The following is a 57,997-nucleotide window of genomic DNA, read 5'->3' on the forward strand; positions in this document are numbered from 1 at the left end:
TGAAGAGTATGTTAAAATTGGTGTTATAGTATTATCAAACAGTTTGAATATTAGGTCAATTGGTAAATTTAAATTGTAAATACGTTTATACAGTAAGTGAAGAGCTTTTCTAGCCTGCTGTGCAAGATGTTTTCTGGTTGTGAGGAAACTGCCAGACTTTGCAAAAAAGGTACCTAAATATTTATAGCTTTTAACAATTTCTAAGGCTGTATCGCCAATTTTAAAGGAATAATTTCTGTCTACTCTTGTCCCAAATATTAGAACTTTAGTCTTGCTTATGTTTATATTCAGATTCCAAGTATCACAATATTGAACAAAATCATTTAAGCAATTTTGTAATTTAATGGGGTCTTCTGCTAGCAATACTGTATCATCGGCATATAATAGTATTAGGATTTTCAAGAAGAGCTCTGCTTCATTTTCAGTGTGTGGAAGATCTATTCCTGAGTTACCTCTATTTACTAAAAATGCTTCTAAGTCATTTAAGAATAGTGAAAACAGCACAGGGGAGAGATTTTCACCCTGCCTAACTCCACAGTTGCATCCAAAAAAGGGGGATTTTTCACCATTTAAGGAAATACATGATTTGATATTAGAGTACATGTTTTTTACTATATTAAAAAAATTGCCATTGATATTATTTTCTAGTAATTTTTGCCATAGCCCTACCCGCCAAACAGAATCGAACGCTTGAGAAAAATCTATAAACAAGCAAAATAACTTCTTTTTTTGCTGTCTAAGTCTTAATATTTCAACAATTGAGTTTAATGTGAAAATGTGATCTAGTGTTGAGTAGATTTTTCTAAATCCTGCCTGATTTTCAATAAGTATATTATTATCTTCTAGAAATTTATTTAGCCTATTATTTAATACAGAGGTAAAGAGTTTGCTGACACAACTCAATAGGGTTATTGGGCGGAAATTTTCAGGGGCTTGTGGGTCGCCTTTATTTTTATATATAGGGATAATAGAAAGTTACAAGGTGGATTTCAGGACGGGCTTGGGTGCATAATGACTAGCTTTAGTCTCCGCGAGTGTCTATACTATGCAAAGGAGCTGGGATCAAGTGTTTATCTATGTTTCCTGGACGCTCGTCAGGCCTTTGACAGGGTATGGCACGATGGACTATTTCACAAACTCTTATCAATTTCCGGTGTTTATGATCCTGATCCAGTCATTGATACTAACATCCTTCTCGCACTTCGTGAAATGTATCGAAACTCAACAAGCCGCGTTCGCCATCGAGGATTGATCTCGGAACCACTACCGATCGGGCAAGGAACCCGTCAGGGAGGCAAAAGTTTGCCGCTGCTGTACCTTATCTACATAAATGGCCTGATAGAGAATCTTGAAGAGAGTGGTGATGGCCTGTGCATTTATGACATAAATATGGCTTCGCCTACTGTGGCCGATGATATGGTTCTAGTATCATACTCTAAAAATGGACTCGAGAGGATGCTTAAAATTTGCTATGAATATGCAAACAGGTGAAGTGCTCAGTACTAGTCTATAATAAGAAGACTGAAGAGACTTCAACCTTCTATCTAGGACATGATCGTCTGCCCGCTAGCGACAAGTATACCCATCTTGGTATTGAATGCAACTCTCTTCTGACCACTAATAATGCGATTCATGATGCATGCGTACGACTGCAGGAAAAAAATAAGCTTGTGCTCAAAAGGGGTAGCGCCTGAAAGACTGAGTCCACCAACTCTCTTAACGATATTCAACTCATCTGTTATCCCAAAGGCCCTATATGGCTGTGAGCTATGGAACAACAACTCGCAAAGTGATCTTGTTCAACTTTCTATTGCACATAACTTTTGCCTGAAACACATGCAAGGGTATGACAGAAACATCTCAACAGATTATTGCCTGTCAACCGTTAATACCGTTCCGATATCAAATGAACTGGAAATCAGAAAACTAACATTTTTCGGCCAAATATGCAGATTGAATCCTAAATACCTAACGAAAGATATCTTCAATAATAGACTACTACGTCACATTGAACTAGAAGGCCAATGCATCGGATATATTCCTGATGCATACAGGATACTACAAAAGTACAAATTAATGAACGTCTTACGATCATACGTCCAGGATGGAAATTTCCCCACAAAGCGACAATGGAAAAAAATAGTTGAGCGAAAAGTCGTATTGAACACTACGAACGAAATACAGAGTCGCATCAAAGGCAACGATCAATGGGGAGTAACTGTGCATGTAATAGACTCCAATAATTACTCCCCTTTATGGAGAGTAGCAAAAGACAACCCAAGAATAATTAACGTGTGTAAAACTATATTGAATAGCATTGGTATGTTTGTGTCGATACAGTGTGTACGAGAATGCAGACATTGTTGCCTGAAAACCGTTAATCTCGTCATTAATAAGTTGTGTTATTGCCACCTGTTGGAGGATAAGCGAAAACATTTATGGACAACTCTAATTGAATGCATCGGTATAACGGAATTTTCGCGCTTCATCCACTTAAGTGGCTTAGAACAAAGTGCATCGTTGCTGAAAATGATATCTGAAACTGTTGACTCATATTTTGTGCATTTTAAATTGTGCAAAGCTTCGTTTAGCATCCCGAACTAGTGTAAGACGCTCTGAGCCAGGTTTTGTGTGTTTTGTTTCTTTGTTTTTTTACACATATGTTGACATGTCTATCCAATCTATATTAGTGTATCTTAACACTATATAGCAGCCTTTCGTGGAAGGCAAAACCTATGACACATGTTAAGTGTATTCGTCTATTATGTCTTTATTTTCGCTTTCGCTCTAAGACATATCATCGGTGAATAAGTTACACTAAAAACAAATATGATTTTAATTATTATTTCAATGTGATTATTTTCCTTAGGAATTAACAATTATTTATCATCTACATAGCTATGTTATACTTATCTTTGTAAATAATCTAATTGAATGTATTGAGTTGTTTCATTTATGAGCTCATGTGTGTGTATATACTCGATTGTACATCCTTACTTGTATTATATGTTATGCTCTTCATGAATGGAGGAAAATAAAAGTCTATCTATCTATCTATCTGTTTGAATGTAAAGTTGCAGGCACGCAAGTTTTCTGTAGTTACGTTTATATCTATGTCTTCAGCGTTGTCACACGTCTGTAGTTTCCGGACCATTTCAAGACGGTACCAGCGCTCGTTTCCTTCGCGTGCAGTAGGAACCAGTCTTGCGACTTATCTACGTCCGGCATGCTATGTCCGGTCGTGTGACGGTCCTGGCAAAAAATAACAGTCCGATTATTTCATAAGGCACTAAACATTTATTTTACAACTATTCTAGAACAATAGAACACCATTTATGGGAGTGTTAACATATTCAAGCTATATGAAATCAATTGACAACCTTTCTAGAGAAACAACAATTAAATGTTAAACTCTCACTCTTAGGTATCAGTTTGGGAGTGAATACCTTCAAAATAAAAGAGGTTAATAACGCTGTGAATTACATAATTATATTAATGAAATATTTTATATTCAGCATGAAATACAGAAAACAAGCACCAACAATGACCTTCTTTATCAATTATTTAAAACTGAAAATTAAAATTGAAAACGAAATAGCCCTAAACAATGATGCACTCTATATATTTGAACAAAAATGGAAACACATAAAACTTTCATAAACAAGTCCAGTATGCTTTCTACCCACTTTATGCAACTCATCCTTAGTCATAACTATTCTGTTGTTTTTCATTATTTTTTTCTTTTTTTAAACACCTATCACAGACAACTAAAAAAGTGCATATTATTTTTTTAATCAAAAGGAAACCACAAGGTCAAAAAAGTAAATATTAGCATATCTTGTATAACATGTTTGAACATAATTGCTGCTACACGTTATCACCTTGTTTTATGATCATATACATGTATACATTGTATGTCTTATATTGAATAAAAAAATATTTTACAACTGATAATTCATTGTATTTATTGTTTCGACAGCTCGTTATTTATATCCCTAAATGTATTTGATTTGTCGAACTGTGCAAAAGAATGTGTACTTCAAACTTATAAATATTGATATGGCGTCATCTGGGCACGCTCATATTTTTTAAACTTTGAGTCTTACTATATGTGTTCAGACATGTTTTAGAATTGCATTCACAGTATGTTATGATATTTTAGCATTTCCAGCATAAACGTGTCATCCAATGCATGTATCGAGTCACTGTAAGCTCTGATCTTCTGATTTCTGTAATAAATTGTCCGAACGGGTAAGGCGCAAATATGTTTGGTCCCAAACGCAAGTTCGAACCACCATTCAATGCAAATGTTTACATATAAACGTACCTTTTTATTTATTTTTTGTTTTTACTGTCTTGATGTTCAACGTTGCACAGTGTACTATGACTGCATATATAATTTCAAACTTGTAGCAAGCTCCGTGAAACAATTAAATTCTATTGCAAATTTCAACATACCGAAAAGTAGGTCTGTCCATGATCAGTTACCCATCCTACGGCAACATCGCCGGGGAACATGTTTCCGTTTCCGGAAAAAGCCAAGACCAACCCATCCTGTAAAACGATCACAAAAACTCGGTGACAGGTAACACATGAAGCACACTTTGCAGGCAACATGTTTCGGTGAGACTCAAATATTCAAGCGGGCCAAACGTGTTGTATACCAAATAATTTCCTGAAATGCTAATTCCCATGGGCGTTTAACAAACGTACATGAATAATACTAAATTAATATTTTAAGATCTGAGCTAATTAAAGCAAAAAATTTTCAAAAACAACAGCATAAACAGAGTGACATGAATCAAGCACATCTATCAATACGTGTATTCTGTGACGCTTATTGTCGAAAAGGATACGTTTGCAATTTTATAAAAGTACCAACGTATTTGTGTTTGTTTTTATGTATTTCCCAAATCTGTACAACGTGTGCGCATGATCAGAAAATATTCTATTCCGACGCAAAACCTGCAAAATAATTGAAGAAGATACACATTCAAAGGCTATATTTGATATATCCTTATACATTATGTTTTGTAATGGCTCGTGTGGTTGTCACAATATATCATTTTTAATCGCACATTTTGCTCACCTCCACATATTGAGGTTTCACCTTAATTTTCATCCACTCGAACATGTTCATCCATTCGAACATTTTTATCAACTCGTACATTTTCATTTACTCAAACAATATCCTTGACCAGTAAAGTATCATTCGCTTGCACATTAACATTAACTTGTACATTATCATTCACTCGTTTATATTAATTCGGACATTTTCATTAACTTGAACATTATCATTCAGTCGTACATTATCATTCACTCGTGCATTTGTTTATTCACTCTTAGATTATCATTCACTCTTAGATTATCATTCACTCGTACATTATCATTCAATCGTACGTACATTATCATTCACTCGTATATTATCATTTATTCGTACGTACATTATCATTCACTCGTGCATGTCATGCACTTATTTCATCATAGGGTGCTTCAACCCGCACAATGTTCAAGAGGAACCGTGCAACCATATTACATATTATTTTAGAAATATGACATATATTGTGGCCATTTATTTATTGTATGCAGTGTCCTGGTTTCTACATAGATACATGTGCTTAGTTGCTCAGTTTATCTTTACATTTCGTTTAAGTATTGCCGTTGTTGATGTATTTTAAAATTATTTCTTTGATACAAAACAATGCGTAAATATATGTGATATCAGGTTCTTGACGAATACAGCTTATTTTATGTGAGCGTGGTTTTATACGCATCGCTTAATATATGTGTATATAAATCTTCAATACTAATATAATAAAATGATTTGTATAAAATAATACTAATACTCATATAATACTATACACAAGTCAGTCAAAAACATATTAACGAAACCAACATCACCAACCTTTCGTTTCCACATGCGCTTCTAGCGTATTATGGGTGCTGTTGAAATTCCAGAAAAGTGTGAACATCCCGCGTTCATCCAGCTGCGCCACGTGATCAAAGGGTTCTGTGGTGTTCAGTCCAGGTATCGAGATCCCGTATGCCACGGGAAACATCGCCACAAGTAGAAATACGAGGCATTTGAGCATGACTGGCTTGTGAATTATTCGATGCCCTTTTTTTTCTTAGTGCTGGCTTGTGGTTTCAGCGATTACCTTGTGTTTGCTAAGTGGTTACTAGTTCACAGTTTATTTAGGATTCCTGTTTAATCATAGTCGGGAATTTAATTATAGCTGTTTTTGGAACCTTATAAGGCCCGTTCTAGTGTTCCCAGATTGATGATCACATATATATAGATAATACTAGAATACAGGTAAGTCTCTTTGACGAGGATTTATAAACCTAAACGACTAGTATTGGTTATCTTGCCGAGCAAATAAGCTTATCTGTATTCGACACTTACATGGCTTTCCATTTATCAATTTATTTACGCGTTTTATTCGGCGGCGCTGTCTAACATCACTTTTGACCTAGATGTTTTTAGATATATATTCTGTTGGAGAATACATTACCGATTAGGATTGCGACGACTGCTTAATTTAAGGGAATGCAAACTTACAACGTATGGTTTAATGTCCGCCAAAATATGTTGCATACATATGGGTGTCGAAACGTATATAATTATTTACATAAATTAATTAAAACAAATGTATTAATACATTAAAAAATAAACACAGAAAATTGCATGGCTCGCCTTAGTGAGAAGCTCGTGTTCAGACCAAGCCGATAAGCGGAGAGCTTTTTTGATTTTGAATGCTTTTTTCTTCCTTATAATTTATTACTGCATGTTTTCAACTTCTCCAGCACGTGTCGTAATATGTCGTAAAATATATGTTAAATATTTCCCCCCAAATCAAATAAATTTGGTAAAAGAAGTCTCATAATACAACAATATGGTATCCAATAGATTTTTATTTCTATAACGTGAAAAAAATCAAGTATTTGTATTAGAACTGCTCAACATAGTATGTTAATCAAAATAAACATACTTTTAAATTCTAAGACAAATTCATTAACAAGATTGCTTTTGGGAATTACTATTATTTAGGTTTCTTAAGGTGTGGCCGCATATGGTCGTGTTTTTTTCAGTTCAGATATGAATGTGACTGTGTGAGATCATGACAAATTTCATCTTGAGTAGGCTACGTTTTCTCAGGGTATTTGAAGACTATATGGTCCGAGATGTGTGTGACCGTGATAATCTCTGCAAGCATTGTGAGAATGTTACTAACCTTGATTTTAATCTACTTTTGGACATTTAAGTATGCACACAATCAGTTTTTACTCTTTTCAATAAGCATTATTATTTCTTATTCTACTTATGCAAACTTAAACATGCAGTATGTATCAAATATAGATTAAACATATAATAGAAATGACAAAATATAAGAAGTACATAAACACTAGTTTTGCAAACACAAGAGACAACAACATATGTTATAAAATTTATTGCATTTGATATACAATTTATTGAGCAATACACACGAAAACATGCACATGAGTTCACCAAAGTTTAAAATGATTCATTAAACACAGAAGAGCCCTAAACGTAATGTCGATATCAAAAATCAAAATGCAAATAAAAAAGCAATATGATATAATTGTATCTCTACTATTTTACTTACACAAATAAAGCACTATCACGGAGTTTTTAAGAAGACCCGGAAGTGAAAACTAGATGTGTACTTTTAAGAATACAACATATAGTTAGTAGGTATACAATTTATATTTTGTTCTATTTTCCAACCATGAATTACTAAACATAGATACCGTTGTATTCAAAATACTGTTTTGAAGGGCATATACTCACATACATTTATTAATATTAGGTCGAATATAATATACATCAAAATACAGGGTACATTAAAAAGCGTCATGCTATTTATCTTATAGATCAATTCAATGGGTACCTTTCCTTTCTTTTAAGTGTATTGCGGTTGGTTGATTGCATTGACCGGTTTTAACTGTATGTGTTTGTGCAGAGACTCTAAGTACACAGATGGCCAGACCGTAACTGGATATAGCGGGTCAATCAGTAAACGGATCAATCTGTAAACGGATCAATCTGTAAATGGAAATACCGGGTCAATCTGTAAATGGATATAGCGGGTCAATCTGTAAATGGATATAGCGGGCCAATCAGTAAATGGATATAGCGGGCCAATCCGTAAATGGATTTAGCGGGCCAATCTGTAAATGGAAATAGCGGGTCAATCTGTAAATGAATATAGCGGGTCAATCTGTTAATGGAAATAGCGGGTCAATCAGTAAATGGAAATAGCGGGTCAATCTGTAAATGGATATAGCGGGCCAATCCGTAAATAGATATAGCGGGTCAATCAGTAAATGGAAATAGCGGTCCAATCTGTAAATGGAAATAGCGGGTCAATCTGTAAATGGAAATAGCGTGCCAATCTGTAAATGGAAATAGCTGGCCAATCAGTATATGGAAATAGCGTGTCAATCTGTAAATGGAAATAGCGGGTCAATCTGTAAATGGAAATAGCTGGCCAATCAGTATATGGAAATAGCGGGTCAATCTGTAAATGGAAATAGCGGGTCAATCTGTAAATGGAAATAGCGGGTCAATCTGTAAATGGAAATAGCTGGCCAATCAGTACATGGAAATAGCGGGTTAATCTGTAAATGGAAATAGCGGGTCAATCTGTAAATGGCAATAGCGGGTCAATCTGTAAATGGAAATAGCGGGTCAATCTGTAAATGGAAAAAGCGGGTCAATCTGTAAATGGAAATAGCTGGCCAATCAGTATATGGAAATAGCGGGTCAATCTGTAAATGGAAATAGCGGGTCAATCTGTAAATGGAAATAGCTGGTCAATCTGTACATGGAAATAGCGGGCCAATCCGTAAATGGATATAGCGGGTTAATCTGTAAATGGATATAGCGGGTCAATCAGTATAGGGAAATAGCTGGTCAGAGACTCTTAGTCCACAGCTGGCCAATCTGTAAACGAAAATAGCTGGCCAATCTGTAAATGGAAATAGCTGGCCAATCAGTACATGGAAATAGCGGGTTAATCTGTAAATGGAAATAGCGGGTCAATCTGTAAATGGCAATAGCGGGTCAATCTGTAAATGGAAATAGCGGGTCAATCTGTAAATGGAAAAAGCGGGTCAATCTGTAAATGGAAATAGCTGGCCAATCAGTATATGGAAATAGCGGGTCAATCTGTAAATGGAAATAGCGGGTCAATCTGTAAATGGAAATAGCGGGTCAATCTGTACATGGAAATAGCGGGCCAATCCGTAAATGGATATAGCGGGTTAATCTGTAAATGGATATAGCGGGTCAATCAGTATAGGGAAATAGCTGGTCAGAGACTCTTAGTCCACAGCTGGTCAATCTGTAAACGAAAATAGCTGGCCAATCTGTTAATGGAAATAGCGGGTTAATCTGTAAATGGAAACAGCGGGTCAATCTGTAAATGGAAATAGCGGGTCAATCTGTAAATGGAAATAGCTGGCCAATCAGTATATGGAAATAGCGGGTCAATCTGTAAATGGAAATAGCGGGTCAATCTGTAAATGGAAATAGCGGGTCAATCTGTACATGGAAATAGAGGGCCAATCTGTAAATGGATATAGCGGGTTAATCTGTAAATGGATATAGCGGGTCAATCAGTATAGGGAAATAGCTGGTCAGAGACTCTTAGTCCACAGCTGGCCAATCTGTAAACGAAAATAGCTGGCCAATCTGTATATGGAAATAGCGGGTCAATCTGTAAATGGAAACAGCGGGTCAATCTGTAAATGGAAATAGCGGGTCAATCTGTAAATGGAAATAGCGGGCCAATCAGTATATGGAATTAGCGAGTCAATCTGTAAATGGAAATAGCGGGTCAGTCAGTAATTGGAATTAGCTGGTCAATCTGTAAATGGAAATAGCGTGTCAATCTGTGAATGGAAATAGCAGGCCAATCAGTATATGGAATTAGCGGGTCAATCTGTAAATGGATATAGCGGGTCAATCAGTAAATGGAAATAGCGGGCCAATCAGTATATGGAAATAGCGGGCCAATCAGTAATTGGATATAACGGGCCAATCTGTAAATGGAATTAGCTAGTCAATCTGCAAATGGAAATAGCGGGCCAATCAGTATATGGTAATAGCGGGCCAATCAGGATATGTAAATAGCAGGTCAGACACTCTTAGTCCACAATTGGCCAATCTGTGAACGAAAATAGCTGGCCAATCTGTAAATGGAAATAGCTGGTAAATCTGTAAATTGAAAAAGCGGGTCAGAGACTATTAGTCCACAGCTGTCCAATCTGTAAATGGAAATAGCGGGTAAATCTGTAAATGGAAATAACGGTCCAATCTGCAAATCGGAAAAAGCGGGTCAATCTGTAAATGGAAAGTTTGGGTCAATCTGCAAATCGGAAAAAGCGGGTCAATCTGTAAATGGAAATTTCGGCCCAATCTGTAAATGGAAATAGCGGGTCAGAGACTATTAGCCCACAGCTGTCCAATCTGTAAATGGAAATAGCGAACCAGTCTGTAAATGGAACTAGCGGGTCAATCTGTAAAGGGAAAAACCGGGCCAATCTGTAAATGAAAATAACGGGCCAATCTGTAAAATGAAACACCGGGTCAATCTGTAAATGGAAATAACGGGTCGACCTGTTAATGGAAATAGCGAATAAATCTGTGAATGGAAATAGCTGACAAATCTGTGAATGGAAATAGCGGGGCAATCTGCAAATGAAAGTAACAGGTCAATCTGTAACTGGAAATAGCGATTCAATCTGTAAATGGAAATAGCGTACCAATCTGTAAATGGAAATAGCATGCCAATCTGTAAATGGAAATAACGGGCCAATCTGTAAATGAAAATAACGGGCCAATCTGTAGATGGAAATAACGGGCCAATCTGTAAATGGAAATAACGGGTCAATCTATAAATAAAAATAGCGGGCCAATGTGTAAAAGGAAATAGCGGGCCAATCTGTAAATGGAAATAACGGGCCAATCTGTAAAATGAAACAACGGGTCAATCTGTAAATGGAAATAGCGGGTCGACCTGTAAATGGAAATAGCGAATAAATCTGTGAATGGAAATAGCGGACAAATATGTGAATGGAAATAACGGGGCAATCTGCAAATGAAAGTAGCAGGCCAATCTGTAAATGAAAATAACGGGCCAATCTGTAAATGGAAATAACGGGCCAATCTGTAAATGGAAATAACGGGCCAATCTGTAAATGAAAATAGCGGGCCGATGTGTTTATGGAAATAGCGGGCCAATCTGTAAATGGAAATAGCGTGCCAATCTATAAATGGAAATAGCGTGCCAATCTGTAAACGGAAATAACGGGTCAATCTGTAAAAGGAAATAGCGCCATCACTAATATAGGTATGAGATATTTTTATAGCAATTCATGTTTTTACATATTATTGTTCCACGTAGGAAGTCTATCTTTGTATAAACAAATTGAAAGTCAGGTTTTAATAACATTAAACGAATACATACGAAAATCCCCAACGCCTTGGTTTAACCATACATCACTAAAACCGCAATCTATACACAACTGTTCGACCGGGCCTCGCTTTTGTGACATTCCCACTTGAGTGTTTGTTGAGATTTGCTATTTTTAAATGTTATTTATATAATCATCTGTAGCTAGATTATGCCATAGGAGGACCAAAGACTTCCCAGAATGTGAGTAAAAAACAGGACTACAATCTAGAGCCCCAGGATCACGATCATGATCCTCCATCATCATTATCATAATTATCATCATCATCATCATCATCATCATCATCATCATCATCATCATCATCATCATCATCATCATCATCACCACCATCATCATCATCATTATCATCATCATCATCATCAAAATAATCATCATCATCATCATCATCATCATCATTATCATCATCATCATCATTATCATCATCATCATCATCGTCATCGTCATCGTCGTCGTCGTCATCATCATCATTATCATTATTATCATCATCATCACCACAATTATCATCACCACAACAATCATCATCATCATCATCATCATCGTCATTATTATCATCATCATCATCTTCATCATCATCACAAAGCATGACGTGTAAGTATGCTAAAACATGTTAAAGTTTGTAAAAGTTGTATCATTTATTCTCAAAACATAAATACATGTTGTTTTTAAAAATTAACTCATTGGGAACTTTTTTTAATAATATTTAAAATTAAACTGATTTTCTTTTCAATATTACCCGTATGATCAAACTCGGGTATGGACACTTTTATAGACATGTTAATGATATGGTATGCATATTAACATCAACAAAACATAAACAATTATGAAACACTAAATAATAAATAATATGGTACACGCTGGTAATGCGGATACTTTGATAACCGATGGCGCTTCGAGAGAACAACAAAGGCCACGCGCGAGAGGTAAGTTCCTCTGTTGTTTTTAAAGTTATATCCTAAAAGTTAGTTTTTAAACAAGGCATTTGGTTTATATATGGTGTATACTTTTCTATTGGGAATAAAATAAATCACGGAAGAATGGTTGATTTTTTACTCCTAAAATAGAAAATTTGGTCGGTAAACAGCATGAACTTGACGAACAGTTAACATTTCAACAAATGTAAGTGCTTGATATTCCAGCATGTAGAGTAATCATTGTGCTTCAAATACTAAAATTTTGATAGTATTTAATGAAATATAAACGAATATAGGGCATGTTTTAATAGGTGGTATTCATGAACTTGCATACACTTTGAAAGGGCACTTCAGATAACAGAGACTTTCAACAAATAGGACACTCTGATAACCGTGTTTTACCTTCTACCTGAAAGTCATTTACGAATTTATGTGCATAGTCAAGCGCGACACATTGGGAATATATGCATAGCTTAAATACAAACACATGCGAAATATAACCAATGACGTTGTTCGTTTTCAAAAATCACATTTCTATAAATTAATACAATTAAAATTATAATTGCAATTTGTAAATAAGATTAAAATGCTTATTTCTAAAGAATTATGTCATGTGACGACCAAAAATAATTGTGTACATAATAAACTTGTTTTCGTAGTGGCAACTTGAGATTCAGAGGGATGAAAATACAACGGATCGTGTGGATCAACGCGATCGTGTTAAATTTTACTTATATCAGGGATCTAAATAACGAGAGCGAAGGGGTCTTTAAGGGGCAAATACACCTTTGTTCTTCACATAACATTCTATGTCGTTTGTGCTCATTAGAATACATCATCAAGACGATACTTATGCGTAGCCACAAAATTAATAAGAGAATGGAAAACTCCCTTTATCTTGAGCCCTGCTTATATAGAGCATTTTTTTACACAATGATAACGTAAGCTCGAAGTGCGATTCAACTGACCCTAAATCCTTTAATTGGTTGAGTTAAAAGAATTTCGGACCCACATCGCTGCTGATTTATCTTTAAGTAGCAGTTTAATTAGAGTGATGTTTCGTGACATGTTATCTAATATATAAGTAAATGACCTTAGTACCTTTATTAGGACATAATTATACATGCTTTAGATCAACCGTTTCGCTACAAGGAACGTTAGTTAAAATTGTTTAAGCTCGTGTACTATGCGAAAATCCGACCGTTGGGTGACTCGAAAACTGGAAAATATATGGTCATATAGACGGTACTCATCAGACATATCGAATTAGTTTCACATTTATCTTTCACATTTATACACAATCATAAGCATATTCCAAATGGATCGGTAATTCGTTTTTAATCTACTTCAGTACATACATTTGTATGCAATACATGCTAACTATAACAGTATTCCAAAGCGAATTCTGCATTTCTGATTCACTAAAAAGAGTGTGTTATATCTGGTAAATGTGCCGACTAATCGGGAATGGAAGTGCCATTGTCATTTAGTTGATCGGTGAAAGAAGTGTACATGAACATTTGGCATCTGACTCTTTAAACATTTGAATTTTCTCAAATGCGTTAGTAAACTAATATGAACCATGTTGTAACATTAATTGATTTATTGACATTTTATTTCGAAAAGTAAGCACGTTCTCTGTTTATTTCTAAGTACATTTTGTATTTTTATTTTGTTAAAATATGTACTGATCATCCAATTCATGCTGATTATCGATGGAATTGTATCTTAAATTTTATATAATCCACCGTTTCCTGCGAATTTCTTTCTTCGCAATACAAAGTGCCATAACATTAAATGATTAAACAAATGTCCCGTGTCTGCAAACTAAATGAACAGAACATAAATGCAAAAAGCTGAAGAACTCTCCTCTCGCGCGTGGCTTTTGTTTTTCTCTGTTTTCGAAGTTCCATCTGTTATCGAAGTATCCGCATGCACGGAGTGTGGTATGTGTTTGACTTTTTTCCGAATATACAAACCGCAAAAAGCGTAGTTTTATGGTTATTACACTCGATACCAATAGGCAAGAAGAAATCCCTTCCATAACATAAAAGGCGCCTGATTTGATTAAAACGCAGCCAAGGAAGCTTAATTAAATTCGAAAATACATATTGAAACAATATAACAAATAGGCTTAAAAACAAAAGTTATTAAGTCTTATTTCTCTCAATCATAGTGTTATGTCGTTCGTTGGAATATAATGTATACACATATGCATATCAATAGAACTTAGTATGCCACTCTGTGAACATGTTCCTTAAATATTTCCGTTAAATTAGAGACGTTTTAATTGTCCAGTGCGAAATATAACACTTAAAATAAGTGTATGTTTAAAAGATCGTATTATAAATCGCGTGTTTTTGCTGTTATATACACAATAATGCTAAGCTAATTATTGTGATAAATGAAAAGCGAACGACTAACACATTAAAGTGACTGACAAGTTACCTAGAGCAATTTTCCACGCCACATCATTGTAGTCCTTAAAAACATCAATGTAATTGTGTTCTCAGTGGAAAATCACTTAAGTCGGTAACAACAACAAAGTGACAGTGTTTTCTGTGGAAAATTACTTTAGTCCGTTACAACAACAAAGTGACTGTGTTGTCTGTGGAAAATTACTTTAGTCCGTAACAACAACAAAGTGACTGTGTTCTCTGGGGAAAATCACTGAAGTCCGTAAAACCAACATTGTGACTGTGTTGTCAGTGGAAATTACTATAGTTCGTAACAACAACAAAATGACAGTGTTGTCTGTGGAAAATCAGTTTAGTCCGTTACAAAAAAAAATGTGACTGTGTTGTCTGTGGAAAATCACTTTAGTCCGTAACAACAACTACAATGTGACTGTGTTGTCTGTGGAAAATCACTAGTCACTGCATATTTAAATAAAGAACAATACGACTTTGCTAGCATAGTTGCCAATGGACATCTTGCCGACCAAGATGCAAAAAAGACCCTTGAAATCGGTAAAATATTTATCGTCAATCTAGGTATTAACATTATTAACAATATATATAAATATAAAGAAAAGTATAAAAAGTATAATGTATACTAATATACAGATGATCGCCGTCCATACCATACATTTGAAAGCAGTGTCTATTCCTCAGCCCTCGTGTTTTCATGATCTGATTATCATAATGTATGTTTCAACGTCCGATTTGACAAGGTGATATACCAGTAATAAAATAGATAACATAGTATGCAATATTTCATATTTGCTATACAATATTGTATTTTATTTTAATAAACCAATTGTTTTTCTGTAACCACAATAATACCTTACACGTTGAACCACATGTTGCGCATTGTGTTCTTGTTACATTGTCTGTTTATGATAATTTTGCTGAATAGCTTGAATAATAACGTGCAGAATATGACTTTTGAACTGGTATATAGATCAGTAACCCGCATATGTTATAAAAGCAACACATTATAATTTTTATAACCAGTTTAGTAGGGTTATCTCTCCTAAGCCTTTTGTGTCGCTTATATTGTTTTGTAACCAGTTTTGGTAGGGTAATCTCCCCTTACACTCTTGTGTCTCTCGTCCTTACTTTTGTTGTTTATGTGTTTAAAATATACTCTCTTTTTTCGTTTTATTTCACCATCAATATTGTTGGATTCAAGTCACTGCTTAAGATCGCAAGCAGCTAAGTATATAATTATGTTTTGTTGAAAGTGTTTATTTATTGAGTTATTTACCTGACCACAATGAGATACTCTTATTTGTAAACATTCAAAAGGCGCTTATTTCAAGTTGTAATTTATTCATAAATATCGATGTCGACGAACTGCCTCACTTATATGATATATTTATTCTCATGTTGACACAAATTCTAAATACTTTTCATAAACTACAAATGAGATAATGTAGTTCAGAATCAACCAACTGTGTCGAATTGTCTGGACTATCGTTATTGGTGTATATCGATGATGCATTGAACATGTTTCATACAAAATAAAGAAACAATTTCCTTCATTTTATTTACAGAACAAGTTAAACAGTTCTACTATAAAACAAGTAAAACTGAATCAATATTCATACGACTTTCGGTTTTCAAAACATATTATTTACAAAGGGTTTGTTTTCATATGCATAAACATCCGCTTACCTCTACATAGTAATTTATTTTTAAACAATTACATGTATCTTTACAAGGCACACGTTAATTGGTCCAACGCAACTTTCAAAATAGAAATTTAATGTCTGGAAGACACCAACCGTTTAATTATAGTAAATTATTTACACATATATAGCCCTACAATATAAACCTGATACTCGCGAACTATGTTAGCAAAACATACGCGCTTGAATTGATTCCCGTTTCCATTTTCGGGTTTGTTCGTGCATGTTTTCAGGATTTGACTATAGCACAACAGTGTTATTCAACTATATTCCACTAAACAACAACATAAACAAGCGAAAACCGTAACGTTACTTTAAAGATCCATTATCAATAATCAAAATATTATATAGTGCACAAGAGAAGAAACCAGGATTGTAATATTAAATGCTGTAATGTACTCTGTCTTCCACATTTAAACACTGCTTATATAAAAATAAAATAACATTGGGTTACTTATTTGATAAATGCATTGTAATGCCTTAATACATAAGTGTATTTACTATCAAAATAAGGCTGAAATTATGCATATTTTTATAGGAACGACGCTACTCATTGAAATGGTTGTAATTTTTACAATTGAACGCAACAGCTTTTATTGATACTATAACTTATTTCATATATACATGCATACACAATTTCAGCGTTGGCGAGCTTTATATATAAATATATACTATAATATAAATATAGATTATATATATATATGTGTGTGTGTATGAAAGAATGTGCATACGTGAAAACAACTATTGTTGGTTGCCATGCGATCGAACAGTCTTGGACTATCAGCCCTAATTGCTTGATAGCTCCATACACGAGTCCTTTTTTTACAGATAAATTCTTAGAGCATAATCAATCCACATCAATGACTAGAATACCAATAAACAACATGACCATTGACCAAAATATACGCCCGTCTCAAAAAGTAGACTCAATATCTGACAAGTTTGGTAAAGGTGCGGTGAAAAGTGCTAACAAAGGCATTTTTTTCATTTTATGAATAAAAAATGTCAATAACACTTCAACTCTAACACAATGGAGCTGTTCATCGAAAGTCGCCACCATTTTAGCTCAACAAAGATTGCTGAACATTTGGTGAAGTGTCGATCATAACTCATACATCAAAGTAAGAGAGCGGACACGGGAATTTTTGCATTTTGTATAAATAAAGGGCTTTATATTGAAGTGCTTTGTGCGAATTTCCTGGTAATCGAACAGAGCGGAGACGGTGGTTTTTCAACTTTTGTAAAATTAATAACGAGCAATCTATGAAATGCTAATATGCGAATTGAATGGTTATCGAACCTTGGCATCATTTATGTTCACATTTATTTCGAGAAAGAGTGTCTACATTTTGATGTCAGCTGTACGATTTAGAGAGCGGAAAAACCGCCCGCCAAATCGCCTAGCCATTCTCCATCCGCCAAGCGTGTTCACATTAAGCGTCCCGAAGAGAAAACGTCGTTTAAAATGTGTAAATAAGCAGTGAAAAAATACCATCATAATCGTGCAAGCAACTATTTGAATTCTGTCGGTTTGCAGCTTAATATCAAATATGAAATGTTATTCATATAGTGTATCTTTATCAGTCACTTCAACATGTAAAATAAGTTTATTAAATAAAACATTTAATTGTCTTTACTATTTGGATTAATACAAACTATATATACTTTACAGATGCTGACATGATACATACATTAAACACATTATACTATAGTTTTAATTGCCGTTCACTTTCCAGCCATATCAGCAAGAACGTCATTGGTGTGTATTTCGTATTAATATTCGCTCGATATCCCACCTTTACTCGCTACGAATTTTCTTAACGGGAGCTGTAAATTTGTTATCCCGCTAAGAAATTTGGCAGCGAGTGATGGCGAGATATAGAGCAGATATTAGCACGAAATGCATACTCATGACTCTTGCTGATATAGCTTGAAAGTCAGCGTTTTTTGTTTGTTTTATAAAAGTGATGACGGGTGTAAAACGGCGAAAAAAGACCCTCGACATGTACATCGCGATCTTGTTTGTCACGAAATTACCCCCCCCACACTCTGATGAGTTGTATAAAAAGAGATACAACAGCAGAGTTCATAAGAAAACAACATTTAATTACCTTGGCGTGGGCTAAGATAATCTAATTAAAACACTGTGTAACGTATACAATCGAACCATCCTTAAGCACGTAATCGAAGAATGGGAATTCAATTGTCTCCTCTAGTGAAACACAGTTTGAAGAAGTATACAAATACTTGCTCATTAGCAAGGCGGACACGATATTAGTTTAAAAGTATAGTACATTTCGAAATCAAAGTCCTCATGTCCAAAATATACAACAATATAATACCCAAACAAATTACAAAACTGAGAATTAGGCATATATAACGGATATCAGTCGTTTCTTCCTTGAATACAAAAAACCAAAATATTCGATTAAATTGTCCATGTACATGTTCGTTACGGTAACAAAAAGCGAAGAATATAAGGCGTACATCACACAGTTTATGAGCTGATTTATGTCTAAAAAAGCAAATTTGTTCTTACTTTTTTTAACCTATTTATTTAATCTGTATTGCATAGCAAGCCTATAGCTTATATGAAACGCTCCTACATTATGAAGAATTAATACATCATTACATTTTAACGCACCCGTACAAATGTTTGTACTTTTGTAATGTCTAACACAGAATTTCAGCTTGCAAAGTGAACTAGCATAACTTTATACCTTATACCTCAATATGTTATACCGGTATACATTATACCTAAATATAAAATATCGTTATACCTTATACCGCAATATGTTACCTAATTCCAAACTTATGAGGGTAATACGAACGATGTTCGTTATCAAGGAACGTATGAAAAACGTTATCAAAATATTACACACTTTTAGACGATGAATAGCTATGTGGTTGCTAAGCGTGTTATTCAGAGTGGATCATATTCGAGCTGCAGTGAAATTTACATGTAAGGTATTTTATCCAAAATTTCATATGTGCAAAAACCTATTTTTGATACGCGGTTTAAATGTTGAAAGAACAACAAGATAACATTTTAAACAAAAATGTAACATAAATAAACTAGTCTAAACACTTGGCAACATACACGACAATATATTTAATGTAAATACCACAGCTGGTAGGAGGTGGAACTTTACTTCTATTTTTTAACCGGCCTTATCAATGAAATTTCGTTGACATTTGTAATAAATCCTCTAATCGAAGGCCACTGTTGATGGGACCCCATGTTCCTTTCCCGCATAAAAATTCTATATCCCGCATCGTATAACTGTTTAAGGGCCGATAACTGCAAATTGCCGGGAAGCGGTATGCTGCCCCAGTTTTTCGGTGATGATGGTCGCTCAAAAATGAAATGCGTTTCCATAGAGATTTGCTTGACGTAATCTAGCGCTCCCGATGCGATCATTTGAGGAATAGCATGCCATTCATCGCCTTCGATGTTTATTTTTAGAAGATCGATAAGTTTCTGAAAAGAACAAACACACTAGTTGAGTTGGGTTGTAATAGACCGGTATACAACTTGGTAACAACTAAATGAGTCGTAAAAGACCGATGGATATTTGGTAAAGAAGCAATGAATTGACGTGTAGATTCTTAGTAACAAAGAAGCGAGTTGTACTAAACCGGTAGATATTTGGCGACCAACAAGTAGACACAAATGATATGTGTTAACCAGGAAATGACTTGTACTTGATTTTAATTTAAGATTTCTTAACCAAGAAGTGAAATAACCATCTAGTTGTCTACATTTCAGTTGGTCACTTTAATAATTGCACGTGATCACAAAATCCAATCCATTTACTTCATACTATTGAACAAACGAAATTGACAAACACAAAGTGGATCGATTTGTGTTTGTTTAGTGGTTGATGACCCTCATCGGAGTATCTCTCCCGCGTACGAAATAGTAAACATTATACCAGCTGTAAAAGTTTTACAGTCTACTACCTGTATACAACCGCGGACTGGTACATTATGCAAAGAAATGAAGGTCGCCGTGGCGTAGCAAATAGTGTATAGTGTGCGCCTATCGACCGATAAATCACGTGTTCGGTCCCCACTGTGGAGCGCTCTTTAGACAAAAGGGAAAAAGTACCGGCTCTACCCTGGAAGCGGACTCAAAAGCGTTTAAGTAAGCCTTTTGCTTTCGATGAAATTGATCTTAAATTAATAGGCTTAAATTATTATCGAAACATCTCTTGAATATCAACCCACATAGGGTATAACTTACATCAGTATGGCCAAGCTCCTTTCGTATTGAAGACAGTGTTCTGATTGGCCAGCCATAGTTTTTAACCGTATCTTCTCCACCCAAGCCCCATTTTTAAAACTTAATGTGCTCCGTAATTCTCGACGTACTTCTGTTCATGCTGCGAATATTACAAATCAAAACATTCATATGCTCGCATACACATTAATATACAATATTCATGCAGAGTTGTCGTTCCTTGCTCTCACAAACAACGTAACCGTTGTGCAAGAGATTGATACAGATAAACACATGACTTGTTCCAGCATTTCTCAGATTAAATTCTTGTCGTTGTAACAGACGTAGCGGTATTGGTCGCAAACAGGTTATAGCTAGCCCCCCCCCCCCCCTGCATTTTAAAATGTTGAAGAGTATACGTGCATTGCAAATACTGTGATAAATAATCATTTGATAGTTTGGGCAGCTAGGCATGTACTTAATAAGGGTTTGAGACTTTCAGGAAATTGTCAGTTCGTTGTTGCAAATGTCTGAAATAGGCTCACAAGCCAGATAAATATACAGGGCATTAGATAATAATCATTTTATAGTTTTTACGATTTATATTTGACAGAAAACGATTATGAAAAAAACAATTTGCAATCGATTCTTGGTAGTTTTAGTTGTACCGTTTTTTCCACACCACGTTCGATTTGAATTAGTTTATTGTGATCTTAACAGCGGCCGTAATATTTGTAGTACGTCTAAATAGACAACCTTTCGGGACGGTATCTATATAACAATTTACTTCCGTTGCAAATGGTAATGGAAATGTCGGCTGCTTAACGCAGACGCGCTGTTCTATTAACGACGTGGAGGCCCAATGTTTCACAATTCGTTACGCGACATCAAACGTCGGGAAAAGACGTTGTGAAGAGTAACTATCAGATCTAATACCGCATGTGGTAACATATTACTACTTCTGATGTATTCGGCAAGAAACGCAGCGGCGATTTCTAGGTTAAAAAATGAACAAGAGATGTGTTTGTCAGAAACACAATGCCCCTTTCTGTGCCGCTTTGAAGCCATATATTTGACCTTTGGTCTTTAAGGATGATCTTGACCTAGACCTTTCACCACTCAGAATTTGCAGCTCCATGAGATACACATACATGCCAAATATCAAGTTGCTATCTTTAATATTGCAAAAGTTATTGCAAAAGTTTAACCAAGGTTTAAGATTGTGACAAACACATACAATGACAGACAGACACATACAATGACAGACAGACAATATATCCCCGATCATTCGATCCGGGGGCATACAAATGAAATTCAACTGCTTGTTTCTGATGGATGGTGTTCAGAAATGCGCATTTGAAACCAAATATATTATCCATAATTTGTCAATAGACAATTTATGAATAGTAAAGAACAACCATTTACATAACAGTTTTATTAATTGAAATAAGAAGTGCTGAGAATTATCAATCTGTAACATAAAACGCTAATATCATCCAGAAATATATATATATATATATATATATATATATATATATATATATATATATATATATATATATATATATATAGTGTTTATACAATTATTTAAAACTAATTGACAAAACGTTTTAAGGGAAAAAAATATTTCTTACAAAAGGCTTGTAGTGAACACTTATTGACAAGACATCTTATCTGTTGCACTGAATGTATACCTTTATTCCATTTATTTTAGAGCAACATGGTGGACCTAACTAGGAGTTACGATTGAAGAGCATCTTACACGGCAATCTCACATAAGCAGTGTATGTCGTAAACTTAACTTTAAACTGGCCTTATTAAAACGAATTAACTATTTTATTAACTATGAAACAAAACAAGAGCTGTCAGAGGACAGTGCGCTCGACTATTCGAGTGCTTGACAGTATAACGTAAGCCATCATGGGGAAATTGTTCATATTCAATAATTTATTAGACGATCTTTCAAAAATAAACAAAGGAAAAAATGGGGTTATGAGGGGGTTGAGAGGGGGGTATAATGTGGGGTGGGGTCATTTATTAGATGATCTTCCAAAAAGAAAAAAAAGGAAAAAAAAAATATTTATTTTTTATGGGGGGGGGGGGGGGTCAGGGATTCTGGGTTGGGGCGTGGGGTATTGTTTGGGTGGAATCTATTGTTGTATTAAGGTAAGTGTTGTTTTGTGAAAGTATATTTAATCATAAATAAAGAAGTTATGTCAATGTAACTAAAGTAATATGCATATTGTAAATGGTAAAAGGGCCATAATTCTTACAAAATGCTTGATACAGTTGTCTGCTCTTGTTTATAGATAAGGGTCATGTTCGTAAAGAAGTATGCAAAATATAAAAGCAATATGTCAAAGATATAGAAAATAGTTGAGGTGGTACGCAAACTTTAACATAGAAAATCAAAGTTTAAAAAAGGGTAATAAGTGTTACAAAATGCTTGATACAGTTGTCTTCTCTTGTTTATAGGTTGGGGTCATATTGGTTAAGAAGTATGCAAAACATAAAAGCAATATGCCAAAGGACATTGAAAATATTTGGGTGGTACGCAAACTTTAAAATAGATTTATCAATAATATGCATATTCTAAGTGGAAAAAGAGCCATAATTAGTACAAAAAGCTTGATAGAGTTGTCTGCTCTTGTTTATAGGTTGGGGTCATGTTGGTGAAAAAGTATGCAAAATATGAATGCAATATGTCAAGGGACAGTGAAAATATTTGGGATAGTACGCAAACTTTAACATAGATTTTTCAATAATATGCATATTCTTAGTGGATAAAGAGCCATAATTAGTACAAAAAGCTAGATAGACTTGTCTACTCTTGTTTATAGGTTGGGGTCATGTTAGTGGAGGAGTATGCAAAATATGAAAGCAATATGTCAAGGGACATTGAAAATATTTGGGGTAGTACACAAACGTTTACATTTGCACGCTAACGCCAACGCAAACGCTAACGCCGACGCCGGTGTGAGTAGGATAGCTCTACTATATATATTTCATATATACATGTAATAGTCGAGCTAAAAACTATTTTACAACTCATTTATATTAACGACTATGGATTATTGTTGCGCATTATGGTGTTCAGCACCGCAGTCACACTTACGTAACATACATTCGATACAAAAACGAGCTGCTTAAATAACACTGAATAAACCATATTCAACTCCTTCAGCTCCCTTATTCAAAGAACTTGGTTTGTTGACTTTCAATTACAGATGTACTTTCCTAATTGATCTATTGTTCATAAGTTTGAAATAGGCGCAATGCCCTCTTATTTCAATAATGTTATTCATATCTCAAATAACAATGTGTACGCTCTTAGGTCTATCATACACGCTGATATATCATCTATTCCGTTTAAATATTTTATGTAAAACGAGCGTTTTCGTTTCGGTCACGAACGATATGGAATTCAATTCCAATAAGCATCCGACAAGTGTCTTCGAATACTACATTCAAAATAAAATTTAAAGAATACCTACAAACAAATCATTGATATATACGTATGCTCATTTTTTTATTTTTTTATGTTAATACTTTGTTGTGATGTGTCTGATGTGATTTATTTTGATTTTTGTATCATATTTTGCATATTTTGTATTATCATAATCATCATCGTCATCATTATCATTGTCGTCGTCGTCTTTGTCGTCGTCGACGTCGTCGGAATTGATAAGGAAGTTATTATAACATTTAACTGTATAGTTCATTTTCTTTTTTCCTTGTATGTTCGTATGCATGTTTCAAAATATATTCTTGCGTTTTGTTACTGAAGACCACATTGTAAAAAAGAAAGTATTTCTTAATGTGAATTCTTCATGAAATAAAGTTATTATTATTATTATTATTATTATTATTATTATTATTATTATATAATGGACCTCTGTTTTCCGCAAATGTAAAGCGGCTGAAAAACATCCCTGACCCAGACGGCCTGGACGCATTAAAAGGTAGATTGCACTATTTGCGTTCAATAAGATAGTGACCACATTCTGTTAAACGAAATGGAAAGTTTTTAATTATAAACTTAAACTGTAAATCGTTATTTTATACACTTAAACAAAATAATATTTTATGATATCTGGGTTGGGATTGTATTTGGGTCATCTGGGGTCAAAAACAAGGTCACTACGTCAAATAATAGAAAGACCTTGTGTAGACAATAGAGGTCACAGTTTTCATCCAATCTTTATGAAATTTGGTCAGAATGTTTATCTTGATGATATCTGGTTTGGGATTGGATTTGGGTCATCTGGGGTCAAAACCTAGGTCATTAGGTCAAATAATAGAAAAACCTTGTGTAGACAATAGAGGTCACAGTTTTCATCAGATCTTTATGGAATTTGGTCAGAATGTTTATCTTGATGAAATCTGGGTTGGGGTTAAAAACTAGGTCACTAGGTCAAATAATAGAAAAACCTTGTGTAGACAATAGAGGTCATAGTTTTCATCTGATCTTGATGAAATATGGTCAGAATGTTTATCTTGATAATATCTGATTTTGGATCGTATATGGGTCATCTGGGGTAAAAAATTAGGTCACCGGGCCAATTCTAGTAAAACCTTGTGTAGATCAAAGAGGTCACAGTTTTCATCACGGCTTAATGAAATTTTGTCAGACTGTAATAAAACTAATAATTAATGAAATCTAGCTTGGGATTGTATATGGATCTGATAGAATTTAAGTTAATGTAGCAAGGTTAGTCAGGTGAGCGATTCAGGGCCATCATGGCCCTCTTGTTTTCAAAAAGTGTAGACTAAGAAATATCTCTTACTCACTAAAAATCTTTAAACCCCAAACAACTGTATTGTTTCACGCCACATTTAGCACACTGCATGTTTTATTGTTGCAGATTGATTGCAATGCAGTGGTTGTTATGACAGATGGCGATTTGGCAAGATATCTCCTGCATTATGGTGATCGGATCGCTTTAATGGCTTTTGCCAAGATCAAAAGCAGAAAAGAGTCAAACTCTGAAACAACCTTGGGTAATTAAACTTATGAAGTGTAAAATTATTACAGTACAATAAATATTCATAGATCTTGCATTCAGTTATTATAAGAACCGCCTTATTGTTCTCAACCTATTTTATGGCCCAAATTTAAAAGTATATTTCCCAAAAATATGAGTTGATATTTCATCTTTGTATGGCTTCAATATCTACAGATGCTGAAGGCATATAGCCATCAGACTGTCTGTGCATGTGTCTATCCGTCTGTGTGTTTGCCGTACCATTTTGGTCAAAAGTACAAATACGCCGATATATATATAGTGGAGCTATCCTACTCACCCGGCGTCGGCGTTTCCGTGCCGTTTCCGTTTCCGTTAGCGTTAGCGTGCAAATGTTAAAGTTTTCGTACTACCCCAATTATTTTCATTGTCCCTAGACATATTGCTTTCATATTTTTCATACTTGTTAACCAGCATGACCCCAACCTATAAACAAAAGCAGACAACTCTTTCAAGCATTTCGTCATAATTATGGCCCCTTTTCCACTTAGAATATGCAGCAAATGTTAAAGTTTTCGTACTACCCCATTTATTTTCATTGTCCCTTGACATATTGCTTTCATATTTTGCATACTTAATAACCAACATCACCCCAACCTATAAACAAGAGCAGACAACTCTATCAAGCATTTTGTCATAATTATGCCCCTTTTATACTTAGAATATGCATATTATTCCCCCCAATTTTTTTTTTAATATCTAATAAATTACCACACCCCACATTATACCCCCCTCTCACCCCCCACCCCCTACCCCCCCCCCATTTTTTAAACATCATCTAATAAATTACCCCACCCCACATTAAACCTCCCTCTCACCCCCTACCCCCCCAAAAAAAAAATAATATTTTTTTCCTTTTTTCATTTTTGAAAGATCGTCTTATAAATGACCACACCCCACATTATACCCCCTCTCAACCCCCCCTACCCCCCCTCAAAAAAAAAAAAATAAATCCTTATTTTATTTTTGAACGATCGTCTAATAAATTATTGAATATGTACAATTTCCCCATGATGGCTTTTTTTTTTAAATATCTAATAAATTACCCCACCCCACATTATACCCCCCTCTCACCCCCCACCCCCCTACCCCCCCCCCCCATTTTTTAAACATCATCTAATAAATTACCCCACCCCACATTAAACCTCCCTCTCACCCCCTACCCCCCCCCAAAAAAAAAAATATTTTTTTCCTTTTTTCATTTTTGAAAGATCGTCTTATAAATGACCACACCCCACATTATACCCCCTCTCATCCCCCCCCCTACCCCCCCCTCAAAAAAAAAATAAAAAAATAAATCCTTTTTTTTATTTTTGAACGATCGTCTAATAAATTATTGAATATGTACAATTTCCCCATGATGGCTTACGTTATACTCTGACAGCTCTTGTTTATTCTATAGCTGTAGCCTAATATAGGCTACATCCCCTCAGAAATTTTCTTTCAAATTCATGCATTTTCCCCCCAAAATGAAACTATTACCTTGAAATTTCATTCCATCATGAGTAACATCACGTGAAAATTATCCCTTATTTAGCTTTAACACACTATTTTACCCCCATATATGAAAGCTAGGGCTTTAAAAAAGCCATGGTAGCCTTTACTTTTAGTAGTCATAGTCATACCATGTTCAGCACACATGAGCATTGTCATTTTGTTAGGGGATGTTCGTAAGCCATTTCTTGCAAGAATTTTTTTTATTCAATATAAAACATACAATGTTAATATGCAAGAACTTGCGCATGTATGATCCTGATGTTTGTAGCTTGCTCTAAAAGGTTAGCTATAGGAAGCAGATTAGAGCTTGCTTCAATGTTCTTGCTTAAGCCCTTAATTTATTTAATCATGTATCCAATATCTTTTATAAACATGGAATTATTGTTTTCAGCCAACTGTACAATGCATCAACTAGTAAGAAGGGGGAATTCTAAATCAACACGAAATAAAAATGGTTTGAAAAAGTCTCGTGCCATAGAATTGGGGTGGCTAAACCGCACTGGTAAAACAAGGTACAAACAAGTCAGAGCTCAGAATGGTGGGGGCACAAGGCGTTTTTAAATTGATAAAGCCATAACAGTTGGGTAACTATTGAATGTGGCAACAGCCACATTTTTCCCGGGAGGAATTTCGAAGCTTGGACAATTATGTGATTACATCTATGAAATTAAAGACTTTAAAGGTGATAGCATAGAAGAAAATAAAACTATGGAAGATCTGTACAAAGACAGTCGGTTGAAAGTGTTACGTTTGTATTTGTACACACGGCCAAGAGAACAAATTTCTGAAACAAGATCAGAGTTAGGATATATAATATTATGTGATTTCAGTTGTTAGTCCCCTACCGGTTTGCGCTCCGTCTGTCTGTCCGTTCGTCTGTCACACTTTTCTGGATCCTGCGATAACTTTGAAAGTTCGTAATATTTTTTCATGAAACTTGGAACATGGATGGATGGCAATATGTAAATTATGCACGTCATTTCCTTTTGTTCCTACGTCAAAAATTCTGGTTGCTATGGCAACAAATAAAACAAAATCTGACAATGTAGGAATTTCTGACAACGGTGGAGCCGGTAGGGGACTTTTATTGCTTGGCAATAGTCTTGTTTTTCTTGGTACTTTGGGAAATAGGTCATGCGGTGAACGATATGAGCTATCGGGGCCCTCTTGTTTATATAACTTGAAATCAAAGTGTTTTTTATTAGCGAGGCTCCGCTGTTTTCGGAGAAACCCCGAGCTATTGTCATAGCCAGCTCGTCGTGTTGTGTCGTCCACCGGCGTCGTGCTAAAACCTTAACATGCACCTTGATGAGTTCTACACGCCACACCCATTTTGGGGTCACTAGGTCAAAGGTCAAGGTCACTGTGACCTTTAAATAAAAAATTGACAAGCTATCACTGCCGAGCGTGGAACCTGTTATATGGTGCTCTTGTTTGACAATTCCTGTACTGGGCCACTGCAATTACACTGACTAGGTATGTCTGAAAACTTGTAGCTTTTTTGGTATTTCAGACAAAATGTTCAGAATCATCTGAAGATGAGCTGCCTAGTCTATCATCTGTGTATGAATTGAGAAGCAGTAGGATGACAACCGTTGGGGCTTCCTCTTCACCAAATGTGTCAACACCAGAAACACATGTGAGCAACACAAGCTCCAGTCAAGAATTTGTTTCTCCAGATCCAGATGTATGATAATAAGTAAAAAAACTGTATTTAAATTAAAGATTGTTTTGTTTAAAGTTGTCAACTTTCCAGAGCACAAAATGCTTAAGGTGAGCTTTTGGGATGGCCTGCTGTTCGTTGTCCAGGGGGCTTTCTTTTGGTTGACAACCTTATTTAGTTGCCTGATAGGCGGCATGGTATTTTATTCTTGTCGGCTGCAAGACTTAATTTTTGCTAAGGGCATGTTCCAAAGAGTTTTTGTTCTTTTTTGACCATTGTTATTTTGGCAGGAAAGAGTCAGTAGGATTCTGAAGATGATGGTTAAATTTTTAAACTTACCTGTTTTATCATGTAGGAGGATATGTACTCAATTCAAATGCAAGTCTCATCAGAAGTTCCAGCAACCTATGAAATAACTGCACTTAAGAAGAAAAATGAGTTTAAATAGGTGATTTATATCTAGTTAAATGTGAAACATCAAATGAATTTACTTTACTTTGGCGATTTTAGGGGGGGGGGCGTATGCTGCGTCCGCCCCCCCCCTTTGATCCGCCGATGGTCACTTAGTTGGTGTCATATCCCTGACCTGGATTTCTGGATTTGGACCAAATTATCCCCCATTTTAACATGAAATAGTTGAATGGTTGAGCATGCAGTGTGCGCTTGCTCTTGTTTTGACAGTGTTGTAGTTTTGACAGTTCTTATAATTACAGCAACAGTTACCAGACATTACCCCACAGACTTCAGCTGCAGAGGCGACCTTCATTGAAACAGGCACACCTACAGTGCAGTTCAGACAAAGAAGATCCTTATCATTGGTGAGTTTCTTTTTCACCTCACAATTTGTGTTGCCTGGAAACATTTAGTCAGACAGCATGGCATAACTGTATGTGACATCATATTATGAATCTAAAAATTGATAACATGACTAACATTTATCCATCACTTGCATGTTTTTTATATATTTTACATATATACTTTTTTGGAAAATGCAGCACTTTTATTTGTAGTCTTTTTATGCTCTGAAAAATTCTTTTTCATTTTCGGCTGTTTTCTGAGAAAACCCGAGGTATTGTCATAGCCAGCTCGTCGTGTCCGCGTCGTGCTAAAACCTTAACATTTTGTCAAGGTTTTGAACATTGGCTCTAAAAAGTACCTACACCTACAACTTTGAAACTTCATATGTAGCTGCACCTTGATGAGGTCTACATGCCACACCCATGTTTGGGTCACTAGGTCAAAGGTCAAGGTCACTGTGACCTCCAGTGCTCTTGTTCATTTGATAGCTATAAAACTAATTTTTGTAGGTTTTCTAAAAAGGCATGCACAACATTGAAAATTGCACAACACTTAATGATCCATATACCAAAAAGACAATATTTGTTTAATTAATATTCAAATTGTAATTTCCTATTAAATCACATTTTAAACAGTTTTACTAGTGTGAGCGTTAGCTCACTCTAATGTTACAGAGCATATTTTGCAAATCAGTATGTGCTTAGAAGCCTTAGCTACGCTATGGAAAGACAAACACTGCCTGTTGCAGCAGACGACAAATGCTAAGACTATCTGCTAGGAAAGATAACCACCACATCTGCCTGTTTATAGTTCACCACTGGGACACTGCAGTGGGTGTATATGACTAATAGTGTTTAACAGCTTGTAAGATGTGATTGGCCAGTCTAGTGTTTATCATTGAAATCTGTACATATTTGCTGCTTTCATTGAAAATGGGGCTTAATGCATGTCAAATAAGATTAGCCTGTGCATACTGATTAGCCTGTGCAATGCGCACAAGCTTATCAAGGATGACATTTCTGATTTTATAATGTTTTTCGTTTACAGAGAGTCTCTGGTATTGGATGACAATTTATGCATATGCATTAAGCCCCGTTTTCCCAAAATAAGCTTAAATTCTATTTTTTATTAATGATTAAAAAAAGCTGGACCTGCGCTTTAAGACACACTCTTAATAAATTAGAATGGGTTGTGTTCATTTAAAACTTGCAATATAAAAAGCTATAACATAATTTTCTAAACTGAGTTGCGTCAAAACTTATACAACAGCGAACACCTACAGTGCCTTCGCCGCTTTGATTGTTATCAAGTGAAATGACATAATCAAAGAACAGCTACATTTTTGTATTAAAATCATTTTTAACTGTCACACATGCCAAGATCATTCCGGGAATAATATCATAATATACTTCTCCAAACTAAATGTATATTTCAAAGGAGACTTAACAAATGAATTGTAAAAATACCGTGTGAATGGCTGGTTCTACTTGGTACTTTATGCCACTCAATTAGCAGAAATTTCTTTCGGATTCTTGCTGAAAATAATGAACACTTTTCAGAATCAAGTTGGCCTTTTCTTCCGAATGTTTGAGTGGCATTTTGGAAAATAAAAAAGTACTTTTGATATGTCCCCCAACACTATAGTGGGGGACATATTGTTTTTGCCCTGTCTGTCTGTTGGTCTGTCTGTTTGTTTGCGCCAACTTTAACACTTTGCAATAACTTTTGCTATATTGAAGATAGCAACTTCATATTTGGCATACATGTGTATCTCATAGAGCTGTACATTTTGAGTTGTAAAAGGTCAAGGTCATCCTTCAAGGTCAAAGGTCAAATATATGTGTCAAAATCGCTCATTTTATTGTACACTTTTGCAATATTGAAGATAGCAACTTGATATTTGGCATGCATTTGTATCTTATAGAGCTGCACATGTTGAGTGGTGAAAGGTCAAGGTCATTATTCAAGGTCAAAGGTCAAATATATGGGGACATAGTGTTTCACAAACACATTGCTTGTTACACTTAAGGTAGAGATGTATAATTTAGAATCTTAGGTGCAATACTTACACTGTTGCAAAGAAATTGAAATTGATAATGGTATTAGATAACATACAAACATTCTCTTTATGACTTTTATAAGAAAATATCCAAAATATAGCTTTTATATGAACCAAATGGACTATACAACTTCTCTTTTGTATTTGGTTTCTCGAATTGTCATATCTGATTTCTTAGAGTCGGAGACATGCTGATGCACCATTGCAAGTTGATACGTAAATTCAATAAGAATCTAGCAAGACATTAGTTTAGAGTTAACTTCCCATGTTGCAAAAACTGGAGAGAAGTGGCAAAAAGATAAAATACAAGTGAACATGTTGAAAACAAACAGTTTGGTTATATGGGCTACAAAATTAAACCTGTATTTAGAAATTAGCCTATTTTTTTATAGAACTTATAACAATTTAATATAAAGTAAACTCTTATACTCTTATACTCTTATAATCTAAGCAAATGTATCAATGGCTAGGGTGAAGGTAAAACATTCTGATTGGTCTGTTCAGGTAAATATTAAACAACTACAATATTAAAAGTCTTGCTAGATCTCTTCAAGTTGATATGTTCATGTTAATTTTGTTTCTACCCCATTGTAACTGTGTGAAGCTTCAACAGCAGAGATTTAAAAAAAAAGAGCTTTGAACATACACATCTTTTAATATATTTTTGGCTGACCTGAACACAAAAGGCTCAAGGTGAGCCATTGGGACCACACTTTGTCCGTCGTGCATCTTCATCTGTCGTGCATCGCCATCTGTCGTGCGTCTTATGTTAACATTTTTTACTTAAACAGCATCTCCTCCTAATATGCTTGGCCAATCTTGATGAAACTTTACAGAAATGTTCCTTGCATGAAGCTTTTTAAAAGTTACATTCCATGCATAACTCTGGTTACCATAGCAACTTTAAGTTTTCCTTGTATTTATTTTTTTTAAACTTAAAAAGATCATCTTCTCTGAAACAGCAAGGCATATGGCTTAGATATAGGGAAATGATATTGGCCAATAAGATATTGAAATAAGATTTTACAATGAAAAGGAACACAAAAGTACAACAAAATAAAAAAAAGTCTTAAGAAAGCGTATCACCTCAAATTAGATTTGAAGGGATCAGAAACTACTTCAAACTTAAAATATGATTTAATGTTACTCTAATGGTATTTAATGTATTACTTAAGTATCACAGTTATACATGTATGTCACATATATTTAATATCACAGACCTTTATCATAGACTGGTAATTATATATATTATAGAAACAGATTCACAACTTTGGGAAACTTAGTATGTAAAATGAAACATCTTGGATAATATAGTGTAAAAAAAATCCTAGGATTGCCCATGAAGGCTCAAAATTTATTTCCAATGGGGTCCAGTTTAGGTTAGACTTACTATAATAATAATAATGTAAAAGTTACACAAAATGAACAATACCGGTAAGTCCGTGATAATTATTGAGAATACATGTAAGTTGTTACAATCATGTTTCTGCAATATATTTGCCATGATGACTAGATCACAAATATTCTAATTAGTACACTGATATATTAGTATTAGTATATATAAGTACAATTTATTTTATGTTTTAATACTATAAGTATGATTATTATTTTGACGTGTTTCAGTAATTCTCCAATTTTGAGAAATATCATTGAAGTGGTTGATAGTGAAGATGAAGAGCTTCGCATGGAGTGTGAGAGGGAAGAAAAGGATGAAACAGATTATCAGTAAGTCATTTCTTCTTAGCATTAATTCGGTTTATAGTTGGCTACAACCAACCATAACAGCTAAATGTTTTTTCATCCATGAAGCACACGGTTAATGAAAGACTAGAAGCTCACCTATAACATTGACCTAAGTAATAGTGGATTGGCTTTGAAGTGTTGACAACCCATTTAATCATTCTTTACAAGTTCTTATTTATAGACGTTCTATTATAATAATAGTAATATTATCAATTTGACCTTAAAATGACACTTATTTTGTCAGATATAAAAAAGTGTTTTAAAATCCAGTGTGATTGTGGGCAGAATCAGATAATTTTGTCCAGAGTTATTGCCCTTGGATTATCAGAAAGTCCAGATGATAAATCCTATAAACACTCTAGCATCAGTATTAGTGAAGCAATCTTTATCAAACTCGATGACACTGTATATTGGCCAAGAGCTCTCCTAAATATGAAAATAGGCAGAGTCGGACCATTAGATATACAGTTTTTGCCCTTGGATCATTGAAAAAATCCAGTATTTTATGTTTTCAATACTCTTGAATGAACATTCCTTGATCAATGTTAACTAAACTTTTTGACACTATTTATGGGCACAAAATATAGCCAAGTTCCATGGCGGCAATATCGGAAAATTATTTCCTGGGTTATTGATCTTGGGCTTTTGGAAAATCATGTATTTTAATTTTGTAAACACTCTGTCCTCAGTATCAGTAGTAAAGCATTCTTAATCAAACTGAATGTTTATGCATGGCACAAGATCTCAGGCAAGTTAGATCACGGACAGAATTGGACAATTTGGTTCAGAGTTATTGATTGTGAAAAAATCCAGTATCTCATTTTCAGTACACAGTTGAACGATGCGAGGGACAATCGTATTGTTGCCAGAGTGGGCTTAATCCTTTGAATGTTAAGCAATATTTTCAAAATAATACTTGTTAACATATAAACATGTAATGATACACGTGTAAAAAATCTTAAAAATATAACAACATACAATAAAACAACAGCGCTAAGCACTTTGAAAAAATACATAATGACCTTAATGTCAAATTGCAGAAATTATTTTTTCAAAATTAATGCCGTTCTCATAGAAGAATTTTATGCGAATGCTTATAACAAATTTATGTACTCTGTGCGTTGCTTATTATGTATAAAAAATAGCCATTGAAGCATTGTTTACCTTAACATAAGCAAATTTTTTTTAATACATGTATTTGAAAAAGACAATATATTATTCTAAATGCTGTTAAGTTTTAGCGTCATCCCTCAAACAATAGGGTATTTACCATACATGTCCGGGAATTATACGACTGACCCTTGTATAGGTCGCTCTTGTTTGTATTTAATTTTATCGCTTGTTTATAGGAAAACTTAGAGATCTTTTTCACATAGGAAAATATTATGAGATCTATTTTCACATATATTTTTATATGCAGTGCAGAGACTGCAAGTGTCGAAGAGATAAAAGGTCTTGATAGAAAGTCAATCAACTTTAAATCTAAGCTGTACATCAAATTTTCTGGTGAAATGGGAGAAGATGCAGGTGGACCCAGACGAGAGTTTTTTAGGTAATTTTGAAGGGATATAATTTAGAGTAGATTAAAAAAACATTTGCAAAACAGCTTTCTAACTTGTTTTACTTAATGCCTTGTATAGATCTGCATTAAACAGGTTTTAAGTCAGGAATGTTTATCAGCAAGTTAACGTAAAATCAAGTTGAATGTGATTTAAAACGCTGATGTCACATCATATCTACAAAATTAGTTATCACTGCATGCTGCATTCATATGTTAATTATAATTATGAATTTGTGTTCTTTGTGTCTTTTATTTGCTCACCTGAGCAGAAAGTGCTAATGGTTAGCTTTTGTGATCACCTTTTGTCCATCATGCGACGGGCATGCATCATCAACAATTCCCTTGTTTTTACTCTAGAACCCACATTTATAGCCAAATATAATAAACCTTGCTCAGAACATTAATTGACTCAGTGAAATCTCAGACAACTTTGAAACTGGGTCACCTCAGATCAAAGAAAAGGTAACTAGGTTGAATTGAAGAAAATACATGTTTGTACTCTACAAGCCACTTGTGTATCTAATCATCCTAAATCTTGGTAAGAACATGTGCATTAGTGATATCAGTTTTAAACTGGGTTACCTTGATTTGAATTCAAGAAAAAGAAACGTATTAACACTTAGAGCCGCATTTAAATCATTATCAGAATTGGTCAGAACTTGTATTTCAATCAAATCTCAGTCAAGTTCGAATTTGGGTAAATTTTGTTTAAAAACTAGGTCATAAGGTCAAATTTAAAAATCATTTTTGATCAATTTCGAAGCCACATTTATAGCCCAATCATCATTTACCTTGGTCAGAACATTAAAACGATTCTTAGTGGATCTCAAGTGAGGCCTCCAGAGCCCCTTGGCCCTATTGGTTTGAATTAAATTGGTGATAATTTACAAAAGATTAGGTGAACATAAGGTACAATACAAATATAAACAATATATGTTGCCTCTGGTAATTGCTTTTTGTCCTTTGTAAGATTATATGTTTGTTTACAGATTGGTTATGCAAAACCTGAAGTCGTCAAGATACTTCGAAGGTTCTGACTGCTGCAAGATATTTCAGCATGATATATCTGCGCTTGAAGCTGGTAGTTATAGACTGATTGGGCGTCTAGTTGGATTGTCGTTTGCACATAATGGACCTGGACTCCATTTCCTTTCAAAAGATCTATACCATTTGATGGTTGAGAAGAAGATGACAATTCAAGAGGAGGACAACCTTCTACCAGAAGAAAAAAAAATATGATAAAAAAGGTAATTACTATCAGGTATGGGTATATAGTGTGTCTTAGTTTTATACGTAGGATAAGGAAAAGGTTGACTAGTTATCATACCTTATTATCTTCCATACTAAATTTGCATCATTTGGTACATGCTAGTTGATAGATGCCTCTTGATTTCATGCCTCGACCAACAACTGGACAGACATTTAAGCTATGAATTTGTGATCTGTGTGTGTGAAATAGGTCACAAATCAATTTTTATGCCCCTGGTAGGGTGGCATATAGCAGTTGAACTGTCCGTCAGTCCGTCCATCTGTCTTTCAGTCAGTCTGTCCGTCCGTCCGAAAACTTTAGCATTGGCCATAACTTTTGCAATATTGAAGATAGCAACTTGAGATTTGGCATGCATGTGTATCTCATGGAGCTGCATATTTTGAGTGTTGAAAGGTCAAGCTCATCCTTCAAGGTCAAAGGTCAAATATATGGCTTCAAAACAGCGCAGTTGGGAGCATTGTGTTTCTGACAAACACATCTGTTGTTAATTATTTAATGGTAAATGGAAAGTTCATCTTTTAAATATAATATTTGTAGTCCATTTTATTACACCCCGACCACTGTTAGTGATGGGAGCTTTACTGGAGTCATACACATGTCATACTCTTTTCCTGTCATGTCACCTTGTTTTTACCAAATGTAGGAATTTCGTCAAACCTGCCTTACATTTTTACCTTCATACGGTAGTGTACAAAATCTATTCTGCTCTTGTGGCAGCCCAAGGTCAAAGTCACACTTTAAGGTCAAATACCATGCAAACAATGTTGGCAGTGTTGAAAAACATGTAAAATGCTTGAAGACTTATGCGTTGGCTGTTTAACATTGACAAGAAAGCCTCTTTCAAATGATTTTGAATGGACCGCTTAAAGATTTTCTCTCAAAGTTTGCTCAAATGTGAGCCGTGTCAAGGATATTTTCATTACCTACGCTGCCTGACAAATGCCACACTTAAAGGTGAAGTACATGACAGCCACTAAAAAAAGATAGACAGTTGTGTGTGTGTGCTCCTTAAATGTTTTACAACTTGCAGGATTTGTTTTTAATTTGCTTTAATTTAACTTGAAAAATGCAGATAATGTAGACAATTTAAGCAGCTTTGTGCCTGTTCAAGGTTGAGGTTACACTTGAAGGTCACTGTTACTTGCAGAGATATTCATCACCTGTAACAGAAAAGCTGATGATGATGCAAAAAAGAAGCGTTTACTGAAATGTATGGCGATCAACTCCTGGACCTTGGAATTCCGAATGTGTTCTTAATGGCACAACAAAATGGACAGAAACTGATTGAGTTGATTGTAAAACATCACATATATTACAGGTATATCATATGGCTTTTCCTTTGTAAAGAATTGTAGACACATAGGTTGTTTTTTTCTATGCAACAGATATCATACACTTTTATATGTTCGGTTTCTTTGAGTGAGTTTCCTTAAATTGTATTCACCATTAGGCACTGGAATAGAAATTTATTAACAATTATGAAATTATTTGATAAACTACTGTTTTGAAGTTTTACTTATGATTATCTAAAGTATCATGATACCAATAAAATTGAATTAATTTATTATTAAAGGATATCAGGGGAAATATCGCAGTTCTGTGATAGAATGAATGATGTAAATGGTGCATGGTCAATGGTGACTACCCATGCAGACCTTTTCCAAGGAATGTTCTGCTACAAGCCAAAGATGCTGTGTGGGGATGACGTGATTAATTTATGTCAAGTGAATTATGGTCTGCAAGGCTCTAATGACAGATCCCTTGAAGATACATCAATATTTGGATGGGAATTATTTCTACAAGCCATTGAAGGTAATTACTTTCATAAAGATGTTGGATAATTACTTTATGGCTCAAGTTTTGCTGTCAATTCTTCAGTCTGTCTGCTTTTTAGCCCACCTTATGCACGAAGTGAAAGAATGACAATGTATATGGGCACAAGATCTCGGCTAAGTTTGATTATGGACAACATCAAAACTGTAAAAGCATTATAGAATATAAGGAGACAAAATATATTTCTTAAAAATTCTTGTGCTTTAAAAGGACAGTTTTTGGAGTGTCCAAAAATGTCCCTTTATTAAACCTGTCAAAAGAATTTGAACAAAACTTTTTTGAGCTCGTACCTTTTTTATTTTGCCTGATTAGCTCCATCGGGTAAGCATTGGAGTTTCAAAGCAGGGGTCGTGAGTTAAAAGTTACACTGTTGGGTAAAATTTCCCAGGGTATATTTGATGTCAGTCATTGCGACTAAAGTCAGTCTTATCCAATAACTTATTCAAATGGGAAAGTAGTCAGTTGCTTATTGGGAAATTTGGTCTGTACTGATAAAGTACTTACCTAGGGGCACATGGTAGCACAGTGACACTGACCACCACTTATAGGCTATACCTATACAAAGCATGTATTGAACATGATTGACAGCAAACAAACATAGACTTACATAGTCCGCTGGGGTCGTGCTAAAACCTTTAAATTTGCTTTAAATCAAAGTGCTTCCACCTACAACTTTGAAACTGCATATGTAGCTGCACCATGATGAGTTCTAAACGCCATACCCATTTTGGGGTCACTAGGTCAAAGGTCAAGGTCATTGTGACCTCAAAAAAATCGCACAAGCTTTCATTTCTGAAAAAATGCACCCACAGCCGAGCGTTGGCACCCGTTATGCAATGCTCTTGTTGTATCTTTTTACAGCTTTTAGGACACAAATATGTAATGTTTTTGTATGAAATTACATTAAGTAAAAACTGTTTTTTGTTTCAGCTGGCCAGACTGATGTTTCCTTTGAAGATTTACTCACTTTTATCACTGGAGCATCAACGCTTCCTCCTTGTGGTTTTTACAAATTGATAGACATCGATTTTTATTCATGTGATGGCAGATTGCCTTCAGTGTCAACTTGCGCACTGCAGCTCTGGCTTCCAAGAGTTACAGACCCAGACTTGATCGGAATCATGATAACAAGGGCGTGTAAAGAGTCTCATGGATTTTTGAAAGTCTAAATTGATTGGGTGATTATATAGTTAGACACAAAGGACATTAGTTTTTTGTTTCTTAGATTTTATTTTCAATGATGTCTAGATGGTTTTGGTTTGGGGAGGGAAAACATAAAACAAATTTAAGGAACACCAGTAACGACTCTAATAACCTCACATTGTTTACGCAATACGATAAATGTAGTATAGACGATTAATATATAGGTAAATACTTCATAAATATTTTTGGCTTTTAGTAGCTTAGATCTGCAATTTGAAACAGTGTGTAACTCCTTTGTTTTTAAAGGAAATGTTTAACATTTCAAGCCACTCATTAAATAGCAAATACGAGAATTGCTAGTTTTTACTCATCAAGTAACGACTTTAAAGTTTTAACAACAACTAGAGATAACGTAATTATGTACCATTTCTATGGTAGCTTTTGTATATTTTTGGTTTTTAAAAAAGACTTGTAGACGGCTCACGCAAAACACAAATTAAATTGGCCATCATATATGTTGCATTTTCTAGTTTGACTAATTGAAAGAATAAGCTATTCTCCCCCCAAGTATTTGCTTTACTGTTTAGGCTTACTTTCTTTTTAATGTCCCCGGTAGGGTGGCATATAGCAGTTGAACTGTCCGTCAGTCAGTCTGTCCGTCCGAAAACTTTAGCATTGCCCATAACTTTTGCAATGTTGAAGATAACATCTTGATATTTGGCATGCATGTGTATCTCATGAGGCTGCACATTTTGAGTGGTGAAAGGTCAAGGTCATCGTTCAAGATCGAAGGACAAATATATGGCTTCAAAGCGACGCAGTAGGGGGCAATGTGTTTCTGACAAACACATCTCTTATTGTTGTTTTTATTTAAGCTCACCTGAGCACAACGTGCTCATGGTGAGCTTTTGTGATCGCCTTTTGTCCGTCGTGCGTCGTCAACATTTGCCTTGTTAACACCCTAGAGGCCACATTTATTGTCCAATCTTCATGAAATTGGGTCAGAAGATTGGTCTCAATGATATCTTGGATGAATTCATAAATGGTTACGTTTGCTTGAAAAACATGGCTACCAAGGGGCGGGGCAATTTTCCATTTATGGCTATATATGGCTATAGTAAAATCTTGTTAACACTCTAGAGGCCACTTAGTGTGTTTTAAACCGAAAGTTTTTCCGGACCAAAACTTTGTCAATTATCGTTTGATTTTAAATGAATTGGTACATTTGTTCACCATCATAATACGGTGTGTCGTGTGAAAAAAGTACGTTGATAACTCCAATGTCAAGGTCACACTTGGAGTTCAAAGGTCAAATGCTTGTCTGGGCAATTAACTTTATCATGTATTGTGAGATTTTAAAATTATTTTACAATTTTTTTCAAAATTATTGGATGGTGTTTCACGCGAAAGAATTACGTCAATATCGGTAAGGTCAAGGTCACCCTTTGAGTTCAAAGATCAAAAATGATAACTCAAGAACGCTTACATTTAGGATCATGAAACTTCATAGGTACATTGATCATGACTGGCAGATGACCCCAATTGATTTTCAGGTCAATAGGTCAAAGGTCAAGGTCATGGTGACTCGAACCAGTACAATGGTTTACGGATGATAACACAAGAACGCTCACGCCTAGGATCATGAAACTCCATAGGTACATTGATCATGACTCTCAGATGACCCCTATTGATTTTCAGGTCACTATGTCAAAGGTAAAGGTCAAAGTGACTTGACACAGTAAAATGGTTTCTGGTTAGAATAATGTTAGTTTATGAAGGTAAAGGCTTTCAAATGCATTATCAATTGTGCATTCTTTCATATTTAAATGTTATAAACTTCAGATTGATATTACTTTTGTTTTAGCTTAGTAAACAATTTACTGTTATTGTTATTTGTTGGCGAAAAAAATCTTGAAATGCAAATTTAGAGTGTAGACATTTCAGCTGTTTATGTATTTATGTTCATATTAAAAAGCAAAATAATGTTTTACTTATAAAAAAATCATGCATTTTTATGTGAGGACATTTCACTTAATGTGAAAACATGTACTTCGCTCAATGCATTTTATGTTGTAACGATCTAAATGGAACTTGATGCAATACACATTTAGCAACAAATCTTTATGTAAACTAACACAGCTGACTTTTTTGATGTGCTTATTAATATTTAGTATCCTCATATTGTTGCATTTATTGTTATTTCTTTACTTTAATAATCACTGTATCGCATCATTGTCCTGCATTGTGTCCGTGCTATATATACTTTGTCTTTATGTTAAACGTTAATGTCTTTTTATATGCCCGTTTTTAAAAACGGGACGTATTATAGTTTCACCCTTGGTGGCGGTGAGCGGGGGGCAGCGTCCACAGCAGTGTCTGCTCTCTAATTCAAATAGTTTTCATCCGATCTTCATCAAACTTGGTCAGAAGTTGTGTCTCGACAATATCTAGGTCAAGTTCGAATATGGGTCATGCCGGGTCAAAAACTAGGTCACGGGATCACTTAGTGCATTTCAAGGATTAAGCATGGTGTCCGCTCTCTAATTGAAATAGTTTTCATCTGATCTTCACCTAATTTGGTCAAAAGTTGTGTCTAGATGATATGTAGGTCAAGTTCGAATATGGGTCATGCCGGGTCAAAAACAATGTCACATAGTGCATTTCAAGCATTTAGCATGGTGTTCTCTCTCATTGAAGTAGTTTTCATCTGATCTTCACCAAATTTAGTCAGATATTACATCTAAATGATATCTAGGTCAAGTTCAAATATGGGTCATGCCAGGTCAATAACTAGGTCTGGAGGTCACTAAGTGCATTTCAAGCATTGAGCATGGTGTCCAAAACCTTCGAACGGGCGTATCTTGTGACAGTTTGGCACTCTTGTTCTTTTTTAAAAGTGCTAAATAAATAAACTTGCGTATGATGCTACAAATGTTCGTAATTGTTCACTACCTTGCTGTCTAGGTCTCTTTAAAATATGATTGACATATCAAGAGATTAATAAAGACTCAATTTTCCCTTATTGTTAATGGCTTTTGTTTGATAACTTTAACTTCGGGCATTTGATGTAGTTTATGTATTTTTTTATTTTTCTGAAATTGGTTATTAAACGACAGCACAACAATATATTTGGGAACTTGATTTAATAAAAACAAATAGTTTTATAATTAAAAGCTTCTGAGTGGATTATTGACTTTACCAAGAAAGGGTGGTTACCTTGAATGGCTTTTTCTTTGAAAGGTGTATTCTTGAAAATGTACAATTCTGAGTGGTGGTGAATGCTAGGCTGTTACAGCTATCGTATACCACACGATTCAATTCTATTACTCTATTGTGATTGTGTGCGTGCATCTGTGCGTGCTATGCTCAATCCACTTTATATTATGATCCATCTTATTTTGAACAATTGTTTAATGTCTGTTTTAAAAATAATGTTTGGTATTTACAGTTCATTTCAGGTATATACCCTAGAATGTTGCGACTGTAGTTAACGATACGAAGGTGGAAATCTTTTCGCAAAGCTTTTCACGAATCTAGTTATTACAAAATTGTGTAAAAACAAACACAAATGTCCAAATATGATCTGAACAAACTTTGTAACATGCTTAATTCTGAAAATAATTGTAACAGTACTTTGTTATATTTTGAAAAGCTTTAGAAAAAATTGACAGTATCTGCAAAAATTAGCCGTTAAAAAATATTAAAAGATTTACTAGTCTATTCCCTTGGACCATTTTAAACTTTAATTAAAAAGCTGTTAGTTTTTTTTCAGTATGTTTTGCACTACACATGTACTAGTTGTACTCCGTATATACCTGTGCTTACATCTTCTATATGCAATATCTAATTATAAACAAAAACACACTATTGGTTTCTGTTGTTATTTTTATTTTAATGAATACCAAACAGTTCAATAGTATATAGGGAATATTATATTGATGTGGTGTTCTGGGGAGTTGTATTCCAAAAGTTTATTGTCTAATGTTGTATTCAACCAGCCCAAAGGGTTATGTATTGATAACAGTACATGTATATAGAGTCAAGGACCTTGATGTAGGAACACCATAACTATGAAATATTTATTCCCCCCTTCGAAGAAGAGGGTGTATATTGTTTTGCACATGTTGGTCAGTCGGTCGGTCCGTCCACCAAATGGTTTCCGGATGATAACTAAAGAACGCTTAGGCATAGGATCATGAAACTTCATAGGTACATTGATCATGACCCCTATTAATTTTCAGATCACAAGGTCAAGGTCACAGTGACTCGAAACAGTAAAATGGTTTCCGGATGATTACTGAAGAATGCTAAGGCCTAGGATCATGAAACTTCATAGGTACATTAATCATGACTGGCAGATGACCCCTATTGATTTTCAGGTCATTAGGTCAAAGGTCAAGGTCACAATTACCTGGCTGCCACTACAATGGACAGCCCATTTGGGGGGGGCATGCGTGTTTTACAAACAGCCCTTGTTTGAAATCATTTGGCACATTTGTTTACCATTATTAAACGGTGTGTCGTGCGGTATATTACATCAAAATCTCCAAGCTCAAGGTCACACTTTGAGTTCAAAGGTACAAAATGGCCATAAATGAGCTTGTCCGGGGCATAACTATGGCATAAATTGTGAGATTTTAAAATCATTTGGCACATTTGTTCACCATAATTGAACGGTGTGTTACGCGAAAGAATTATGTCAAGGTCAAACTGTGAGTTCAAAGGTCAAAAATGGCCATACATGATCTTGTCCGGTCCATAACTTTGTCATTCATTGTGAGATTTTAAAATTACTCATTACATTTGTTCACAATCATTGGACAATGTGTCATGCAAAAGAATTACGTCGATATCTCCAAGGTCAAGGTCACACTTTGAGTTCAAAGGTCATAAATGAGCTTGTCCGGACCATAACTATGTCGTTAATTGTGAGATTTTAAAATCTTTCGGCACATTTGTTCACCATCATTGAACAGTGTGTTGCGCAACAGAATAACGTCGATATCTCAAAGGTCAAGGTCACACTTTTAATTCAAAGGTCAAATATGGCAATAAAGGATCTTGTCCGGGCCATTTAAATATGTCATTCATTATGAGATTTTCAAATGACTCTGTACATTTATTTTGTTTAGTCATTGGATGGCATGTCATGTGAAAGAATTCAAGAGTTCAAAGGTCAAAATGGCTATAAATGATAATGGCATAATAATTCTAAAAAATCGCCATCAATAAGATGCTCTTGTTTTGTGAAGACAGCAATCAGGACATATAGCATGTGTAAAAATGTTTTTGCTTGGTACATGAGTATTTCAGTTATTGTAAGGACATGAACTCTCTTTTCAAATCCATCTACTCATATAGTGGCCATTTGTATTTGTCCTTTCAAAACTAAATGCAGTAAACTATTAGCTAAATGTATTCACATATCACATGTGTAATTAAAGCTCTTTGGAACAGTGCTAGTTGGTGGTAGGGCATATATGTGTCATTCGACATTTCATGCTTAGTTTTATGCTATTAAAGCTTGTTTTGTTCTTGTTGATTTGGGCAGAGAAAATACTCAGTAGAAATAAGATTAAAACTGACTTAGATATTCTTTTTTTTGCCCACTCTCTTGGCTTTTATTGAAGTTTTTGAAACTGTGTCAACTTATTATTAAAAACAAGGTACGTCATGGGTAAAAATATTACGTTATAACTAATTGGGTCATTAGGTCAATGTCGCAATTTGTATGTCGCACATTGTATGTCAAAATTGAAGCCCATAACTCTGTTAGGCCTATAGTGAGACGAAACGGCAGTAGATCATATATCGACATTTAAAATCCACGGTGATCATATACATATATGCAGAGTTTCACAGTAATCCATTAATTGAAAGCAAGAGATGTGGATTGTGTTTTTGCAAACACTAAGAAGTTAGTGACTAAACTTTAAGACTGTACAGAAATGTTGATGTTCTAATAACTTTGACTTTGGAGTAAGTGACCAAAGTTGTGTCATATAAAACTACAAATTCTACAATCCATGATGATTATACCTGCCAAGTGTATACAAATAGTTTCAATGTGTCTTACATTTGGATCTGCTTTTAACCAGTGAAGTTTGATTTCTATATGTATATGTATTTCCTCATGTTGTATATTGTTGTCCGTCTGTGTCTCTGCCCGCCTCTTAAGCCTCAACCCCTTCAAGTGTCAGGATAATTCAACACAGCGAAACGATATGCAGATTTAGTCTGATAATCACGGTCACACTTGAAACCATATACTTTTAATATGTTATGCAAAATTATTGTCTTAAAAAGTATAAATCTTTACTTTGTCATATGCGTCTAAGCAGTGTTTAATTATTACAAAATGTAAAAGGATAATGTTGAATCGTTATATCCTGAATTGCATTTAATGACATGGTTAAAACTTACATTTTGTAAAAGCCGCAGGACAATCATAGAATAAGCATAGGAATCTTGTGATTTCACGTCATATATTAATACATGTAAATACCATGAGCGGACGTTGAACACAATTTCACAAACAAGATAATCGGATCATAAAATTTTCCCCGGATACGTCTCAAATAACAATAAATAATAATAATTTGAAACAAATCAAGCATTCTATTTTTGAAGATATGTTTTCTTTCGTTCAAGTCATCGAAACACATGTCCTCCTCGATTGGTTTCCTATTTCACACACTCACGTGAAATAAGTAAGCAGCCTTCCGGCGGATTTGTTACTGCATATTGAACATTCTTAACACTTGTCTGCGAAGATGACGATATAGAGCTAAGGCCTCATCTGATGTATTTGGGTAGGAAAGTGAGTCATCTGCCATGACACCGATTAATATATCATACAGATCTGGGTCACAGCAAACTGGCGTACGAAATGTCACTTGTGTCCGGGCAACATTTATGTCATCCTGGTGAACATCACATATGAAGTTGCGGCTACCCCACAGTTCCGGATAATTGAACATTCTGTAAGGCTGGCCATTTGGTGCATTCGAGTTCCGTGACTGTCTGATAGAGTGGTTGTTCCACATTGACACTGCCAAATCCAGCTCTGTCTATAAAAAATAGTCGATAAGAGTTGATAATTCTTAGTGTAAACCTATTTATTTAAGGTCGATTGCATAGAACGCCGCAGGCTTATTGAGACACTATCGAGTCCATTTCCTGGGATGAACCAGTACTTGTTATCAATGGAGGAGATAATGAGAACGCTCCCAAGTGGGGATCGAACCAACTAACTCCCAATCGCTAGGGCTCGACATCAACTTAACCACCGCGACTTTGATAAATCTTGCTTCATAATAAGATATGTGAATGTCTGTTCTAAAAAAATTACTTATAAATTATTGCCAAAAAACGGGTCTACAATATTATCTAACAATTAAATTGAGCAAGAGTTTGATATGAATAACACCAGGGGTGGTATTCTAGAAGCATCTTAAGTTAAATTTTATTTTTATCCTTAAATTGGGAATTTTTCTTCAGTGTTTCATTTCATACTGCAATAGTGAGGCATCGAAAATTACATCAAAATAACATCATTATGTCAGTGTTATTTGAGGAATACCAAAACAACATGCATGTCTTTATTTAGTAAAGAAATACAAAACATTGTAATTTTGAAATTAAGTGAACATATTTAAGAAATAATTTAAGATGTTTCTGGTTATGACATCAGATATTTTTTCTCAGCGGCGTGTTACTACGCATTTAGATTATGTTGTAAAATGCTATCTACCGTAAAAAAGGTAAGTAAATATCTACCTGTATCAATGCCTTAAAACAGAACCTTATTATGTTCTTGTCTATGTCACTGGCATAGAACTCGCCGTTTTCCTGAAGATTCTTGAAAATATCCATCCAGTGTTGGATATGCTGCCGTCGCAAATAACTCCACCAACCTTCGATTCTTTGGTTTTGTGTACTTGCACCTTCAAGGTATGATGTGTCATGGTCACTATGTCTCTTGAACCAGTTTTGCATGTCCTTTATCAAAACATTTTCTGTACCAAAATCGCCTCTTACCATGTACGCAGTTCCACCAATTATCTCCAAGGCCTTCAGAAAGTAACCTCCAATCACTTTGGGATCGTTGTTTGTGGTATAAACGTTTAACCACACCATCTTTCTGCTGAATTCACAGATGCAGCCGTGTATACAAAGTCCATAAGGCTTCAATTTGTCATAGCCGTCAATATGCCAAATGAAGTTTGGCCCAGCATCGAAGTATGACCGTCTGGCAAATCTGTGCGCAGTTCTTAGTCTGACACCTGAACATATATAAAGTTATCATCAGTGATTTTTTTAAATATTGTGCACACAAATGGTACTACTGGCATCAGTTTCTGAGAATAAGACTTCAAACAAATATTTGTTTGTATAAAAGTTCCTAACTAATAAGGGACCTCTTGTTATGAAGCTTTTCACATTTATGTTTCTGCCACTTTTAAATAGATGGGAACATTGAACTTACAAAAAAGGAACATGTTCGGTTGTTCTCTGCACAAAAAATATTAATAGGGCGATGATGTTTACAAATTACGAAAGTTTCATGAAAAACGGTAAAATGTTCGAAATGCGACACATGTGTGCACACCCACTTAGACACATTTTGTTTCATAATTTAATAATTACAGAGAAGTTGAGCAAATTTTACCTTGTTTTATCATCCATAGACACTTTATTAATCAAAGTACACACCATCCATAATTGCATGTAACTGCATATATGTAAATGTTGCCGGCCTAGCTACGCGCAATTTGCGTACTTTGGGTTCGACGACAAACTATCGAATCAATCGAGGTTTAAAGTTTTAATAGATCGATAAAGGTATCTGAAATAGAAACAATTAATACATGCAATTAGGTATATAATCAAGATAATATATGTATGCATTCAAATGAAATACACATTAATAATGACTAGCTTGCATGGCGGTGTGAATATATCTCGCAATAAGTTATTTTAATAAATAACTAATAAACACAACCGTAACCGTCAGATGTCTTAAATAACAATACAAACAATTGACAGATAATATAAACAAAAGATTCAAATAAGTTACCTGCAGGAATATAAAATGTCCTACACAAATAATATAATGTTTCAATCAAAGATTGAATGGCTGTCTGAAGCAACCTTCAGCAAACAACTGAATAAAGGAGGGAAAGTGTATGATTGGTTGTTACGTGCACGTGCTAAATTAGGTTAAATTCAACTATATGTTAACTATAAAATAACTAAGACTACAGACTTTATATCAGAGCTACCTAAAACTACTCGACATGAATAACAAATAACTTACTAACGAATAATATGAATTTATACCCTGTGACATATTCCCCCTGCTTTAGAAATGTCGTCCCGACATTAATTTATATATGTTCTATAAATTTATAGAACTCGCGGTGATAAAACATATACGTTCATCACGTTACTACTTCCAATGTTTGCAATAACACAAACACATGGTATCAATCATAAGTTTTATTATAAAACATTCAAGTACAATAACTTGCACATTTTTGTTCGTAATAACACAAACAAATGGTACGTATCCATCATAAATTTTATTATACAAACATTTAAGTACAATATATGGCAATTTTTATAAAGACACATATTTACATCATTTTTTAAAAATAACTATTACTTATGCCACACTTCTGTCTATTAGCAAACACTTCACATTATCACATCACTGTTAGTCTTTACCGTTCATATATAACACGAACCCGCAACGTATAAGTTCGGTGCTTTACGTTGGCGGTTCGAGCGACGTATGGGTACACTACCGTCGTCATAGTTGTCACGTGATTGTTTCCGTCGTTGCGGTATAACGTATTTCGGAGCTTTTTGCTCTTTATTTTGATGTTGCTCCGTTATTCCCAATGGCAGCAACAAGTTTCTGTGGACACGACGTATACGTTTGGAGTGAGGTTGATCCTTCTTGACGTCATACACGGGAATTTCAGTATTTGGCTGGTCAATTACCACATATGGCACATCTTCCCACTTGTCAGCGATTTTCTGTTTCCCGCGTTGAGTCACATTTCTTACTAAAACCAAATCACCTGGAGTGATTTTAGTGGCTCTAGCTTTAGTGTCATATACCCTCTTACTTTTCTCTGCATTTTGAAATGCGTTCTCTTTCGCACGACTATACGCAGTCGCCAATCTGTCGCGAAGTTTGCGGCTGTACTCATTCTGGAACACCGTCCCATTATCGTTCGACGGTAAATCAAGTAGTGCGTCGATCGCTAACCTTGGGTGACGTCCGAACATTAAGTAGTACGGCGAATAACCAGTACTGGTATGAATTGTGCTGTTGTACGCATGAACCATCGGTGCAACATACGACTTCCAGTCGGATTTCTTGTCCTCCTCGAGTGTGGACAACATGTGCAGCAGTGTCTGGTTTAATCTCTCTGTCATCCCATTACCCATAGGGTGATATGGAGTTGTTCTAGATTGTTAGCTAACTTGCACAGTTCGCTTATAAGGCCAGACATAAAATTGGTACCTTGATACCTGTGTAAACGCGCCGGAAAGCCGTAATGCACAAAAAACTTCTCAAACAAAACTTTCGCTGTTGTTCTTGCTGTCTGATTTGTCGTTGGGAACGCCTGCGCATATCGCGTAAAATGATCGGTGATAACTAAAATATGCTCGTATCCACCTTTTGATTTTTCTAAACTCAAGAAGTCTATGCAAACAAGCTCCATTGGTGATGAGGTTGTAATGTTCACAAGAGAACTAATTCCGGCTGGAGCTTTGCTTCTTATGCATCGGGCGCAATTACTAATCTTGTCTTTTACAAAGCTTTCCATGCCAGGCCAAAAGAATCTTTGTTTGAATAATGATAGTGTCCGATCACGTCCTTGGTGGCCGAGGTCATCATGCAGGCTTGAAAACACTATCTCCCGTAATGCTTCTGGCAAAACTAATTGGCTGTACTCCTGCTCACATATCTTAGTTCTTCGGTATAAAACCCCATCCTTCAACTCAAGACTGGGCCAGTGTCTGCTATATTTCAAAACACCGGTACATGAGTCTGAGGAAGATGATACAAAAGGTCTTGTGCCAACTTGTAATTTATGAATAACCTTGGAAATTACTGGGTCGGCCAGCTGTGACTTTCTCCAATTGTGAGAACTCAGGGCGTATGTTTGCAAGACATCTTCTGGAACTTGATCACAAGCCTCAGGTTTGTCTTTTACAGGTGCGGATGTACTGAAACAGTAGGGCGCTTGTTCAATCCCTGCTGTTACGGCAGTTGTAATAGCAGCTATTGTTTCTGGTTGCACTACCATCCTGCTTAACCCATCTGCGTCGGCGTTGTTTTTACCTGCCCGATAACGTGTCGTAAAGGTGTAGTTTGATAACGCAGCAATATAAAGAAGTGAAACTCCAGCTGCTGGAGCAGTATTGAATTTTCATTAAAAACAATTAGTTGGTCCTTTATTTAAGGCAAGTGACCGATTGCCCAAACAGTACAAAACAGCACAATACAGCACAATACAAACCAACATAAACACAAAATGCAAGCCATCGTTGCCCTGTCGCGTCCAACTTAGCACTCGTTAGCACGTAGGTAAGTGGGTTATTGTCCGTTATAACCTCAACTTCCGCGCCGTAAAGATAGTCGTGAAACTTTTCCGTCATTGACCATTTCAACGCTAAAAATTCCAACTTGTGCGCAGGATAATGCTTCTCTGACGGTTTAAGTGAACGGCTTGCATAGGCTATGACCTTTTCGTGGCCGTCTTGGCGTTGATAAAGTACAGCACCCAATCCCTTTGAGGAGGCATCTGTGTGCAGAATAAACGGCAATATATAGTCTGCATAGCCTAAAATAGGTGGATTGGTAAGCTGTTTCTTTAACTCCTCAAAAGCAGTCTGTTGGTCGGATCCCCATTGAAATGGAACTGGTTTTATTGCTTTGTTGTTTCTTTGTGTTGTACGTTTAGTCGGATGGCCTATCAGCAAGTTATTTAATGGCCTTGCAATGGAAGCGAACCCTTTAATGAATCGCCGATAATAGCCAACAAAGCCGAGAAATTGGCGTACTTGTTTCACAGACTTTGGGGTTGGCCAATTTTTTACTGCTTCTATTTTGACCGGATCTGCTTCTATGCCATCTGCTGATACAACATGGCCAAGGTAAGTGGTTCTTGTCTTGAAGAATTCACATTTTGATGGTTTGATCTTGAGGTTATATTCAGCCAAACGACAGAACACTTGGTCTAGTCTTGCAATCATGGTATTGACATCTTTGGAAAAAATAATGATGTCATCCAAATAAATGAGGCAATCTCTAAGATTTAAATCGCCCATACAGCGTTCCATCAATCTTTGAAAGGTTGCGGGGGCGTTGCAAAGTCCGAATGGAAGTCGGTTACATTGATAAAACCCTAGTCCACCCACTTGAAACGCTGTCTTTTCCTTGTCCTCTTCTTCTAACTCCACCTGCCAGTATCCACATTTCAAGACCAACTTTGAAAAGTACCGTGATCCTGCTAACAGATGAAGTGTGTCCTCAACTTTTGGTATTGCATAACTATCTTTCTTGGTGTTTGTATTTAGTTTTCTAAAATCTATACAAAATCGTATGGTTCCATCTTTTTTCCTGACGATTACACAATTCGATGACCATGGACTTTGAGATACTTGTATAGCTCCCATTTCTAACATTTCTTTGAGATGTTCTCGGACTTCATTGAAAAGAGCTGGTGGAACTCGTCGAAAAGGCTCTTTAAAAGGTTCTGGATTTGTCAGTTTGATGGAGTGCTTAACTGCGGTTGTGTGTCCGATGTCAAATTTTGATTTTGGAAACACTGTATCCCATTTCCTAAACAACTTGTATACCTCTTGCTTTTGTTCCGGACTTAAATCAGTTCCGTCGAGATCAACATCATATTCATTTTTCATGTCCTCTAGTTTTGTTTTGTTTTCTGTTTCAGTATTGACAGTTGATATGGTTGCGCTTAATGGTTGCAGTATTGGAGCTTCACGCAGAACTTTCACTTCCTGTAATTCACACAGTTCTTGTTTTGCTCTTATCTTTACAGGTCTTGCAGATATGTTGCACAATCTCACAGGTACCCTCGCAGTTCTTCCACGTGTATTTATGGAGACAACTCTTGGACATACCAATGCCCCATGACTTTCAATTTGGCATTGTTCTGTTACTGCTGCTTCAGTGTTGTGAAGTTTTCGCAGAAGACCTACAACTGTCCTGGTTTCATTTGGCTGCAACATTATGTCTTTGGTTGCACGTACTTTGCCGATGTTTAAATGTATTGCATGAAAAGCCGCTTTCCATCTATCATCCGGACATTCATCACTGCACATGTCTTTCATATGTCTAATAATGTTTGTGCCAATAATGACATGAGCACTACCATGACTCTCGCTAACCGGTGCAATAAGAAGAATTGTTTCCATTTCCATATCAAAAATTTCGCTTTTAATCGTTGCCTGTATATATCCAGAATATGGAATGTTGGTGCCATTAGCTGCTTTTAGTTCAAGATCGAATTCTTTCAGTGACATCAGTTCTGGCTTTGGTGTCATTTTGGTGTAAAAGTTTTCAGTTACAACACTGACCTGCGACCCACTGTCAATAAGCGCGGTTGTCTCTTTTCCGTTAATGGTTATAGTAGATAGGTTAGCATCGCCTACCATTCTACTAAAAATGTTTTCCATTGGTTTCTGCTTGGGGATAGTGGTATCTTCACAGCCCTCATTGACCCCATCAATTAGAGCTGATTCCCGTTTAAATGATGTTGAGAGTTGCTGTCTCTATGATAAACATCTTGCGGAAAAGGTCGTCTTCCTCTATATGGTCCTCTGTTTCCGGAGTAACCTCTGCCTCGTGAAAACGTTCTCCTATTTCCGGATTGTGGTCTATTATCATATCTCTTGTAATCTCTTGTCACATTTTCACTTCTATTGTCCTTCCTTGCTACTTTCTCCTGTGTTAATACATCTAGTTGTTTTTGCATACTTTGTAATTTCTCTGTTAGATCATTCAATATTCTAAATTGTTGAGCTAGTTGCATTGTATTGATCTGTTTGGTATGTTCTTTTCTCTCTTGTGATACTGTCATTTCCTGTTCTTTTCTTCTCACTCGTTTCCGTAACTCTTCAAATGTGAGAGAGTTTTCAAAGAACACTCTAGTGGCATTCTTTAATTCAGAGTTTCTCAAGTATTTCCAATACTTTGTTTTCAGTATTTCATCCTTCTTGTTTTCTTGTATTTCTCCCTTTTCTAAAGCTCTTTGAATCATTTCTTCAATTCGTATACCCCATGATGTTATGTCTTCGTCTTTATTTTGTCTGGCTTGATAAAAATCTTCCATTATACTTTGTCCGCTTTTTACATCACCGAAATTACTTTCCATCGTTGACAAAATGTTTTCTAAGGTTGCTGTGGCTTTCAATGTTGATAAAACTTTTCTTGGTTCTCCAGATATCGCATTTCTTACGCACTGTTTCAGTATGTCTTTCTGGTAAATTTCTGACCGAATCATACTTTCGATTTCTATTTTCCATCCTCTAAATTGAGTTGGGTCCGAAAATTTAGGAACACTCGGTTTCAACATTAATGGTAGATTAGGAAGCACTCTTCGTTCCGCATTTCTTTTATGTTTGTGTCGGTGATGTATATCTTAATATTCCAATGCCTCGTCTAATGACGTAATTGTGCTCCGTGTCTCCATAATATCTTCTTGCAATTCTTGTTTTGTTCGTTTCAATTTTCTTATTCTTTCTTCTTTCTGTTTACGACGTGTTTTTTTCAATAATTCTTGTTCCTTGAATCTTTTTGCTTTCTCTTTCAGATGAAGTTCCTCTTTTAATTTCATCTGTTGAAGCTTCATTGCTTTTATTTCAGCTTTAAGTGCTTTTTCATCATCATCTTCATCATTTGTAATTTCATCAATGTCACTTTTGTGGTCATGTTCACATTCGTGACATTCAGATGGTGTAAGTGTTTCAGTACTGCACCGCACCCCCTCTTTAAAAATTCTGTCCTCAGAATCAGCATGTATCTGGAATGTTTCCTCCATCTTCTTAGTCAACCAACTAAGTTCCTCATCTATTGAATCCATGTCGCTTTCATAATCGTTGCCATGGTAATCATCAGTCTTTAATCCAACAGTTAATCCAACAGCACCATCAACATCATTATCATGGTCAAGTTCAGTCCTCCTTTCATGTTCCATTTCTTTATAGTTGTGCTGTAATCTTTCTCCAACAGTTTCTCTTCTTAATTGTTTATGCTTAACATCATTTGCATCATTCACATCGCCATGTTGGGCTGTTTTGTTTTTTATTCTCATCTTTATCAATTCATCTCTTTGTCGCTGAATACCACGAATCTTTGAGTCTCGTTCCTTTATTTTATTCAGCATTTCAATGTCCTTTTGACTTTTCAACTCTTGTTTCTTTAATGTTTGTTGTTCTTTATGTTTCTCCCTTCTTTGTCTCCTTAATTCTCTATCAGAATCCATTTTCAAATAGTTATATTCACACTCACAAAAATTTCACACTAAGCACTAAGTTATGATATTGATCCGAACCATATGCAGATATCAAAGTCTTCTCTTTAATTCACTTTTCTTCACAATATTCTTTGCACTTTACAACACAAAACAATTCATTCAAAACTAGTATGTAATTAGTATTTGTTCAACTTCACTCACTCTAGATTCAATTTCATAATGTCAATCAGTAATATTAATCACTTGTCGTTAATATTACTTTCAATGCAACAATTCACAATTAAAACTATTCTCCCAGTGACTATTTCACTTCAGTCGTACGCACTTTTCTTTAATAACACTTTGTAAAACACACACTTCAATTTCATCAACCTTCAAATTCACAATTCATAACAGTTGCCTTTCTTTTCAACTCAAAAATGTACAATATACATGTAATACAACACTAAATCACTAACTTCAATAGTGACCAATACATCTAATTCAATTTTAACATCTATGTATAATAGTAACCCTACATGTCATATAACACAATACAATAACAAAAAAATTGTACACATTCATTCAATTATTGAATACCAAAAATAGGTATTATTATTAAATGTTCAACTATTTATTTCTCTTTATTAGCTCTCTATTTAATAATCACTTAATTAATAAACAATTACTGTAAATTAGATTAAACTAAAGTCAAAATAAATGTTCAAGTTTTATCAAACTCAACAAAAATCTAAATAAATGTCTACAAACAATTAAAATAAATTCAGTGAAATTAATTCACAAATTATGATTTAATTGATGAATTGATCTTATTTAATTATAATAATAACACCTATAGATGCATATTTATGAAACAATTGAACAAAACAATTTGATTAAACTATTTACAAATACACTCTCACACACGTACAACTATTTACAATTACACTCTCACACACGTACAACCATACATATTCAATCACACAATCATTGAATACTATGTACCATACAACTAAATCGCTATCTGTACAGATTCGATACCCTATTTCCGGTCCGAAAATTACACTGGTCACTTTTACGTAGTGTCAAGTGTAACCCGCAACGCAATTACTATTTTTCCTACCAACGAATATAGTATATACGCAATCAATTATTGCGCGACTTCTTTTCCCGTTATCAAATAAATCGATTATTTAAAAGCACTGTCCACAAACCGAATGTGTACGCTTTTAAATTGCTACATCGATTTATTTTTTCTTCGCTCGAATACGCGGTAAATTGACGCGATGATTTTACCTTGCAAGGCTTAAACGCAAACCAGTATTTCCCAATGAAATTAGATGATCAGTCTAATTTCAGTAAGAAATAACTCGATTTTAACGATTTCCTATTTATAAAAGTACTATGAGTGAGTGTTGTTTCAAATTTTTGTAAGTTTGAAACAACTAAGGACAATTTTGATTTTACATGGGTTGAAACTTTTTTATAAGTGGGCAGCAAATTTATTGATTGTCTTGATCCCAAATTATGACCTTTAAACTAGCACCTGAGCTATTAGTCCAAATTTTTGACGCTCTTAAATATTAAGCTACTTTTTATATAGGTAATATTTGGAGTTCCAAAGAATTTAGCCCATATAAAAAGTATCTCTAAATTCTTTGCGCGTCTTATAAATGTGCCTACCTGTCGGTATTGTACTACTTAATGTACGTCTATTGTTATTGAAACCGGATTAGTGACAGTGAAAACACAGTTTACACAAATGCAGGGGCGTATGTTGAACGGGACAACCTATGGTTAGTGCATTGAAACAAAAAAATCTTTAACCTAGGTTGGACAAAAATTTACATTTACATTAATTAAAAACTTAATGATATAAAGTGAACAATAGTATATATCAAATATTATCAAATAAATAAACTAACTAATCAATAATAAAATGTACAGCTCACCACACCGCCATGCGTCATGAGAAATAATCACTATTGTCAGTGTTTATACACCAAGTAACACACAGTTTATACACTTCCAGCGACGAATGGTCCTTGGTCCTGATGATGTGACGTAACGGTCTTGAAAAGGGCCCTTAGCATGCTTTAACGTTAACCCGGGTATTAAACGACGTCTTATGTGGCCATCAAGTGTAGATCCTCGTAAAAGGATTGTGCACACGGATTGTCCAAATTATATTATTTGATCGATCAGTAAAGAACGTTGGGCGCCATTGTTGCCGGCCTAGCTACGCGCAATCTGCGTACTTTGGGTTCGACGACAAACTATCGAATCAATCGAGGTTTAAAGTTTTAATAGATCGATAAAGGTATCTGAAATAGAAACAATTAATACATGCAATTAGGTATATAATCAAGATAATATATGTATGCATTCAAATGAAATACACATTAATAATGACTAGCGTTGCATGGCGGTGTGAATATTACTCGCAATAAGTTATTTTAATAAATAACTAATAAACACAACCGTAACCGTCAGATGTCTTAAATAACAATACAAACAATTGACAGATAAAATAAATAAAAGATTCAAATAAATTACCTGCAGGAATATAAAATGTCCTACACAAATAATATAATGTTTCAATCAAAGATTGAATGGCTGTCTGAAGCAACCTTCAGCAAACAACTGAATAAAGGAGGGAAAGTGTATGATTGGTTGTTACGTGCACGTGCTAAATTAGGTTAAACTCAACTATATGTTAACTTTAAAATAACTAAGACTACAGACTTTATATCATAGCTACCTAAAACTACTCGACATGAATAACAAATAACTTACTAACGATAAATATGAATTTATACCCTGTGACATGAATATTGTCGAGCTATACAGGTATATAAATACATTCATTTGCGTTCTCATTACAACTCGAAGAGTGATATTTTGGAATCTTGAATTCCACGGTAAACATTAATATATAAAAATAAAATAATATATTTTATATTATATGTACATAATTTTATGCACTCATATTTCAGGTCCATTTCCTAATGTGTATTAGCGCCAACGTCACTCACCTGCGAGAAGCTCGCCTCGCCTCTGAACGCCTACGATGACGCTGAGTAGGCGCATCCTCAGTCCCCGCCCAAACAGTTGAATGACACGACCATGTGACGTGTCA

At 35.1% G+C, this 57,997-nt stretch overlaps 3 protein-coding genes across 3 annotated transcripts in view; 1 reads left to right on the forward strand and 2 right to left on the reverse strand.

Moving 5' to 3' along the window:
- LOC127871876 (DBH-like monooxygenase protein 1) overlaps positions 1-6,059 on the reverse strand; it is a 47,226-nt gene extending 41,167 nt beyond the window's left edge. The window contains 5 exon segments of the mRNA XM_052415178.1: positions 3,104-3,153; positions 3,156-3,252; positions 4,459-4,536; positions 4,538-4,554; positions 5,906-6,059. Of these exon segments, the coding sequence (XP_052271138.1) occupies positions 3,104-3,153; positions 3,156-3,252; positions 4,459-4,536; positions 4,538-4,554; positions 5,906-6,059 (396 nt within the window).
- Positions 6,060-37,575: 31,516 nt separating this feature from the next.
- LOC127879006 (G2/M phase-specific E3 ubiquitin-protein ligase-like) lies at positions 37,576-39,548 on the forward strand. Its single transcript, XM_052425594.1, has 3 exons — positions 37,576-37,700; positions 37,956-38,194; positions 39,146-39,548. Exons 1-3 carry the CDS (start codon positions 37,591-37,593, stop codon positions 39,382-39,384), a joined length of 588 nt encoding a protein of 195 aa, XP_052281554.1. The 5' UTR covers positions 37,576-37,590; the 3' UTR covers positions 39,385-39,548.
- A 6,515-nt stretch (positions 39,549-46,063) lies between these two features.
- On the reverse strand, positions 46,064-47,639 carry LOC127878967 (uncharacterized). Its single transcript, XM_052425536.1, has 2 exons — positions 47,138-47,639; positions 46,064-46,428 (listed from the first exon to the last, which is right to left on the reverse strand). Exons 1-2 carry the CDS (start codon positions 47,495-47,497, stop codon positions 46,093-46,095), a joined length of 696 nt encoding a protein of 231 aa, XP_052281496.1. The 5' UTR covers positions 47,498-47,639; the 3' UTR covers positions 46,064-46,092.
- Positions 47,640-57,997: the final 10,358 nt, after the last annotated feature.

This window comes from Dreissena polymorpha, chromosome 1 (assembly GCF_020536995.1).
Source record: "Dreissena polymorpha isolate Duluth1 chromosome 1, UMN_Dpol_1.0, whole genome shotgun sequence".
Taxonomy (NCBI): Eukaryota; Metazoa; Mollusca; class Bivalvia; order Myida; family Dreissenidae; genus Dreissena; species Dreissena polymorpha.

Bases quoted from the DNA above. Each gene is read 5' to 3' on its own strand.
- LOC127879006 (XM_052425594.1), top strand. From the start codon at position 37,591: ATGTATGGCGATCAACTCCTGGACCTTGGAATTCCGAATGTGTTCTTA. The intron at 37,701-37,955 runs GTATATCATATG...TTATTATTAAAG, and splicing joins AAACATCACATATATTACAG to GATATCAGGGGAAATATCGC. The intron at 38,195-39,145 runs GTAATTACTTTC...TTTTTGTTTCAG, and splicing joins ATTTCTACAAGCCATTGAAG to CTGGCCAGACTGATGTTTCC.
- LOC127878967 (XM_052425536.1), bottom strand. From the start codon at position 47,497: ATGGTGTGGTTAAACGTTTATACCACAAACAACGATCCCAAAGTGATT. The intron at 46,429-47,137 runs GTAGATATTTAC...TATTTTTTATAG, and splicing joins GTTTTAAGGCATTGATACAG to ACAGAGCTGGATTTGGCAGT.